This window comes from Hyperoodon ampullatus, assembly GCF_949752795.1.
Source record: "Hyperoodon ampullatus genome assembly, chromosome: 6".
Taxonomy (NCBI): domain Eukaryota; kingdom Metazoa; phylum Chordata; class Mammalia; order Artiodactyla; family Ziphiidae; genus Hyperoodon; species Hyperoodon ampullatus.
In genome coordinates, this window is record NC_136919.1 from 24107845 (window position 1) to 24178285 (window position 70441).

Genomic DNA, 70441 nt, shown 5'->3' on the forward strand with positions numbered 1-70441 from the left:
AGGTTTTTCTTTTTTCAGAATATCTTTGCTTTTGGTATCGGGGAAGTGCTGGCCTTACAAAATGATTGGGAAGTGTTTCCTCCTCTTCTACTTTCTGTAAGAGTTTGTGTAGAATTGGTATTATTTGTTCCTTAAATAACTTGGTATTAGAAGTCACCAGTGAAGCCATATGAGTTTAGAGTTTCCTTTGTTGGAAGGTTTTCAATTATGAATTCAATTTGTTTAACAGATACAGGGCTATTCTTGTTATCTATTTCTTCCTGAGTGAAGCTTTGGTAGTTTGTGTCTTCCAAGGAATTTGTCCTTTTCATCTGACTTATTAAATTTATTATTGTAAAGCTGAGGAGAAAGTATTGAAATAACCAAACACAGGAGTGAATGGGTTACTTAAGGAGACCATAGCAAACAAAGAACAGAAATTCTGGGTTAGGAAATAATATGAAATTCATGAAAAATTTTATGCTTTTTTGAAACAAGTCAGTGTATTAAAAAGTACAATTATGCACAAAGATGTAGAGCAAAGTCTTATCAAAAAATTGGAAACCACATAAATGTCAAAGTTAATAGAGTATATTCACTTGATAGAATATATGTCATTTAAACCATGTAAAAATATGCATAGCAAAGTCTAGAAAGAAAAACACCAAAATGTTAATACTTATTTGTTAAGGTTTTGAGTCTATGGGGTCCTTTTCTTCTTCTTTTCTATTTCCTCCAAATTTGCTATATAACATTTTTTAATGGGATAAAAAATCACATTTCCTCCCACCTCTAGTGGGGCATAACTAGAGTTCCTATCAAACACAGGACCTGACACATATTAGCCCCTCAATAAATGGAGTAAAGGATCAGCACCTGAGATGTGAAGGCCCCTCTCTCCTGGGGCCTTGGCTGCCGCCAGGACTGCTACTTCTGTTGCTGCTGTCACCATCACCGCCACCCATCTGGTCTTAGGTCCAGCCCTGCCTGCCTCCTTGGGTCCTACATTACTCCACACTGCCCCAGGTATAGTGTGTGTGCACATCAAGTGGCCAGGCCAGCTGCTTGGTCTGAACACTGCCCTCTCCCCATGGGGCTGAGCCCACGCACACATGCCCTGCCACCAGGCATGTCTCCCCTCTCACATGGGTGCTCTATTGTCTCATTAGACTTCATTTACAAAACACAAGTTCAAAGGTAAACATATTAAGCATTTCAAGACAATGGCAGCAGAACATAAAACAAATGCCCTGTGCAACTGCACAGGTTGCTTTTCCGGAAAACCAGCCTGGTAAAAGCATGGTGGCTTTAGCAACAGGCTTTATGTGGAATGATATTCCTTAGAAGTCAGAGTGGGTGCCAGGGCAGGCCCAGTAGTTGCTATTTTTGGAATACACATACACTCCATAACTACAATTGTGTAATTGTATATATTGTGGAAAGTAACAGGAAACCAAACATCATGAGGACAGAGAACGTTTATTGATTTTATTTACAGCTATATCCTCAGAGCCTAGCACTTAGTGGGTAATGAATATCTATTAAATATAATTCTAGAGATTCCTAGCCTTAATCTTTCTCATGAGCTTGATAACTCCTATACATCCTTCAAGATCCTATTGAAAATGCCCCTTCCTCTAGGAATCCTGCAACCCTTCCACAGTTAGTGATTCTTCTTGTGCTTTTACTGCACCTTGTGCAGCCCTCTATATTAGCACAGAGCCAAAGCATGAGATTATACAGCAGCACATGATATAAATCCTTGTAGCTTGGTTTAGTTTCAAAAATTTTCCTTAGGAATTTTGTAACTATCAAAATTCTTAACCCTATCAACTAGGATAAAGCAAATTATTCTACAGCATTTTCTAAGAAGGAAGGTATCTTATCTGTTAATCATCCTTCCCTCCTTTTTTTCCAAATGCTTTTATTTTAGTCCTAAAATGTTGCTGTTTACTTTTTTTAAATAAACTTTTTATTTTGGAATAAACTTAGATTCAAAGTTGTGTAGATAGGAGAGAGTTCTCCCTGTAGTTAGCACCTTACATTATCATGGTACATGTGTCAAAACAAAGAAATTTGACATTGGTACATGACTATAAGTAAATGCCAGACTTTATTTGGATTTCATCAGTTTTCCATTAATGTCCTCTTTCTGCTCCATGATCGAATGCCAGACACCATGTTGCAGTGAGTTATTGTGTCTCCTCATGGTCTCCTCTGGTCTATGACAGTTTCTCAGTCTTTCCTTGTTTTTCATGATCCTGACAATCTCGAGAGTCCTGTCTGGGTATCCTTTGGAATGTCCCCCAGTCTGGTTTATCTCTTGTTTTTCTCATGCTTAGACTGGGATTGGAGGTTTATGGAAAGAATAGCACAGATGTGAAGTGCCTTTCTCATCACATCATTCCAGGTGACACTTGACATCACTGGTGAGGTTCTCCTTGTTGCTTGATTGAGGTAGTGTTTGCTAGGTGTCTCTTCTGGAAAGTTACTATTTTTTTCCTTTCCATGCTTTATTCTTTGGAAGCAAAGATAGGATCTAGAATTCTATCTCATGTGTCCCAGAACCTATCACCATATTATAATTAAGTGGACACCCAATGATCTGAGAATTACTATAAACATGTGATGCTGTGTTACTCAGATTACAAAATAACCCTGATTATGAGGAGGTAAGATGAGAGTGTTAGTGGCACTAATTAGTGTTGTTTGTCATAAGCCCTGTTCATATTTCCAATGCTGGCTGCATCTGGCCCCCTATGACAGATGACATAGTTGTTCCCAGGCCCCTACTCTGTCCTAGATGTTGTCTTGGGCTCTGTGGCTTGGACCATAGAGTTGAGCTGCTTCAACCCCTCTCTTATACAGTAGGAGAAACTGAAGACCAGAGAGGGAGAGGGCTTGCCTGAAGTCACACAACCCTTGAGTAGCAGAACCAGAGCTGAAACTTGAGTCTCTCACTTGCCCAGTGTTTACAGTAATTCTAGCCATAATCTGGGACCCTCCTTCCCCAAATTCCTATTCAGGCAGGAAAGTTTCTCTGCTTTTCTGCATGGCTTCCCATTCCAGTCTCAGTATCTGTGTCCCTATTGTACAATCAAGCCTGGGTCTAGCATGGAAGGTCCAGAGAAAAATAATCATACTTCCACACAGCCCTCAAGGAGCCCCTGGCAGGCAGGGTGACAGTTCCACTGAGGGCTTAGTACATGCTGGGCACAGAGTAGATGTAAATAATTGTTGGATGAATGGATTAGCAGAAACATTTAAATTCACCAGCCCCTTCCACCTGGTTAAGGCCCATCACCCACTTTGATGGTAGCATATTCCAGCTCTTGAGAACACTTAGCAACCTCAACTTTTACACCAGCGGTTTGACTAGCACCTAGTAGATGTTTGATGGATGAATGAATGAGTGAATGAATGAATGAATGAGGTCCCAGGCACAGAGAGGACTGGGCTGTCACACACACACAGCAGCCAAGTCTTCTAGTGGCCCAGATGCAGCTTCCATTTCTCACCAGCTTCCAGGCCATCACATCTGATGCAGGTTTTCAAATAGAAGCGAGAAGTTGAATGTTTGAAGCTAAACAAAGCAGTGGGCTGAGCCAACTTTCCTGGAGGCAAGCTGCTTCTCCCTCCACCCCACCTGGCACCTCAGAGCCCGCAGCCAGGCCTGTCCCACAGCCAACCCTCAGCTTCCAAAATCTGCACCCAGTCAGGAAATGTGGGGCTAGGGGCTTCTTCGAGGGAGGTGCCCCACCATCTTCCCATCCTGGACGGCCAGGGCAGACCTGGTTTCCCTTTCCTTGTCCACCCCCCTCCCAGCCAACACACCCAGATCCTGGGGGCAGAGGGGGGAGGAGGTCTACATTCATCAGTGGAAAGAAGGAAAGAAGGAAGGAGACCCCACATCTGGGCACCCGCTGGGAGCTCTGCTAGGAGCTGGCTGCCCCACCTGGACTGGTTGCTCACAGCTCATTACACATCAGAGGCAGGGGCTGTGACCACCTTTTACAGATGTGGAAAAGGAGGCTCAGAGAGGTTACGAACTTGCCAAGGCCACACAGCCCCATTGGTGGCAGGGCTGATTGGACCTCAGCTCTGTCTGATCCCAGAAACTGAAGTCTTGCTCCAGGCTGTGGAGAAGAGGTTTCTGGTCCCAAACTCTCTTGTCTTCCTCATTGCCAGAGTATTTCCCTTTTCTCTTCAGTCCACATGAACCGCCACTAGAATGATTCACTCCTTTGTTTATTTATTTTGTTTTTGCCCTTAAGGCTAATATAAGTAATGGGGGACAGGGGTGTAGTTATGGAGCTACCAGCCATCCACTCCCTGGTGTGAATTACTGCAATCCATTTGCTTTCCTTTTTTTTTTTTTTTAATTTATTTTATTGAAGTATAGTTGATTTACAATGTTGTGTTCATTTGCTTTCCTTTTGACCCTGACCCCCAGCTGAGTCTCCCTTGCATGGAGCAGGTGGAAATGTTGTTAAGAAAAGAGAGTCAGGGTCACTTAACAGCCTTCACTGTAGTCAGTGGGCAAATTGGGAAACTGAGATCAAGGGCAAAGAAAAGAAATGCCCAGAAGCTGGGCTAGGAAAGCAGGCAGAACGAGACCCCAGTTCAGGAATAGAAAAGGAGATTCCCAACACCAGAGTGAGCTCTTCCCACCAAAGTCGCCTGGTGAAGGTGAAGGAAAAGCAAAGGTGAAGCTGGTGGGGGAGAGGTGTGGAAGGAAAGACGGAGATTTTCAGAGAAAGAGTCTTTCTGAAATGGGCCATATCTCCTGGGATACAATTGCCTGTCCCAGTAAAGGAGGCCCAGCCACCCCACCCCCCAGCACCTACACACTTATCTGAAGACCCTAGTTTAAAAAGATGCAAGCAGGGACTTCCTGGTGGCACAGTGGTTAAGAATCCACCTGCCAGTGCAGGGCACACAGGTTCTATCCCTGGTCCGGGAAGATCCCACATGCCACAGAGCAACTAAGCCCGTGCGCCACAACTACTGAGCCTGTGCTCTAGAGCCCGTGAGCCACAACTACAGAGCCCGCGTGCCACAACTACTGAAGCCCACGCACCTAGAGCCCGTGTTCTGCAACAAGAGAAGCCCCCGCAATGAGAAGCCGGCACACCGCAATGAAGAGTAGCCCCCGCTCGCCACAACTAGAGAAAGCCCCCGTGCAGCATCGAAGACCCAATGCAGCCAAAGATAAAATTAATTAATTACTTAAAAAAAAAATGCAAGCAATCTAACCCCATAGCTGGCAACAGCCTAGTATCTTAGAAAGTCTGTATTCTCTACCTGGGTTCCAGCCCCTGCTCCACCACTTAACAAGGCTTGTGGATTTCTCTGAGCCTCAGTGTCCTCTTCTAAAATGATTGCTTCCTTTTGAGGGAAGAGTTCATGACTATAAAGCATGTAGTACACCTAGTATATGATTGGCTTTCATTAAAAAGAGAACAACTACCTTTTGTTAGGACTAGAAATTGACCTCTTACTCGCTCCTCACTCTGGTTCCTCCTAGGGCCTGACTTGAAATCTCTCACTGGTCTGCACAACCCAGCAGAAACCCCTCCCAGGCAGTGCACGGAGGCCAGACCTGGAACCCAGGAAACCTAGATTCAGTTCCCACCTCTTCCACAGACATGCTGTGTGACCATAGACTCGTGCCTTCACGTCTCTGAGCCTTAAATCTCCCATCTGGCATTGAGGTTAGCAGTCTGTAAGTGCTTTATTTCATTTAGTCCTTATGCCTATCTTAGGTGATAAGTTTTATTGATATTCCCTTTTCACAGATGTGGAAATAGGGTCACAGAGAGGTAAAGTGACGTGCCTAAGGTTATTCATCTAGTGAGGGGCAGGGTCAGGATTCAGTCAGGTCTCTCTAATTTCAGTCATCCTGGAGAACCTCAGGAGTGGTGAGGCAGATGGTGAGCATGGTGGGCTCCAGACAGGCTTGCAAGTCTGTGACAGATTTGAGGAGAAGGCAAAGGACCAAGAGGCTGGGAGGAGGTGGGGGGAATGTCTGACTCATCAAGGCAGCTGCAAGGAGAGGAGTCGGTGAAGACTGAAGGCAGTGGGGGAATCAGGCCAGAGCCAAGTCTGTGGCCAGGGGCAGAGGGCGCTCCTTGGAGCGTCTGAGGGGCCTCATGGGCACAGAAAGGAGCCCTGGACTGAACTCTTGGATGGCAGAGGATTTGTGTTGGGGCAAAGGCTGATGTAAGGGCCTTGGGTATATTGCTGATCTATCCCATGATTATTGTACATTTACAGCCCTCTATCTCATCACTGTGTGATCTGCAGGTGTTTATCAGTATGTCCTCATTGTGATCTGGGGAGGGAAATGGGGAGGTGAGGCCTGTTTCACAAACTTTAGAGGTGGGTATTGAGTGGGAGCAGAGAATTTAGAGAGATTTGGGCCATTTGTTGGAGCCAGTCCTGGACTCCCCAGCAAAAGAGATGTAGGAAATCCTCCTGTCTAACCCTCAGCTGCTCTGTCACTTGAGTTCTCTCCACCAGAGAGGTTGAAAACAGGTGGTCACCAGTCAAATCCGTATTTTGTTTGGCTTGCAAAGGGTGTTAAAAATTTGTAGTTAATATTTTAAAACAGGGAGATGTGGGGCAACTGGAACTCTCATCCACTGCTACTGGGGTGTAAATGAGAACAACCTCTTTGGAAAGCTGTTTGACATTTATCTGCTAAAAGCTGAATACCTGCATGCATGCATGCCCAGAGGCCCAGCAATTCCTCTTCCAGTTGCATCTGGGCACCAAAAGACACGCGCTGTTCAAAGTAGCACAATATGTAATTGACCCAAATTGGAAACAACCCAAAAGCCCATCAAGAGTAGAATGAATGAATAAATTGTGGTATATTCACACAAAGGAATACTATACAGTAGTGAGGATGAAATAACAGCTACATGACTGAATCTGTCATGATGTTGAGGGACAAACACTAGATGCAATGTCCTATGATTCCCATTAATAGAGTTCCATTTTTGTAAAGTTTAAAAACAGGATAAACTGGTTTATGTTGTCAGAAGTCAGGACAATGGTTACCTTTAGGGAGGGTCACTGGAAGGGGCACTGGATAGGGTGAGGGTGTCTGGACACTCATAATATTTTGTTTCTTGATGTTGATGCTGCTCTCACAGGTACATTCATTTTGTGGGAATTCCTCAAGCTGTACACTTGTGATGTATGTATCCACTTTTCTGTTTGTGCATTATCCTTCAATAAAAAGTTGTGTTTTTTTTTTTTAAAGCAGTACAGCTTTAAAAAAAAAAAAAAGAGGGAGGTTGTTTATTACTACCCAAATTTTCTGCTTCTTTGGAAAGTAGGAAACTCTGACCACTCTGGCTTGTGACCCAGCCTGGCTGTCCCAGCGAGAGTGTGTGGGATGTCTGCTGACCACAGTCTTCATCACTTTGTTCCCTGTCGTGAGACAGAGGACTAGTTACTGTATATCAACCCAGTTGCAGCATTATTTTTCTTAGAGTAGAAAAGTATTTGCATCTACCAAAAATAAAACAGAAAGAAAGACAGAAGGAAAGACGGAAAGAAAGAAAGCGAGAAAGAAGGAAAGCAAGCATGCAAGCAGGCTAAGAGGGCCACATGATCTCAAAAAAAAATTGGGAGAGACAATTCTTGTTTGGCCCTCTACATGTTTAATATACAAACCTACTTCACTCTTGGCAGGTCATTTGCCTGGCCCCTGGATGCATTTCAGTTTGCAGCCCTTGCTCTACAATCACCCCTGCCAATGTCTGACCTCTGTTTGCATACCCTGATGACAGGGAACTCATTCCCTATCAAGGCAGTGCTTTCCATTATGGGGCAGTTCTGGTTGGAAAGTTCTTTCTCAAGCTGACCTGAAGTCTGAGAGTCTCAGACTGCGACGCCTGGATGAGACTTCAGAGATTTCCCAGACAGAAGTCCTCAGCCTTTTTTGTCCCCAGAGGCCTCTGTCATTACCCATTCCCTCAGGCTCTTTGCTGGGATCTATTGTGTCTACCTCTCAAGCGGAGTTTATTAAGTCTCACCTGAGAGGATGTATTTCCAAGCAATAGTGTCCTCTGGAATTTTTTAACTCTGAAAAGCCTTTAACTGGGAACCGCTGGTCTAGTCTAGCCCCCGGGCTTTGCAGGTGAACAGCAGATGCCCAGAGAGGAGAAGAAAAGTCCAAGGACACATGGTGAGAACGCCTTAGCAGCTACAGCTCTCTGACCACTCCAAACCCTCATTGGTCACTGGGGTTGTTTTCATCCAGGCTGACACAGGCAGAGAGCAGAGGGAAATGGGAAAGGGACAAAGGAGGGGTAAACTTCGGTGAAGAGAAGAGGAATGACACAAAGGTGAATCCAGGGCAGTTTGTGCCTCTCTCCAAGGCAGAGAGTGCCAGGAGGGAGGCCAAGTGCACTGGGCAAGGGGCAGTGGATCTGGGGGCACAGGCTGGATGGGAGATAAGCAGGCATGTGAATAGAGGGCAGATTCCATCACAAGCTTACTTACCCAAGCTTCATGCTCCCTCACTCACTCTGAGCCACCCGTTCCCAAACCCTCCCTCCCCTCCATGCTCTTCCCACCTCCAGGCCTTTGGTCCCAACGGTCCTTGGGCTATTCCCTCCTCTCTCATCTGCTGCTCAAATGGATCACTGACCAACACAATGCTGGACTTGGTTGTGCCCTTTGGTATGCTGGTCACACTCCACAGTCGTGGTTCTCTTAGTCCTTACAATGGCCCTGCAGAATGAGTATAGTTATTTCTAACTTACAAGAAAACTGAGGCTCAGAAAAAGTACATTTTTTAATTTTAGGGACACAAAAAAATGAAGTGGAGAAATGAGACTGGGACCCCAGGTCTTCAGGCTTCAAGGTCAATGTTCTTTCGACTATACTTCACCACAGTGCCTTTCATGTGAAAAATATTCCAAACCACGGTGTCTCATGTATATTCATAGAAAACAAAACCAGATAGAAACATCCAAAAATGGGAATAGTGGTTATCACTGGATGATTTTTATCCTTTTCACTCCAATATTTTCAGTTCAATCCATTTTTTTTTACAATGAACATGAATTGTTTCTATAATCAGAAAAAAAAAACCCCAAAAAACATTAGAAGTTAAATCATTCTCATCTCCCCAAAGCCCAGCTCGGTTTAGAAGGAGAGCTCCCTGGAGATTAGCAGCTCTGTCCTCTAAACCTTAGTAGTTGTGTCCTGCAGTCCTTGCTATGGACTGAATTGTGTCCACCTAAAATGCATATGTTGAAGCCCTAACTCCCAGTAAGACTGTATTTGGAGATAGGGCCTATAAGGAGGTAATTAAGGTTAAATAAGATCATATGGGTGGGACCCTGATCCAATAGGATTAGTATCCTTATAAGAAGAGAGCTTTCTTTCTCTGCCCACCATGTGAGGACACAGCCAGGAAGTGGCTGTCTAGAAGCCAGGAAGAGTGTCCTCACCAGAAACTAACTCTTGGCCTCTAGCCCCCAGAAACGTGAGAAAATAAATTTCTGTTAATTTAGCCATTCAGTTTGTGGTATTTTGTTATGGAAGCCCAAGCAGAGTGAGACACCCCTTTAACAGCAGAGGGGAGTGGGCCTGGAGCAGGGGTTAGGGTACTCATGAGGCTCCCCAGGGGTGCTTGGGTGTTTGTGGAGGACACAGACTACCAGATCAGCCCCCACCCCCAGGATTTCAAGTGGGCATGTCGGAGGATGAGCCCAAACAGATTCAGGTCCTAATCCCTGGAATCTGTATTATTTTAGATGGGAAAAGGGACTTTGTAGATGTGATTAAGTTAAAGATCTTAAAATAAGGAGATTATCTTGCATTATCCAGGTAGGCCCTAAATGCAATCAATCACAAGTATCCTTACAAAAGAGAAGCAGATAATATGCTGCTGACTTTGAAGATGGAGGAAGGGGCCATGAGCCAAGGAATGCAAGAAAAGTCATTCTAGAAACTGAAAAAGGCAAGGAAATGGATTCTCTCTTAGAGCCTGCCCTGTGCTCAGGAAGGAGTATGGCCCTGACACCTTGATTTTCTTTCTTTTTTTTTTTTTTGACACCTTGATTTTCGTCAATGAAACTGATTTCAGACTTCTGCCTTCCAGAATCATAAGAGAGTAAATGTGCATTGTTTCAAACTGCAAGTTTGTGGTAATTTGTTACAGCAGCAATAGCAAACCAATACACAGTGTCATATCCATTTGGTACAACCAGGAATGTTTAGAGCAGGAAATAAATATCACCTCTGGTTCCAGAGCTGTAAGTTGTGGAGGTTTCAGGCTCACACATGCCTTTGTTGTTAAGGGGAGAAGGAACTTCCTCAAAGCCCCAGTTCCTCTGAGAGAGCAATGCCTGACACTGATTTCCGGAATGTTCAAGTGAGGCTGGGTGAGTTGGACATCCTGGATTAGAATCCACCACTCATTAGCTGGGTGACCTTGAGCAAATTATGCAACCCAATCTTTTCTTCTGATTCTGACTACACATTAGAATCACCCTGAGCATTTCAAACCATACCCGTGGCCAGTCCCTGTCCTTAGAGACTCTGATTTAGGTGGTCTGGGGTGGGCATCAGTGTTTTGTTTCACTTTTAATGGATTGTTTTTGGCCGTGCCACACGGCTCGTGAGATCTTAGTTCCCCAACCAGAGGTTGAACCCATGCCCTCGGCAGTGAAAGCAGAGTCCTAACCACTGGACCGCCAGGGAAGTCCCAGTATCAGTGTTTCTATAAGCCCCCTGGTGATTATAACATACAGCCAGACTGAGCAACCCCTCTAAATCTGTTCCTCCTCCAAGATAGAAATCATAGTTAGGTACATATCACATGGGTGTGAGGAGCCCGAAATGAGGTAATCCATGTTAAGTGTTCAGCATACAGTAAACCCTCAGTAAATATTAATTATTATTATACTTCAATCTAGACAGGTGGATCATCTTTCATCATCATCATCTTTCAGTGTCCCCTACTCTATTCCTTTTCAAAATTTTCAGGATAAATAGAAAGGCTCAGTAGATCACTAACATGGTGACATTTTCAGGTACACTTAAACCAAGCATTTCAAACTCCAGGGAGACACCGACGTGGTCTAATCAGAGGTCTCTCTGGCTTTGTGGGACTCCAGTGCCACACTCAAAGCACAGGGCAGTGTCACCTAGGTGAGTGTCTCGCTCCCAGCATTTCCTTAAGGTAGCAAGAAATGACCCATTTATAAATATTCTGGATGGAAAGGGCCTGTTTGGCAAGCAGACCAGAATATTAAAAAAATCCTTCAGGTTTTAAGACCAAGAGCTTGATTTACAATGGACTCAAGGGCTGCCTCGATGGGGTGGTTTCAAGTTTTCAAAAATAATTGCTTTTCCTCTTCTGTGCTCCTCAGAGCTCTTCAGGCAAAGGGAGAAACAGTTTCCTAACTGGAGAGAGCTTTGGGAATGGAACCCAGTGGCTACGAGCCCTGGGAGCAGGAGTCAGGGGACAAGCAAGGGCAGAACCAGGTTTTGTGGGGCCTGAGGCGTATACATTAGGGGTGGGATGAGGCGCTGTCTGCCACACCCGGGGCTCTGGGAAGCAGAGAACCGATGATGGTGATTATAAAGAGATAATGATTAAACAGGTTTGCAAATGTTGCTTGGTGAATAAACCACTTGCCCCAGTAGAGCCGTTCCTTTGTCCCTGCTTGAGGTCTGAGATGGGCTGAGGTGGAAGGCAACCTGAGATTCCAGCTGGAAGATTTTTCTGCCCCCTAGTTACCCCTCCTCTTTGTTTTGTTTTTGCATGAAAACAAGATTGAATTATCCTTTTTTCCCCTCTGGGTGTTACAAGTCAGGAAGCCTGTTAAATAAACATGCCTATTAAAGGCACTGATCTGTCCCCAGCATGCAGTTAATTGCAGCTCCAAGGCCACAGATGTAGTGGCTTTCGGATGTGGAGGCTGCCTCTTGGTGCTACTCTACCGTGCCCTAGCCTGCTGCGGTCTCCTTGCCTGGCTTGGGGTAAGTCCCTGTCCCTCTCTGGGATCCAGTCTCCTGTCCCATATAATCAGGGTGACAATACTATGAATTCAGTCATCCCATCACAGTGATGAACCCCTTTGGCGCAAGCCCTAAATGACAAGGCAGGACTCATTTTCAGCTGGAAAGCACTAGTATTGCCATATGGGTACTTTAATATAAAACGATCACCTACTACTTTGTAAGCAGCCAATGTCTAAGCCCCCAAGAGCCCACCTCCACTCTGACCTCCCAGCCCCTGCCCTGGGACCCCGCCCCACCCCAAACCTCCCCATGATTCAGCATCTAGAGGAATAATGCCTGGCCGAGTGAGGGGGACCCATGGACTGGCCGTAGAAGAATTACAGCCAGGCTCACGTACATTGTCAGTGCTGGATGTTCTGTTAGTTAACATTTTGAATAGCGTGCCTGGACCCCTCCACAGACTCAAGCACTTCCCAGTCTTGATATTGTCTCTCCGAGGAGCCTCTTCCACCCTTTGCATCCCGGAGTGGGGCCCAGCTTGTGGAAGAAACTGAGTGCAGCTGGGAATGAAGCCACCTCCCAGCCAGGGACCCCTGATCTGTCTACCCACCCTCCTTTCTGGCAGGTCATCTGGTCCAAAAAGTTGGCCTTGAGAGGAGAGAGCAGGCCAGCTGTCCTCCAACCCCATGGAGGACTCTCACCAGACCAGGTGGAGGCCACGCTCCCTGGTTCCTGACCCTGAGTCACTTTACACTGCCCCTTCCTCATGAATATTCCCGGACCCCTCCACCCAGGGGCATAGCTGGGAAGGACCACGGAGCTACAGAGACCCCGGGAACTGCATCAGGGGTCACCAGGGTGTGGGGATCTAGCAAGCTACTCCTCTTTACCTGGCTTGACATTGGCCTTTTGTATAAAATTTCCCCTCAGTGTGTGGACCTTTAGGCCCAGAGGGCACATAGTGAGGCAGGCCTCTGGGCCCCCAGCCTGGGGCTCTGCCCACTCCATCTCATGTCCTCTCACCTCTGTGGTTCCATTGTCCTCATTGTGCAGACACATCACTCTGTTCTGGGGAAGGAATATTCCATGATCCATACATAATCCATATGAACAGATGTACAATGGGAAACACCTTCCTTATTCCAACCCTGAGGGGCAATTTCACCAACCTGCAACTAATGCCTTAATCAGCCTATCTGAAAAGATTGTTTAAATACCACACCTGACACCAGGTGAACAATAAATAAGACTGTGGCACCTGTGGGTTCTTATTACAGTTGCTAGTCCAACCCCCTCCTCCCCGTGGATTCCCTGAAGGACCTGGAGAAGCCCTTTTGCCTCTCTGGGCCTCAGTCTCCCCATCTGTACAATGGTGAGGTTGAAGCTCTACCAGCCCCCCTTGTTCCCTGATCTGTCCCTGATTCTATAAGGCCAGGGGCAGGATTAGCCGTCATGGGAATCCTCTCTGTTAGGGGCTGCTCCTCCTGGATGACACACTGAGGCAGATACATGGCAGGATCTTTAGAATCAGATTTGGAGAGGAGAGACTCAACCTGGATCAGTCACCTCCGGTAGCTTGTGGGGTGCTTAAGAGAGTGGCATTCAAAGTCAAACTGTGCAATTCCAGATGTACTACTTACTAGTGAATCATTTTCTCCTCTCAGCCTCAGTGTCCTTAGCTGTCAATGAAATTGATAACACTTGTCTTCACAGCAGAAGGGTCTGTAGACTCCTAGTTATCCCATGTCTTGTCTTTCCACAGTCACAGAAATGGAAGCCCTCAAAATGACCACCCAAAATAAAAACTACTTTCCCAGACTCCTTTGCAGCTAGTTGTACCATGTGACTAAGTTCTCACCAGTGGGATGAAAGTATAAGTGTTTGGGGGCAGCTTTGGGGGCCCTTCCTTTAAGCAGCTGGCATGCATTCTTTGCCTTTTTGTCTTCGTCCCTCCCTCCATCCTGCCGCCTGAAATCTGGATGTAGTAGCTGCCATTTTGAATGATGAAGACAATGGTTACTGCTAAGATTGATCAAATGATGAATTGGCAGGGGCAAATATCCTTGAGGATCATTTATCACCTTCCTAGACTACTTACCTCTGGGCTTATTTTACTTATTTAGAGAAATCAACTCCCATTTTGCCACTGTTATTAGAGTTTCTGTCACTCAGAGCTAAACCTAATCCTTACTCACTGCCATGGGATCTGATGAAATTAGAAGGTTCTGTCTAACCAAGGCACCCTCCTGCCTTAAAGTCCTTCTGTGCCTCCTCAGGATAACATTGAAACTCCTTAGCATGACATTTAAGGCCCTTCGTGATTAGTCCCCTCTCACCCCTCCAGCCTTGGCTCTCTCACTGCTCCCCACCCTGCGCATCATGCCGCAGGCACCGGCCAGCAGGAGCTACTCACAGCTCCCCGACACCAAGCCACCACTCACCTCTGGCCTTTAGCACAAGCAACTCTGTCTTCCAAAAATGCCATCTCTCCCCTGGCCCTTTTCAGGTTTCAAGGTTCAGCCCAAGTATCACCTCCTCCAGGAAGCCTCCCCAGACCTTCCCAGGCTTTGTTTTGCTCCGTTTCTTGTTTCTCTTTCCTCCACCGTGTGAGAGACGCACACCAGTTTCTGTGTCTGTCTGTCTCCCCAGTCTGTGAGTGGCCTGAGGATGGGGATGGTGTCCGGTTCATCTCTGCACTGCCAGGGCCTCTGTGACAGGGTTGTCAGTAACAGGAGCTGAGTGAGGGAGGGATAATGGGTGGCAGATGCTTGCCAGTGTGGAAACTGCTGGGCCTGGTGAGGGCTGTGCTGAGGAAATAGTCTTTGAAGCAGAGAGAACTGACTCAATACAGAGGTGAAAGTCAAGGGCATCCTGAGCAGCTGCTCATCCCTGCTGCCCTACTCTGGTCACCTAGGAGCTGGATACTGCTGGATCCAAGACACCCTGGTGCATTCGTTGGCAGATCTGCACTATGTGTCATTAACGGTGGGGCAGCATTTCAGGATCACTCAATCAGAAAGTGTGTGAAGATACACTTGGCCCCTGCCAACTCTTTGCATTTCAACCGTTGCCTCATTATGGCCCAGAACCAGCAAAGATAACAGGAAGGGAAAGTCAGTTGAATGGGTTTCATAAGTAGCATGCATTTGGAGTCCAAAGTCTGTGGTCCAAGGACTCTGCTAACAATGAACATTATTTAGCAGCTTTACTAGAACTTTCTGGGGCCCTGATCACCTAATGGCCCTTTCGTTCATCTCATATCCCCTCCTTTTATAGTGGAGAAGACCAAGGCCAAGATAGAGGAAGTTGCCCAAGGTCACAGGGAGAGGTTGGTGAAGGGACCAGGAGCCAGGTTCTCCCTCCAACCGTCATGCGCTTTGCACAACCCTTGCCCATTTTGTGATTGCTGTCCAATAATTAACTGTGGATTTAGAAAGACATGGACTCCTTGGGGCCATTCATGAGGGTCATGAAGGGACAGATCCATTATACAGAGTCTTTGAACCAGGAAGATACATCCTATTGATGTGGTAACATAATCTTTTCTTACTTTTTTAAAACTTTTATTATGAACAAGTTTAAATATACACAAAAATAGAGAGAGAGAGAGAGAGAGAGTATAATGAATCCTCTGTGCCCATCAGCAGCCAGCTTAATAATTATCAATGCCTGCTGTTCTTGGTAATATAACTTGGTAACATAAGTTTTCCCCAGGAAACTAGAGGAAATACGTGCTTCAACCAGTATGATCTTTTCAAATTGCAAACGGGATCGGGATCGTGTTAACTGACCTCCTTCTTCCTCAAAAGTCTAATAGGATCCTCTGCTTGTCGAAAAGAAGACAGAGCAGGGCTCCCACCCTGCCCTAGACAGCCTATCTCTGGACTTCTTTTAAGTGAGGGAAAGATACACTTCCCTTTTCTTTTTTTTTTTGCCGTGCGCGGGCCTCTCACTGTTGTGGCCTCTCCCGTTGCAGAGCACAGGCTCCGGACGCGCAGGCTCAGCGGCCATGGCTCACGGGCCCAGCCGCTCCTCGGCATGTGGGATCTTCCCAGACCGGGGCACGAACCCGTGTCCCCTGCATCGGCAGGCGGACTCCCAACCACTGCGCCACCAGGGAAGCCCCACTTCCCTTTTCTTTAAGCCACTTTTATTTTGGGTTTCCTCTTACGTCAGTAGTTCACAAGTGTAGCTACATATTAGAATCAACAGAGGAACTTCAAAACAAAACAAAATGAAATAACAATAAAAACCAGACAACGCAGTACAGCACTGAGGGAATTCCAATTCAGTTGGTCTGGAGTGTTTCTCAGGCATCAGTGTTTTAAAAAGCTTTCCAGGTGATGCTAACACACAGCCACAGTTGAGAACCTCTGTTTAATCATATGTGTCTGAACTGATTCTGATACATGGCTCAGCTGAAAGGTCATCTTCTCCCAAGAAGTCCCAGGAGGAGGAAATATGGACTCCCTCTTTGTGCTTCTACAGAGCTGGGTGCTAATCTCTATTAGAGGTATATGGCAGTTTATTTTTATTTTATTTTTATAAATTTGTTTATTTATTTATTTTTTGGCTGTGTTGGGTCTTTGTTGCTGCGCACAGGCTTTCTTTAGTTGTGGTGTGCAGGGGCTACTCTTCATTGTGGTGCGCGGGCTTCTCATTGCAGTGGCTTCTCTTGTTGCAGAGCACAGGCTGTAGAGCGCAGGCTCAGTAGTTGTGGTGCACGGGCTAAGTTGCTCCGCAGCATGTGGGATCTTTCCAGACCAGGGCTCGAACCTGTGTCCCCTGCACTGGCAGGCAGATTCTTAACCACTGCACCACCAGGGAAGCCCTATATGGCAGTTTAGCGCATTCATTTTGTTTGCGTCAGTCTCTCTGCTGTCTCCAGGTGGTACCATGTGTGCCTGGGCCAGGGGTCAGAGTTCTTAACTGGGCCTCCAAAATTCTGCATGGCCCACGCCTCCAGCCTCTTCCAGAAGCATTCACCCCTTTGTGCTTCCCACTGCTGCCCACTTGTCTTTTCCCAGTTCTTTGAATGCATCTTGACCCCTCCCACCTCCAGGCCTGGGCACACGCCTGTCCCTATTACCTGCAATTTAACCTGCCTCTTCATTCAGTTGGGCCCTATGTGTCTTTAAGATCTCATCCTCTACCCTTGCTACTCAGAGCGTGGGCTTAGCACTAGCAGCATTGGCATCACTGGGCAACTTAGACACGCAGAACAGAAGGCATTTATAGTTAACAAGGTTTAACAAGGTCTCCCAAATATGTAGAATGCTATGATGGGTAGTTCTGACTCAAAAATATGACTGGGGTGAAGGCAGGAGAAGGGGGTGCTGTTTTTAGAAGAAAGGAATGTTGGGCAGACAAAAGAAATGATGTCCACCATAATTATGGAGTGTCTACACAACGACAGAATACTGTCGACCACCTGGCCTTCTCCAGCTAGGCCAGAGGCCATAATCCTAAACGCCTACAAGGCCTATAGATTGAGTGAATCAATGTATTAGTTTCCATATGTTAGCTGTAACAAATGATCACAAATTTAGTAGCTTAAAACAACACAAACTTTATCTTGCAGTTCTGGGGGCTCGGAAGCCTGAAATGAGTGTTACTGGGCAAAATTAAGGTGTTGGCAGACCCATGTTCCTTCTGGAGACACTAGGGGAGAATTGTTCCCTTGCCTTTCCCAGCCACTTGCATTCTTCGGCTTGTGGCTGCATCACTCCAACCTCTGCTTCCGTCATCGTATCTCTCGATGTTGACATTCCCGTCTCCCTTTGATGAGGACCCTTGTGATTACATTGGACCTGCCCATATGATCGAGGATCATCTCCCTACTTCAGGATCCTTAATTGCAGACGCCCATGTGCTGCCAAATGTCTGTTTCCATCCCAGTGTTATTTGTGTGTTTGTGTGAGAGTCTCGATTCTAGTCGGAACTCAGACACTCATTCTCCTGTGTGACATTGGGCAAGTCCCTCTCCCTTTCTGGATTTCAGTTTCCTCGACCATGAACTGAGGTGCAGAGGGAGGGGACGAACAAGGAAGCCAGGCAGGTGGGAGGGAAACAGTTTGTGGTAAAGACTTAGGGCTGCTTTGGTTTGACAATATTCAGACTTAGTTCATGTTCACAGACTGTAAATTTAGCAGAGTGTAGAGGTCCACGTGGGAGAAAAAGGGGGGGTATATTTTGGTTTGCTTTTACATGCATCTTTATTTTTAAACTTCCATTTCTTGCACCTCCCTTGGTGTCTTGACCCCGTCTTCCATCTTCTGTTCAAATGCAGAGAATGGAGGCACCTGCTATGTTCATTGTAGAATCAATGCCCAGGAAGCTGGCATGTCTTTTTGTTTGGAATCTGTCTAATCCATTCATTATCTCAGAGCCTGGAATCTTCTCCAGCAACTTCCTAGACATCCAAGGCTTCAAAACCCTGATAGATATAGCTTCTCTCTCCCCACCAGGCCAGTGTAAACACATCCCTGGGTGACATTCTTTGCTGACAATGACCTGACTATGGCTTGTGTTATCTCACCATTCCCCTTCAATCCTTTCAGTCCAAACACTCACAGTGGCTCCAGGCCCAACTTGCATTCTAGAGGCCTGGATCGTTTTTTGCCAGTTAAAAAGCTGAATCTCAAACATTCCTTCTGCAGAAATAATCTGTGCATTTTACCCTGAGCCACTGCACATTCATCCCTCTCTCTAAACCATAAATGTCAAGCACTGTGGAAGGTTTTAAGTTTTAAAATTTTTGGATGCTTTTACAAATGCCTTGCAACAGGACTACCTTCTGGTGCCAGCCACAGCTTGTGAAGTGTCAAGGGTGGGCCTTCTGGATGGACTCTAGATACAGACAAAGCATTCACTTGCTAAGTCCCTTTCTGAAAACCACCCGTGATGGAGTCATAGAATCCCAAAGACCACTTAGGCTGCTGCTTCCCAAATATAGTTGTGCATCAGAAGCATATGGGGAACTTAAAAAATTCCTGGATCACAACCAACATCTAATAATTTAGAATCTCTGAAGGTAAGCCCAGGGAGATTATAAAGTTCTGCTTTTTTTTTTTTTTTTAATGCTCCCCAGGCAATCCTGATGCACAGCTACATTTGGGAACCACTGGTCTAGTTCAGTCCTTATCTGGTATTCTCCTCTATAGGATTTTGCCAAGTGGTTTTATATCCCTCCTTGTACTCCTCCAGTAATGGGGGGCTCACTGCCTTTCAAGGCAGTCCCTCCCACCCATCCTCAGCCAGCTCTGCTTTGTCATGAAGTTCTTCCTCTGACCCCGTTAACTTCCCCTCATGGGTCTAGCTCTGTCTTCTAGGGCCCCACACACTGTGTCTGTTTTTGCCCTTTGGAGATTTGGAGGGTGAAATCCTGTCCCTTGAGCTCTAAGGGGTGGATATGCCAAGTTCCTTCAGCTGCTCCTCACAGGACGCAGCCTCTCCCAAGGGGTCACTTCTTGTTTGCTGCTGGCCTCTCACACCTGCCACAGCTTTCCAAGTGGTCTGACCACATGAAGACTGACTGATATTTGCTTTGTCATAGACTCACTGCCTCTATCAATGAGGCCTGTTAATAGTTGACCAAATAATCCTTAAGTTAATCTACCAAGGAGTGCCATGCCAAGTGCCCAAGGGTTGGTAGGCTGGCCATGTGCTGTGTGGGAGGCAGAAGGGGTTTTGCAAAGGGCCACATGGTTGCTGGGAAAACATGAACATAGATGTGGCAAGACACAAGATGTAGTGCTTTTAGTGAAGAACTAAATTTTGCCTCAAGGACTGTGAACATCCTAAGGATGACATGGTAACAAAAGATTGCATAGAGATGTAGCTTAAGGAAAGAATCATGTGAATTAGTCAGGTTCAAACAGGAAAATGTGAATACTCTAAATATGTGGAGAGGTAGAGAGTTAATACAGACATTGGGTGCTGACAGAATTGCTGGAAGGGCCAGAGGGAGGGAGAATCAGGGAGGACTCGACCTTCAGGACTGATGCCCAGAATGAGATGGCCCACCAGCGTTGTTACTATCTGAGGCCACCTCTGGAGCTATTTAGCTCAAGACACACCCCTGCAGCCATGATTCAAAGAGCAAGGGAACAGGTAGCTGGAGTCAAGGAGCTGCAGTCGCAGTGGCCACCCCACACCCAGGAAGCTGGAGAAGGATGCAGAAAATCCTCATGTTTCTGCCATCATGCTAGTGATGACCCAAGGGGGCAGGACAATACCCTCCACCTTCCACATGTGACAGAGATACTGCTAATCGGCACCACTGAGTTCACACCCAGAACTCTAGCTGCAAACAAGGCTGGGAAACAGCTTGTAGCTTCCCAACGTCTCCAACCAGAAGGAGGGTGCAGTGTAAGTGAAGTGACTGAGAGATGCAGGTTCTGGATTTAGCTTCCTTTATGGCCACAACAAGATGGAGACAATCTAAATGTCCATCAACAATCCACCCTACCATGGAATTCTACACCACCCCGGAGAGGATGACGTTGTCTTTTAATTAGTGACATGAGAAAAGGTTCATAATAAATTGCTGTTAAAAAAAAAAAAGGTAGCAAAATAGAGGTCACCATATGATTTCATTTTTATTAAAAGAATTTTTGAAAAATGCAGAGGAAAAAATACCAGCAATATGAATGGCAACTTTGGGGTGAAAGGATTGAAAGTAATGTTTTCTTCTTGTATCCTTTTCTGTGTTTCCCAAGCTTTCTATATTGCACATATACTCTTTATGTCCTTTAAAAAAAATGCAGCTTTTAAAAACACAAATATAAAATCAACTGGGAAAAAGAGCAGAGAGAGTGGAAGACAGTCAAATTAGTGAAACAAGGAAAAAACTGAGAGAGAGGGGAGACCCAGAAGGGGTTAAGGCAAAATTCAAATGATGGTAACCTAACAAGGCGCATCGTGTTGCGAGAGAGAAAGGAAAAATACAATTGGGGTCCAGTCTCTGATTGCTGTGTGACCTGAGAACTCCTACCCATTCGGGCCTTAGGACTCCAGCTCTGAGCGGCGATGCGAGAGGAGAGCGCTGGCGTGTTGCGGGATACCCCCCGGGGTAGGGGGCGCTGGGACGTGGGAAAGGTGGGGCGCTCCCCGCTCCCAGTCCCAGCAGCCCCAACACGCCTGCGCCCGGAGGGAGGAGCTGCCTTAGCCGCGGGGCGGGAAGTCGGCGGCGCCCCAGGCGCAGGCGGAGCCTCATTGGTGACTGAGCCCCGCCACTGTGCGGAGGCGGGGCCTGCGGCGACCCCCCAGCCAGAGGCCAGGCTAGACCTGTGAGAATCCGAAGCTGCAACCGAGTGCGAGCGCCAGCCTGCTGCAGGTAACTGGCGCCCTTCCCACTCGGCCCCCCGGGCAGGCCGCAGCTTCCCTTCCTGCAGTGGAGGCTTCCTCTCTGGGTCTCGGCTTCCCCACACGGGGGCCGGCCTTTCTGCCCCGGAGGCGTGCACTGTAGGAATCTCTTCACGCTTCCCACCCCTCCTTCCGCACCCGGGTCCCGGGGTGGCGCCTTATCGCCCCGTGGACTCACACCCTCGAAAGCTTCCCGGTTAGCTCGGCCTCATCGCTCCCGCCCACCGGGCCTACTGGGCTCCTGACTGGTAGCCGAGAGGCCAGGACACGCACTTCCTCCCCGCAGAAAGGGTGAGGTGGGAGCCACCCGGTCCTCGATGACCCAGAAGGTCCGGTCCTTGGCACATTGGGCGCTAATAGTGGGAACTGTAAGAAATTGTCCGTAGTACGGAAGAAGCACAAAGCTAGGGCTGTGGGAATCCAGCCTGAGGCTCCTATTCTTAATTGCTGTGTGTCCTCAGTGAGTCCCAGAACCTCTCTGATCCCCAGCTTTCTTCCACAATGAGGGTCATCAGGGCTGCTGGAAGCCTCGGTGAGTTAACTACTGAGAAGGTGGCCTAGGAACTGCAAAGCATGGTGTGCTTTGAGCAGTCCTCTTCCCATATGCAGGTGGAGGCCCAATGCACACCCCTCGTAGGCCCCTAGAGTAGAAACAGCCTTGGCTGGGCATGAAAGCAGGCTTGCCAGCCTTGGTCTGTGACCACCCCTCCTGCCTGTTGAACCCTTGTACCACCACCCCCATGGATTAGTGACCCCGCATCCCCCTTATCCTGACCTCCCCTGGGACCCCTCCTTCCTCAGACCCAGGCCTGTTGGACCCAAGTCTGCTTCTGTCCCAGCATGGGGCAGAGTCCTGAGCAGAGTGGACCTGTGTGCACCCCTGACAGTTCTGCTGGCTCAGCTTCTTCCCAAGGGATGGCTTCCTGGGCAGGACTGATTTGCGTAGGGCCAGGGACCTGGCTGGGGTCTTGTTTTCCTGGATGAGTTCTCTGCTCCTCTCCCTCCCCAGTGGCAGAGGGTGTGTGTGCTGGGGTAGGGTAGGTGCAATTCCTTTTGGGGGCTGGTGGGGTAAGGCTCAAGAGAGACAGCAAGGGGCTTCCCTGGTGGCGCAGTGGTTGAGAGTCTGCCTGCCGATGCAGGGGACACGGGTTCGTGCCCTGGTCCGGGAAGATCCCACATGCCGCGGAGCGGCTGGGCCCGTGAGCCATGGCCGCTGAGCCTGCGCGTCCGGGGCCTGTGCTCCGCAACGGGAGAGGCCACAACAGTGAGAGGCCCGCGTACCGCAAAAAAACAAACAAAAAAACCCCCAAAAAACAAAAAAAAGAGAGCAGGTATGGAGGGATTGATGTTCTAGCTGGAGAGTAACTGCTTTAATGAATCTAGGAAATTTATATACCATTTAAATTACATTGAATAAATTAGATAGACTGTTTAAATGTCATAGTTGTTTTAATAAAGTCTACACTGTTTTCAGAGCTGTAAGCAAGAGTAAACAGAGCCTTCTTTCCAGCTGCCGGACTCACTGCACTCCTGGGAAAGCTGAAGCCGGTCCTGGTCCCTGGGGGACTGGGCTGGGCTGGGCTGGTTTCTGAGGGTGCCACCAGCTCCAATGACCTGGGTGGGCGTGCCAGGCTTTTCATACGCACGACCCCATTCAGCATTCAACAACTCTGGCTCTGAGTCCCTTGGGTTTTTACTCTACCTGTAGGTCAGTTAAACAGCCTTAGTAAACAGCCTTTGTGGATATTTTGATGTTTCCTCTGTCTGTCATTTAATAACTACCCACTGAGCAGCTACTCTGTAGCCAGCGTAATTCTAGGTATCAGGGACATAGCAATGAATGAAACAGGGAAAAAATGTCCCTGCCTTCGTGGAGCCCATTTTGTTGGGGAGAGGCAGACAATAAACATATAAGCATGTACATATACTATTTGGTATGTCAGATGGGGGAACATAGAGCACAGTATGGGGGAGAGAGAGTCCTGGGGCTGAGGAAAGTTGCAGTTTTATAAAGGGTGCTCAGGGAAGGCCTTACTAAGAAGGTGACATTTGAGCGAAGACCCAGAAGAGGTGAAGGAGTGAGCAAGAGGCTAGATCGGACATGACAGAATTGAACCAGAGAGTTCTTCAGGGCTCTGTAGCCCTCATGATCCATGTTTTCAGAGGTGACACCCCTTTATGCTAGAATCTTGGAACATCTGAGCTGATGGGCCTTTGGGGGACCCCTGCTTCCCTCTCCGTGTTCACCCTGGCTCCTGTCCCTCTCCAGAGTACTCAGCATGCTGCGCTTCCTGGTGCCCTGGCTCTTTTGCCTGCGCCATCTGGCCACCCCGTACTCCTCAGCAGCAGCCCTCCCCAGCCCCATCCTGAACCCAAACATCCGCTACAACCAGCTGTTCATCAACAATGAGTGGCAAGATGCGGTCAGCAAGAAGACCTTCCCGACAGTCAACCCTGCCACAGGGAAGGTCATCAGCCACGTGGCTGAAGGGGACCGGGCTGACGTGGATCGGGCTGTGAAAGCAGCCCGGGAGGCCTTCCAGTTGGGGTCTCCATGGCGCCGGATGGATGCCTCAGAGCGGGGCCGGCTGCTGAACCGCCTGGCTGACCTAGTGGAGCGGGATCGTGTCTACTTGGCCTCACTGGAGACCCTAGACAATGGGAAGCCTTCCCAGGAGTCTTATGTCTTGGACCTGGATGAGGTCATCAAGGTATACCGGTACTTTGCTGGCTGGGCTGACAAGTGGCATGGCAAGACCATCCCCATGGATGGCGAGCATTTCTGCTTCACCCGGCACGAGCCTGTTGGTGTCTGTGGCCAGATAATCCCGTGGAACTTCCCCTTGGTCATGCAGGGCTGGAAGCTGGCCCCGGCACTTGCCACAGGCAACACTGTGGTCATGAAGGTGGCAGAGCAGACCCCCCTTTCTGCCCTGTACTTCGCCTCCCTCGTCAAAGAGGCGGGCTTTCCCCCTGGGGTGGTAAACATCATCACAGGCTATGGCCCAACAGCAGGAGCGGCCATTGCCCATCACATGGATATCGACAAAGTTGCCTTCACTGGCTCCACCGAGGTGGGCCACCTGATCCAGAAGGCGGCCGGCGATTCCAACCTCAAGAGAGTCACCCTGGAAGTGGGAAGAGCCCGAGCATTGTGTTGGCTGATGCCGACATGGACCATGCCGTGGAACAGTGCCATGAAGCCCTGTTCTTCAACATGGGTCAGTGCTGCTGCGCCGGTTCCCGGACCTTCGTTGAAGAATCCATCTATGATGAGTTTCTCGAGAGAACTGTGGAAAAAGCTAAGCAGAGGAAAGTTGGGAACCCCTTTGAGCTGGACACCCAGCAGGGGCCCCAGGTGGACAAGGAACAGTTTGAACGAATCCTGGGCTACATCCAGCTTGGCCAGAAGGAGGGGGCAAAACTTCTTTGCGGTGGGGAGCGTTTTGGAGAGCGAGGCTTCTTCATCAAGCCCACGGTCTTTGGTGGTGTGCAGGATGACATGAGGATTGCCAAGGAGGAGATCTTCGGGCCTGTGCAGCCTCTCTTCAAGTTCAGGAAGATGGAGGAGGTGCTTGAGAGGGCCAACAACACCAGGTATGGCTTGGCTGCTGCTGTGTTCACCCAGGACCTGGACAAAGCCATGTACTTCACACAGGCACTCCAAGCTGGGACGGTGTGGGTAAACACCTACAACATTGTCACCTGCCACACTCCATTTGGAGGCTTTAAGGAATCTGGCAATGGGAGGGAGCTGGGGGAGGATGGGCTTAAGGCCTACACAGAGGTGAAGACAGTCACCATCAAGGTTCCTCAGAAGAACTCGTAAGAACGGCTGCCAGGGAGCGCCAACTCTAGTCCAAGGGTGCCACAACCACCTACCAGTGGTTGCCAAACAGTTTTTTAGCCATGGACCCCCTTTATTTGTTCCAGATGAACACTTAGAGGGAACCTCAACAAATAAAGCAATTAAAATGAGAGCTGCTCTAGTTAAAGCAGGGATGGGGGCTGGGCTCAGAGCCCTGTCCACCTGCACTCCAGCCCCCTTGCTGGCCCTGTGTTACTTCCATGAAACCTTAGGAGTTTCTGAAAGACAGATTAAGAAACACTGATCCAGACCATGGCTCTCAGTTCTTCTTACTCATCCAAGGACTTCCTGGTGGATTAACTGATGTCTTAGTGGGTAGGCTCATCTCAGACATGGGATTGGAAGGCATTAGGAGTTTTAAGCTAGACCCCATAATCTTGGCCCCATTCTTCAGTGATGTACCCGAAAAATCAAGGCTGTTTTTCTTTTTCTAAGTACCAGTTGCTGACTGGTTTGCTTGCTTGCATTGCTTCATTTTGCTACTGATTGTCCTTAATTTGAGGGAAGGGGTAAACAGAAAATGCATTTATATAACCATTCACTTAAAATAAGCTCAAACAGCCCTAATGTCCATCAACTAATGAGTGGATAAGCAAAATGTTTCTATGGAATATTTCTTATACTGTTCGGCCTTAAAAAGGAGAGAAGTACTGACACATGCTACAACGTGGGTGAACCTTGAAACCATTATGCTAAGTGAAAGAAACCAGACGTACAAGGCCACATATTGTATGATTCCATTTATATGAAATGTCCAGAATAAGCAAGTCCATAGAGACAGAATGTATACTAGTGGTTGCCAGGGGCTGGGGGAGGAGGGAATGGGGAATAGCTGCTAATGGCTATAGGATTTCTTTTGGGGATGTTTTGAAATGTTCTGGAATTAGTGTTGATGGTTGCACAACTTTGTGAATATACCAAAACGCACTGAATTACATACTTCAAAAGGGTGAATTTTATGATATGTGAATTAATTTCAGTTAAAAATTAAAATAAACTCACACATTCTGTTTGCAAATCAGTTTTGTATCAATATTCTTTTGCTGCTGAACATTTTACAGAGTCTTGGGGATGGAAGGGACCCCGATAGTCAGAAGTCCCCTCCATAATATTTCTAGTTTTGATTTTGTTTTCTCTCACCTGAGTGACAAAGTGCAACTTTAAGACCCCCAGAGAAAAGTGCTGGGTCCTGCCTAGAGCCAGTTTATTTCAGCTCTCATTTCAAGGCTTCTGCTGGCATTGTCCCTCCAACCCTCACCAATACATACCAGCCCTCAAGCCAAGCTCAGCATCAGAGCCATCCTGACACACTAGGGTTTGGGGAATTTCAAACCTGAGAGTTCAGTTTGTTTGTTGTTAGTCTCACAACTCCATTCCCCAGCTGATGGGAGTGAGACCAAGTCAGCCAGACCCCGATTCAGAAACAGAATGCTGATCCTCTCTCTCCTGTCTTCCATCTTTCTAGACCATGCTGCTCATGACTCACCATACTTTTAGGTCCACTCAGCCTTGTGAAGGCACCCCCCCACCCCGTCATCTCTTTAACACCCCATTATCTCACCTAGGCATTGAAACGATTTTGTTCAGTATCTTACCTTGGAGTTGGCCTGAAACTGCTTCCTGAGGACTCAGGGGCTGTTTGGTCCCTTCATCTCTCCTTCCTAGGATCTCCTTTCTACACCATTTGTCTAAGGCTGGGGTGACCCTGACTGCCCCCCAAAGTGCACATGTTACCTATTTTTCTTGGAGGCTATTGGCACTTTCCACCATGGTGAAAGTTTCTCGTGAAGTAGGGAAATGAGTGAGTGGGTGGATGGGTCAGTGGGGCCTCTAATGATTAACATGCAACATCTCAATGTTTTAACAAATTCATTCCTCATTTGCTTCTCAATACTTATAAACCGGACTTCCCTGGTGGTGCGGTGGTTAAGAATCCGTCTGCCAATGCAAGGGACATGGGTTCAAGCCCTGGTCTGGGAAGATCCCACATGCCATGGAGCAACAAAGCCCGTGCGCCACAACTACTGAGCCTGTGCTCTAGAGCCCACGAGCCACAACTACGGAGCCCTCGTGCCGCAACTACTGAGCCTGTGCTCTAGGGCCCGCGTGCTACAACTACTGAGCCCACGAGCCACAACTACTGAGCCCACGTGCCGCAACTACTGAAGTCCATGTGCCTATAGCCTGTGCTCCACAACAAGAGAAGCCACTGCAATGAGGAGCCTGCGCACCGCAATGAAGAGTAGCCCCCGCTCGCCACAACTAGAGAAAGCCCGCGCACAGCAACCAAGACCCAACACAGACAAAAGTAAATAAGTAAAAAATAAGTAAATTAAAAAAAAAAATTCTAAACCAAAGAGGAGTTTTGTAGAGGGTGTCCCAGTATGGGGTGGGACTGGAAAAGGATAATCTTCTAGGTCCCTCATTTCAGTCCCTAAGATTCTGAGACTGAGGAGTCAAATAGGTCAGATTCCCAATCAGCTCAGCCCCCAAAATCCCTCTGTTCTCATCACCATTGCTCTGAATGTGGGGAAGTGGGAGCAGGGAGGCTGAACTGGGCATCATTACTGAGTGTGGACACTGCCTGCGTGATGACTTCACTTGGTCATAGATGTTGCAATTCCGGGGCATCCACCCATTCGACAAACTTATACCAAGCACTTAGTTTGTCAGTCTCTATGCCTTACATGCCTTTGAAGTCTCACAGTAATCCTATCAAGTAGGCAGTAGGGTTACCCTTTTTTCAGAGGAGGAAAGAGAAGCTGAGAGGTTTTGTATGTAGCTCATTTGGAGTAATTTTCCCATGTGCCTACACTATGGGCCAGGAGGAAGGTGTGATACTGTGATTTATAATGAGACATACATATTCGGTCTTCGTGCACTTCTGGCACAGCTCCTAAAACCCTTGGAATTTCCTAAGTGATGAGAGTGATTAAGGTGTTTTTTGTTATGTTAATGAAGTGACTTTTGGGCCTTGTCAGTCAGAGGCACAGGTAACAACCTGGACTTATGACTGGTATCTGAAGCGGAGGGCGGGGGTGGGGTACGACAGTCTAGTAGGACTGGCCCCTAAATGGGATTTGACACTATCTCTGGGTAGATAGTGTCAGAACTGAGTTGAATTCTGCTGCTACCTGCTTGTGTCTGAGAATTGCTTGTTGGTATGAGGGACCCCCCTTCTGAGCAACACACACTTTGGAATTGGGTCCAGGAGACAGGGGAGGGGGAGGCAAACTAAGAGCACATATAATCAAACCCCGAAGCCTGGAGAACCCACAGCAATGCCAAACAATCCCAAACACCCAGCCTCTTAGCTGGAGCCGTCAGGCTGCTGCTCCATCACCCAGATGCCAGGCCACTTAAGAACTTCAGTTTGGGTTGGCTGTATTCTGGGTGTGAGGCTGCCCTCTGGTGGCCACTTTGTTAATTAATTTGAAGGCTAAGGTGCTGGCTCTAGGCAAGTTGTAGGGAAACAGAATTGAATGAGGCAGTCCCTGTCCTGCAGGGGCTCATGGTCTGGCAGGGGGATAATTACAGACCAGGGTGAAAAGTGCTGTGATAAGTAGAAGTACAGAGACTGTAAGCTCACAGAAAGAAATAATATTAAGCACCCACAATGTTTGTAAGGCACCTACAATAATGTTTGTTATATCATTTAATGCTTCTGATTACCCTCAAGGCACTAATTATTATCATTCCATGCTTGATAAATAAACATGGAAGCCCAGCCATGTTCAGCTAGTAAGTGAAGGACTCAAATTCAGGTCTTCTGACTCTGTCTTCTGCACCCAGCTCAGCCCAAGGGAAAGGCCCAATGGCAGGATCATGGGATTCTGCAGCATGAAAACGAGGTAATCTGGCACAGGGATGCAGGAAGGGTATTCCTGGGAGAGGAAAGGGCATGGAGTCTGTGAGAAAGCACGGAGGGTGCAAGGAATGGTGTGAGGAAGGGAGAGACCTGGGAGGAGGCAGGGACTGGATGGGGAAGGGCCCTTACCCCTGTGAGGAAGACCGCATGTTGTCCAGCCACGAGGGTTTCAAAGGAAAGTGACTGGGTTATATTTTGGTTCCTAAAGCTGGCTCTGCTTCAATGTGCAGGATAGGTTGAGGGGTCAGCTTGGTGTGGGAGCCCACTTGGGACACTGCTGCCATGCCAGGGATGCTGACCTGAACCAGGTGTGAGGATGGGTGGGAGATCCTGGAAGCCAAGAGGTGGGCTTTGGGGTGTGGTGACAGACTGCATGGAAGAGGAGAGTGAAAGTTAGGGTGACCCTGAATTCCTTGCTGGGATAACAAAGTGGGTGGTGGTGCCCCCACTGGGAAAGGGAGCCTAGCTGGAGGAGCAGGTTTGGGGACAAGGTAGTGAGTTTATTTATTTTTATTTTAATTTTTTGCGGTACGCGGGCCTCTCACTGCTGTGGCCTCTCCCATTGCGGAGCACAGGCTCCGGACGCGCAGGCTCAGCAGCCATGGCTCACGGGCCCAGCCGCTCCGCGGCATGTGGGATCTTCCCGGACCGGGGCACGAACCCGTGTCCCCTGCATCGGCAGGCGGACTCTCAACCACTGCGCCACCAGGGAAGCCCCTGAGTTTATTTATTTATTTGTTTGTTTATTCAGCACACTTTATTGAGTGCTGGCTATGTGCTGGGCAGTATTGTTGGTGCTGACGATACAGCAGGGAACTAAAGTCCTGCACATCCTCCCCATCAGGGGGAGAATGAATGACCATAAGCAAAATAAATGAAATATTTAGTCTGTCAGATGGTTAAGGTTATTAGGGAGAAAGGTCCTGCTGGGAAGGGGAATAGGGAATATGGGTGGGGTGGGGTAGGAATTGTTATCTTCAATAAGTGATAGACCATCTGAAGAGGTCCGTCACTTAACAAAGGTCTCACTGAAGAGATGACAAAGGACTGAAAGAGGTGTGGAAATGGCAGGTGCAAAGGTCTGGAGGCTGAAGCACACCTGAGGTGTCCAGGGAGCACAAGGAGGCCAGGGAGCTGGATGGAGCAAGCAGTGGGGAGAGACAAGGACAGAGAAAAGGCAGGGCTGGGGGAGGGGCAGATGGTGAGAGCTTTGAAGGCCACTGTGCCGACTGGGGCCTTTACTCTGAACCATGAAGGAACCAGAAGGGGAACAGGGCTGTAACGTGATCTGATATGTTTTAAAAGGATCACTGGGTCTGCTGTGTTAACAGATTGTAGGGAGGGCAAGGACAGCTTGATCTTGATGATGCTGACATCAAGGGGCGGGTGGAGGATGAGAATTCTGTGAAAGGCACTAAGGAAAAGCAGGAGGACCTGGGAGAGAGGAGTCAAGAAGCCAAGGAAGGCGGGAACGGGAGGGAGCCATGGGTGGAATCAAGTGTTTCCAAGAGATCAAGTAAGAGGAGGCTGAAGCCATGGGGCTCCCTGGAGACCTTGGTAAGGGCAGGTTGTGTGAATGGGTGGGGGCAGAAGCCAGACTGCTGTGTGTTGAGAGCACCACTTAATCTCCCCAAGCCCCAGTGATCTGTGCATTAATCCTAGAATTGGAAGACCTTGGAAGGAAAGCAGGCAGGCACATTGTGAGGGCCTTTGAGAGCCCCTAGCCTCCCCATTCACTTAACTAGAGTGGACTGAGTGACCGTCCAAGGCCAAGGAACTCAGTGGGGTCAGAGTGTGGCCTGGATTACAGGTCTCTTGCCCCCAACCAAATGCTCTTCCCACATGTATCAGGGTAACATTAGCTGCCACAACAAATAAACCCCCAAGTTTTCAGGGTTCAACACAACAGTGCCTTATTTCTTGCTTATTAGATAATAATCTAATGCAGGTGTGGTTAATCAGCACTTGTCCTCCATGTGGAGATCCAGAAACACAGGTTCCTTCCATCTTGTGGCTCCACTGTCTACAGTACTTCTTGACCATTTTTATGTTATGTATTCCTTTGAGATGCTAGTGAAAGCTAATTTTTTTCACCAGAAAGAAATAAATACATGCACATCCACACAAAATCTGGCACACTTTCAAGGGGCTCATAGACCCCATGAAGCCATCTATAGAATTCCTGTGAGTCCACAGGCCCAGGTGAAAACCTGCTGCATGGGGCCTTAGAGACCTCATGTCCCCTGTTAGATGGGGAAGAAAGTACAGAAAAGGCACAGCTACTTCTTTTTTTTTTTTTTGCGTTATGCGGGCCTCTCACTGTTGTGGCCTCTCCCGTTGCGGAGCACAGGCTCCGGATGCGCAGGCTCAGCGGCCATGGCTCACGGGCCTAGCCACTCCGCGGCACGTGGGATCCTCCCGGACCGGGGCACGAACCCGTGTCCCCTGCATCGGCAGGCGAACTCTCAACCACTGCGCCACCAGGGAAGCCCCGGCACAGCTACTTCTTAAGGCCCTGGCATTGGTGTGGAATGCACTGCTTCCATGCCCAGCCATTGGCAAAAACCATCTGACCCAACTGAGGTGCAGAGGAAAGCTGGAAACGTAGTTATGGGGACATTTCCATGTTGTCCTCAAGTTTTGGAGGACAGCTCGCTCTGGCACACAGAATCACCTCCTTGCAGTTGTGCACAATGGTTAGAGTGTGTCTTACAAAGATGCTTTTAAAGCTTAATCCTCTTGTGGGCTGTTCACTCCTACCTTCCAGCCTTACTCGTGCTGTTTCTTTCTCCTTCCTTCTTTCCTCTCCAAATTCAGCCCATTGTCTTGGAGCCTTGTTGGGGACCTACCTCCTCCAGGATGCTTTCTCTGACCATCTCAATCAAGTCATCTCTGGCCCCTTTGAGCTCATAGCACCCACCCTTCCTTTAGTCTTGCCTTGTGGCAGCTCTTGTTCGTCATCACAGGTCTGATATTCTGTCCCACTAGGCTGTGTTTCCCGCAGACCCCAGCATGTCTGATCTGACTCCCTGTGTCCTTGCCACTCAGCTCACAGCCCTCAGTATCCCCTAGAGAGTGGACGGTGCATGTCCATTCATGCATGGGATCCTCAGGGCAGCAGGACAGGGCAGTGATGCTGACCTCCCTGGACTGGTGAGGAAATGAAGGCTCCTAGAGTAGAGGCAAGTGCCCCAGACCCACAGACCATGGCAGGGTTTGACCTTGGTTCCGGGTCTTTCAACTCCAAATCTAATGCCCACTCTACCCCAGAGATGACTGCAGCACCTTCAGTAGCAGAGACAGGCCCAGCTCTCTGCACCAGGGCTGCTACTCTGGGGGCTGTGAGCAACAGTAGATCCCTCAGCACCGAGCAGTGCCTGGCGCCCAGTAGGTGCTCTGTAGATGTGTGTGGTGGGTGGATTTACCTATGGAGATGAGAAAAGCTCCTGCTCCCTGCCTCCCATCCCCTAGAATTAATGATTTTTACTCTTCCCCTGACATCCAACCACGCCCTAACATCATGGGGGAGATTTAGGATAACGAAGAGACAGCCATAGTGAAAGGAGACACAGGTGCATTCAATGCTGAACTCAGAAGCAGTCATGACTATAAAAAAGTTCACGCTCCAGGAGAGAGGTGTTGGCTTGAGCTGAGCCTGGGCAAGTGTATCCACTTCTGCCCTGGATGATGGGCTCCCTACGCTCTGAATTCATTATTCAGCTGCAGACACCAGGGCACTTTAGTTTCCCTTAATTAATTAAAAGATCACATAATAATCATTCTCTGATTTAATGTTCAAGAGGCTCTGGCGAAGGCTGGGATGAGGAAATTTATTATAGGAGACTGTTCACTGTCAACTGGTTTGCTCGTTCTTATTAATTTTTCCTGCATCCATCTCTGGGGGAGAGGAGAGGGCAATGTTTTTTAAAGACATGGGATTAATTTCACCCTAAAACTTGAAGAAAAAATCCACTTTGACTAAAAACTACCCTTTCTTGTTTAAGGTGGAAAGTGGATACCTTTGGGATTGAACACTAGCTTTTGGATTATCTTCCTCAAGCCTAGTTATAACCCAGTTGACAACAGAAGACTGAGATTCAGGCCCACCTCTTATAGCATCAGGTCCAACCTCTTCTGATGGTAGTTAGGGGTGTGGCCAAAAACTACCCCGCTTCCTGCCACTAGAGCTCTCAGCCACAACTGGTCACTACTCCCCATGCACAAACTACACTGCACTTCTCCACCCCGGCTCCTTTTACATGCTACTCCCCTAGCCTGGAATCTCCCACATCACTTCAATCCCCAGCTCAGATGGCTCTCCTCTTCCAGGAAGTCTTCCTTGACCTCCCCCTACTCTGATCACAAAGCAGACACCTTGTGCTGTGTGGCAGGATGGCAACCTTGTCCCACTCATCCCCACTCAAGTCTCACCTGAGTGCAGGGCCCAGGTCCCACATACCTTCATATTGCCAGTGTCTGCACCCTCTGGCCTCTGGAGAATGCTATTCCGTGTGCATGTGGGGTAACAGAGGGCAGATCTAAGTGAATGAATTAAATAGTAGAATGCTTATACAGTGGGAGACACCAGTTCAGAGTGAGTTAGAAGGATCAGGTTGGCAGTAGATGATTAGTTAGGGCTGGTTAAAAATTGCAAGCAAGGGGCTTCCCTGGTGGCACAGTGGTTGAGAGTCCGCCTGCCAATGCAGGGGACACGGGTTCGTGCCCCGGTCCGGGAGGATCCCACGTGTCGTGAAGCGGCTGGGCCCGTGAGCTGTGGCCGCTGGGCCTGCGTGTCCGGAGACTGTGCTCCACGATGGGAGAGGCCACAGTGGTGAGAGGCCCGCGTATCGCAAAAAAAAAAAAAAAAAATTGCAAGCAAGGTGACCAGGTACGACTGTAACCACAGCTCAGGTGTGAGAGATAAGGACAATTCGGATGACAGTAGTTGATGTGCAAGCAAAAGAAGGGCAAGATGCATAAGGGATGATGGAGAAGTATCAGTGGGACCTGGACCCACCTACAGCAGCGTTCCAAGGACAGAGACCACAAAGACTGTCCCTAAAAACATTTATTTTCAGAGTGCAGGGGTCCTGTGACATCATCACATCTATGAAAATAGGGTAGAAAACACAGGCTCTGAGGGCATCATGTTTCCAAATGATAAAAGCCACAGCACACATTCGCTTAGCCTCTGAGAGGTCTTGGGGCTCTTACAGTTGAAAAGTCATTAGGTTGGAACAATCATGCTAACCTACCTTTTTGGTTTTGGTGAAAACTTCAGACAGTGTAACATTTATTATTATTATTTTTTGTACATCATTACGATGCTACACCCAGCCTCCTGCAGTCTTGATGCTCAGCCCTGTCACCCTGGGGCTCCATCTACCCTGCTCTTTGGGTCCACATCCAGCTCTCCAATTTTGCCTGGGCAAATTTGAGGTGATTCAACTGATTTTGCTGAATGTGCTTATTAGCAGATGCATGATGTTGTTCTACTACCTTCTCTACAGTTCCCTATTCCTCTGACACGGTTTCACTAAGTCTCTTCCCAAGCCATCTCCCAACCACTCAAATCACAGAGGAATTAACTGCAGACTTGGATACTGAAATCACTGCCGTGGGGTTTGGGGGAGCCGAGTAGGGAGGGCACGTGAGCAGATCCCCTGGAAGGCCCAACCTCCAACAGACAAGGACAGCTTCCCTTCTGATCAGGTTCAATTTTGACTTTATTCAAAGAAGGGGTTCCAATGTTTTTAAAGTTTGAAAACCACCCATCTAGTTTCGTTCCCTTATTCAAATGAGGAATCGAGGTCCAGAAAGTGAAGGGGACTTGCTCAGGGTCACCCAGAAAGATAGGGGTGAATTCCCAAATGGACCTCATGGTTCTGGATTCCTGGGCCACCCTCCTGCTATGTATGTCAGGGTGATGCCACCCCAGCATTTCAGATGTGGAACAGCCAGGCTTAAAGGCAGAAAATGCAATTCCAGAAAGGACTCCAAAATGCAATGCCCAGTGTGAGCGGCTTGAGAGTGTTGCTTTAAAAGTTGAGATGGACCTTAAGGAGAATCCCTGAAACCTGTGGAAATGGCAGCATCTTCCTTTCCATAGTTACGAGATTTTTCTGAGAAGCAGCACCATGGAGTGGAAAGGGTGCCAAAGAGGACCAGGCGCCCTCAGCTCCAGTCCTTCTCAGAGGCTTTCAGGCCTCAGGCAAGCGCTTTACTCTCGGAGCCTGGTTTTCTTCATCTGTAAAGGGGGAGGGACATTAATGCTTATCCTGCCTGCCGTCCCAGAAATGGAAAATGACCACAGACAGGACAGTGTTTCTTGAAATTTAACAACTATCCACATGTGAGATCCCAATTCTGATTTTAAAAAATTTTAGTCACCTAGGGGGTCTATTTTTTTAGGCCAGATATTAAATATTCTCCTTTTTTCTTTCTTGATTAAAAGAAAAGAAAGCAAGCTATATTTCTGGGTAAGGTCAAAACAGCTCTAAGTAAAATGTATTCTACTACACTCTAATTCCACAGCCCAGAGAGAGCAGTTAACCCCATTTTTACAATTTGATGTCCAAAAGCCAGGTCTCCACTGCCAGCTTGGTTAGAGAATGCTGGGCTTGTTAATAAGTGGACATCGTGGTCCCCAGATGCCCAGCCAAGGGGCCCTTGAGTCTGGTTAAGTGTTCCATCTAGGACTAAGAAGTCTCTTTAAAATGGGAAAGCAGCAGGAATAACAGCTGTCCACACCTTCATATGAAGCAATGGCATTTGTTTTTGAGGGAATATTATTTTTAAAAGAATGCTAAGACTACACTTCCCATATTTTTTTCTGTAGTACCATCTTGCTCCAGGATGGCAGTGTTTGAAGGGACATGGCTAACATCCAGTCCAAATACCACATTCACAGCTGAAGAGACCAAGGCCCAGAGAGGGAGGGACCTACCCAGGTCACACAAAGTTAGAGAGGTCAGGCAGAGGACAACAGGACCCTCCCCCCTCTTCCTACAGCACATACTAAGTCACTAATCAGCCCTAGACAAATGAGGTAAAGAGTCACAGCTGACACACGCCTCGGTCCAGCTCTTTAGAATTACAAATATACCTAACGTGACCTTCCCTCGGAGGGAGAAGTTAAAACAAGAATTCTCACAGAGCTATTCATTTCAGAAGTATAAAAAGGCTACATGCAGTCTGTTTTCCCAATGTTTGCCCTGCTAAAAACTACATCTGCATACGAATCTAGTTTGCATCTAATTTTTAAAAACATACAAAAGTGGTTATCTACAAACACAGTTCTTCCAATTCTTCACAAAGCAAAAAAGATCCATGACTTGACTTTTCCATCATCCTGTAATCAATGTTTCTAAGACCCTGGAAGAAAAGAGGGAAAAGAATTAGAGAAAAAAAGCCTGCTCTGTCATAGTCAACTATGTGTTAGATGGAAGGTGGAGGAAATGCCCCTAAATTTAAATCTCTCCCCAACCAGGAGTGGTGCTGGTGGGGAGCAGAGATGCCTGTGGGGGTCTAGGAAATACATGTAAGGCCAATGGATGGGCATTTCAGGGAGGCAGGTTCCAGCTTAATATGCAGAAGAGCTTTCAACTATTGGAAAAATCCACAGATGGTGGTTTGGTGGTAGTGAGCTCTGTGTCCCTGGAGGTATGCAAGCAATAGCCAGCCAATTCTGCATGTTGTAGAGGGAACTCACAGACTGGGCTGTGGCAATGGTATTAAAATTCCATGGCTCTGGGCTTCCCTGGTGGCGTAGTGGTTGAGAGTCCGCCTGCCGATGCAGGGAACATGGGTTCGTGCCCCGGTCCGGGAAGTTCCCACATGCCGCGGAGCGGCTGGGCCCGTGAGCCATGGCCGCTGAGCCTGTGGGTCCGGAGTCTGTGCTCCGCAACGGAAGAGGCCACAACAGTGAGAGGCCCGCGTACCGCAAAAAACAAACAAACAAACAAACAAAAATTCCATGGCTCTTTGTGACCCCTTTGAAAACTCATTTATAATAGACTATATTCATACCCTGGTATCATTTCTGTTTTTAAAATATAAATATATGTACTTATAAATTATACATATATTTAAAACATGAAACATACATACACATATGTACATACAGAAGTATACATACAAGTGTACAGGACAAAAATCTCGATACTTGACTTTTTGATACATATATATAACTATACACATATATAAAAAACTAAAAGTTAAGTATCAGGAGGGCAACTTTAAGAGCCATCTCCTCACTGAATTCCTATTTGACGATTTTACACCTTACATTTTCCTCCCTGTTTCTAGAAGCTCTAACTACTTGCAGAGCTACAGACAAGGAAGAACCTGGGAATAGACCCATGAAGCTCAGACTGTCTTCTTTGCGGGCGTGTTTTCACCTGGGTGCTGTCATAGTGACCACGTCTGCTCTCTTAGCACCCTCACTGGGCGGACTTGGAGAAATAGAAAAAAATAGGTGGTCTTTTTCACCTGATGGACACTCATAACACAGCTCTTGACTTTGCATGCTAGTGGGAAGCCCAGTGTGATACGTGTGTAGAACATACCACAGGGTCTACCTGCCAATTTTGTAATATGTTCCTACTCTTGGTTTGCATTTCTCTGATTTCCTTGATTCATGTATTTTTCTTCTTATTTATTATGCATCTTATGATTCATCTCAATCTCCCGTGACACAGGTGTACAAATACTGCAGATGACTTGGAACATGCACATTACCCCCTCACATGTGGTCATCTGGACCCGGGAAGCGGGCGGCTCTGTACTGGCTCCGATCCACCACGGTGACTGTGCCGTGCGACTGGGCCTCCCCGACCGCGTTGGCTGAATGGCACTGGTACACCCCCTCGTCTTCCTTCCTCAGAGGGTTGATCTAGAAGTTAAACAGGCAAGTTTGTACAGTCATATATGGCACAGCAAAATCACTTATTTAGTTCTTAATGATTCTGAACACTTACTCCTTTTCAAAATAAGACAGAGCTCACCCTCTCTTTCTCTTCTTGCCTTGGCTGCCGAGAAAGAGTTAAACTTCCTTCTCAGTACCCTCTCTATCCTGGCTCTCATTTTAATATTTCCTCTGCATTTCTGCCTTTTACTGTGAGCTACCTGGTCCTTTTATTGAAGGTGATAGGTATAGATTCCAAGGAAAATACTGCAAACTAAAAGAACAAAACTCTACTGACCACAGAATAGCCCACAAATGCTCCCAATGGAGGCAGCCTTTACAAAATAACACCAGAGACAACCTTCCCCCACCTCTCCTTGTAATAAAAGGGGGGGTGGGGGTGGAATATGCTTGATGTGAAAAAGCCATGGACCCAACTGCATTCTGAGTCTCTGAGCTGGGTGGAGAAGTTGCCCACGCTGGCCGAGATGGGGGTGGAATGAGGAGGACACCCTCAAGAGCCCGTCTCACGCCCCTGCAGAGGAGATCCACGGCAGCTCCCTCCTCTTACTTTCTCTCGTCATAACAGCTTCTCTCAACTGTGAGTCACTACAGACTGGAGAGGGTTTGTGCACCCCATCTCATTTTGATCGCATGGTGGCTGAAGGCGGAGCATCGTTATCCTCACATTACAGGAGACTCACAGGTAAGTCACAGACTGTTAGGGTCACTGGACATAGTCCAGTCCAAGGCCCTCTTTTTATGGTTGTGGACACTGAAGCTCTGAGAGGTAGGGTAACTAGCCCCACGAGGGCCCCCATCTCGTCACTCCATCGCCCTTTCAAACACAGGGCGTTCCCTCTTCTCAGCCAAACTGCCACACGTGGCATAGAAGAGCCCTGGAGGAGGATGCGAATCTGCCATCTTCCCTCTTTATCAGCCATGTGGTCTCAGGCAAGTGTATTAGCTTCCTATGGCTGCTGTTGCAAATGACCACACGTTTAATGGCTTAAGACAACACAAATTTATTATCTACAGTTCTTGAGGTCAGAAGTCCGAATGGGTCTCAGTGGGCTAAACCCAAGGTATCAGCAGGGTTGCCTTCTTTCTAGAAGCCCTAAGAGAAGCATTCTAGAGGCTGCCTGCAGTCCTTGGCCTGTGGCCCCCTCTTGCATCTTCAAAGCCAGCAACAGTAGTTCATGTCTTCTGACACTGCCATCTCTCTGGCTCTCTCTCCTGCCTCCCTCTTCCACGTTTAAAGGACTCCTGTGATTATATCGGGTCCACCCAGATAACCCAGGATAAACTTATTAAAGTTAGCTGGTTAACAACTTTAATTCCATCCTTATTCCCCTCTTCCCACACAACATACCATATCCACCAGTTCCAAGGATTAGCACATAAACATCTTTCCAGGGCCATGATTCTGCCTACCTCTGAAGATCACTTCTGCTCTCAGGGGTTATACTACCTGCCCTGCTTTCCTCTCAGTTACTGTAGGGTCCAAGGAGAAATGGATCAGAGTATTTGAAAGGTGTAACACGTTATAGAAATATAAAAGGTGCTTTATAAGGGCCAGTCAATAATAGCCAATAATCCTAAACAAATGAGATACTCACCAAAACCCAGGCCGTGGCTGCATGGTCAGAAGGGCCCCCTTGCACCTGGACAGCTATATTCACGTGGTCCCCAGGCAGGTCCTTCAGCACCTGGGTGCCCTCAGGAGACCGTGTGACCTACAGAGGACAGAAAAACCAGGAGTGATTTAGAAAAAGCATTTCTGGATAAGGACCACCCCACAGACACCCTCGTTGTCTTCACCCTCCTGCTGACTTGAAGGCTGAGACCCTAGTATCTCTTACTCCTATTAAATGCCAGTTTCTTCCTAAGCCTAAATGTATGTACAGATAGTGCCCCCTGCTGGACTGCGAAGATGTAGACACCACCACTATCAGAATCTCATTGCCTTTCTCAGGGCTGTTGAGATAAGGGGACAACATATGCCAGTCTCTCAAAAACCGAACTACAGAAAGATCTAGTTTTGGAATAGGATTGGGTCATTTGCCACCAGCCAAGTCTTTCTAAAACCCAGATCCAGTGAAGGAAGCTCTAACTTCATCCCAGCTGACCTAGGCTAGATAAACAGCAGAACTTCCTGGACAGCTAAGTGGCAGAGGGAGCAAATAGCAACACCCCTTCTCTGGGGAGAGGTTTGGGGTAAAAGTTTTGAGGCGTAAGTCTGGAGGCAGAGGAGTGGAACATAAGTTTTTTTTTAATCCTCCAATTCACATATAAACACACACACCCTTAAAAAACATTTATACCCCCCCCCCCCAAACACACACACACACACAGAAGTTCTTGGATATAAATACCTTCCTCCATGTGACAACTGGGGCAGGCACAGCTCTCACCTCACAGGACAGGGACGCCTGTGCCCCGGTGACATTGTGAACACTCCGGGGTGGAGTGATGACCACAGGAGCTGGGAGAAGAAGACAAGGGAAGACAGCCTTGACCCTGATCAAGCCCCCCACATCTAAGATACCGTGCCTGCAGAGAGCATGTTGGGGCAGATGAGAGCTCCCCACAGAAAGGACACACTCATAGGCAAGGAATCATAGAAGAGAGTTTTCTTAGACCTGGAAGGATGCCTACTTGTTTCCTCCTACATTGCCTTTGTTCTACCAACAGGAAAACAGGGATCCAGAGAGGAAAGGCGACTTCTCAAAGTCGCCCAGCATGTCTGTCTGTGGTCTCATCACACTGCTTCCCAGGATCCCTTCCAGAACCCCAGCTGCCATCTGCTTACAGCTCAACTGTGTGCCAGGCTCCGGGAGGGGCTGGTGTCACTTCACCCACGGCAGAGTCTTCTACCAGATGGGCTTTTCTCCTTCCGCATGGAGAGCATTTCAAAGAATAACGCCACGCAGAACAGCTGCCCTCACTCCCTGCTGAGACCCCCTGCGGTTCAAGATGCTCATTTGCATATCACAGGCTCCACACACCTCCTCATCCCCATCCCCGAGGGCAAAACTGCAGGCATGGACACCGAGCCTCGCTGCATGGAGAAAGGTAATCAGGGAATCCAGCAATGTGGTGCTAGTCTGCCAGCATGCTACAGAAAGGACAGGGCGGGTGTGGGCTCGCTGGGTGTGGGACAGGAGAGCATGTGGCATTTGAGTTAGACATTCTTAGCTGATACTCCACTCTCTGCCCTTCTCCCTGTGTCTGGCATCTGCTCTGCTCACACTGGAACTAAAAGAATCAAGTCCAACTGCTTCAGCTTTCAGGCCCTCCGTCTGGCCCTCAGTGTACCTGCCTGCCCTGCCCTGCCCTGCCCTGCCTTCCCTCTACGTGGAGTGCACCCCCAGCTCCCCATCCTGAGGGCCTGGGGGTGTGTCCTAGTCCAGGACCAGGGCGTCTGCCCCCTTTGACTTGCTGAAACCCAGCCTGCCTTGCAGTGCAGGTGCTTCATCTCGTCTCACAGACCCACCCTCGCAGCTGGCCCCGTGGGGTCTTGGGCAAGGCGCAGTGTGGAGGCTTGGTGAGGAGTATGCTCTCTGCTCAGGTTTGCTGTCTGTAAGATGGGGATAATACCCCCTGCTTCACAGGGCTGTTGAGCTGATCTTACCACGTGATGAGTGTGAAACTGAGGGTCTGAGTTAACACAATATGCAAGTTGGGGGCAGGGTAGGCCTGTTAAACAGATGACTCCGCGAAGAAACCCATGACAAAAGAGCAAACACATTCACCCTTGGGCCATCAAAATGCAGAGTTCACGACTCTTGGGGTTTCACCTGGGGACTCATGGACATCCCTGCAGCCCTCCACAGGCCAGCCTTGGAGAGGGAAAGGGCCCTAGCCCAATTAGGTGGGGCTGCAATGAAAAAGGAGAACAAAGGGAGAGAGACAAAAGGCTGGAGCAAGAGCATGGAGGGAAGGAGTGAAGGGGCGCAGAAATGAGACTGGCCTGGCCCCTCCAGACTGACTGGGAAGCAGACCCTGTCAAACTGGTGCCAAAAAATCTCTGGAAAAGAGTCTTAGAGCTATGGAGTCTCAAACTGGAGGGGCCCAACTCCCCAAGAGTATGTGCCTGACTGTCTGTGACGGGCTCATCTAGTCTTCACTTGCATGCCCCCAGTGATGGAGAGCTCACTACCTATGAAGCCAGGTCCTTCTGTCCTTGGCTCTGCTGGTAAGAAAGCTTGTTCTCACCTGGAGCTAAAACCCACCTCCTGTAACTCCCACCTGTTGATCTCAGGGGTGCCCTCAGGAGCCCCACAGCACCCTGGGTGCCTCAAATGGCTTCCAGTGAGTTGAATATAGACCCTGCCCTCCTCACCACCAGGCTGCTTTCTTCCCCCTCAGCCTGATCAGCTCACTCCTTCAGCTGTGACCAATTGAACGCCCTCCAAGCACCACACTGCTACCCACAGCCCCGAGTGTAGCCAGTTCCCTGAATGAAATAAGGTTCTAGGCTTCTAACATTGCCCAACGTGACCCAGCCACCTGCTGACCGCTACAAAGAACCACAGCACCGCTGCTCTCTGGCGGAGCCCCATCTGCAATGGACGACAAAGAATGTCTAATTTATTCACATCCTCCTGCCAGCATTACGTCCTTTGGAGCCCAAACCAGTCGTCAAATGGCTCGCTGTGGGAACAATCAGAACTGCATCTTATTCCAAAGCCCTCAGTAGATTCCAAAGGGACACTCAATCAACATGTTTTACTTTCTTTCATGTAGAGTCATAAATTTTAAATGAGATTTCATCAATCCCTTTCAGGCCTAAATAAATAAGCCAGTAAATCACATTTCATCTTTCTCTCTCTTTGCATTTCCCTTTTTCCATAACTACAATTAAGAAAGACCATCTTGGAAATACTGCCTTTGCTACTAATTTCAAGGCAGAAAATAGCACTTCTTTTCCAAAAGAGCCCCCTGCTTTTGGTGATAAAGTGACGTTCAAATTTTGATTTCTTTTTAAATGTACATACAGTACATTCATTCCTTCTAGTATACAGTTCTAAGTTTTGACAAATGCATAGGCCGTGTAACCACCACCATACCCAAGATATAGCATTGTTCAGTTATCTTGAAAAATGTCCTCATGTTGCTTAATCTGTTTTTAATTTTAACATCTGACTTTAAATTTAAAATACTTTTATCCATAATAGCTCTTTACAATCAGTCATCATTATCATGATAGTATTAATGGTAATAATATCACCCTTCTGCTTACAGGCTTAAGCCATTCAATCCTTCCAGCAATCTCCCCAGCTGCCAGATGGAGGAGCTAGCCAGGGTTACCCAGCCTTAAATAGCAGGGTGAGGCTATGAGCCCGGCGGTCTAGCTCTGAGCTCTGTCCCACACCATCCTGCCTTCTCCTGAAATGACACTTCCATGTCTGCTACGCCTTTCATCCTCACACCAGCCCTGTGAAGTAGGTGCTTTTAGCCCCACTTTACAGATGAGAAACCCAAGGCTCAGAAAGGTGAAGCACCTAGAGGAGTGAAGATGCAAACCCAGGCACGCTGATTCCATTAATTCCACATGGATTTTTAAAGTGAAACATTTGTTAGCCATATGGACTCCACTCCAGAATAAGAAAGAGTTCCTTAGGGATTGTGTTGGGGGCCCCCAAGATAAGTCCCAGGATCAATGATTTGCTACAAGGACTCACAGGACTCGGCACAGTTTATTCACAGCTGGGATTTATTACAACAAACAGAAACAAAGCAACTCAGCAGAGGAAAAAGAGGCTCATGGGGCAAAGACCTGGGAAGCCAGGAGCACACTTTGAGGAGCCTCTCCCAGTGGAATCACACAGGACGTGCCTAATTCCCCAGCAACGACTTGTGACAACACGTGTGGCATGCCCTCTACTAGGGAAGCTCACTAGACATTCAGTGCCCAGGGTTTTTATTGGGGTCCAGTCCCCCAGCCTCTGCCTCCTACGTACCAAACTTCCAGACTCCCAGAAGTAAAGCAGGTGTGCAGCATAAACCATGCTGTTTGTACTGTGAGCTACTCTTATCAGCTCTGGAAACGGTGGGAAGCCTCCCCACATCCAAATTCTCAGACACCAGCCAAGGGTCAACCTCGCCAGCAGGGCTTTCTAAGGATAACAGTCTCAGGCCTGCTATGTTTACTCTTCTCTGCACAGAAATGAAACTCTCCATAATCACCCCAGGGAACAGCTCTTGTGAAGATACCATTAAATGGGCAATGTGTCCTTAACCCTGGCAGGACATTCCCAGTCTTACTGTCCCCAAGGGCTCATTTGAGTGTGGCGCTGGGGTCCTCCACATATGACTACCACAGGCAGGTTCAATCCTGTCTCTGCCACACTCCAGTTTCTTCTTTAAAATGGGCACAAGAGTCCATTCTCTCCACTGCCCTCTACATAGGCTGTTGTGAGGACAGTAACAAGACCTCTTGCCAACTGTAAAAGGCTTCCACGGAGGGACCTGAGGACTCCGCAGGTTGTGCTACCCCAAAGGGTAGTCTCCTCGAAGATGCCTTGCCTGCTCAAGACCCTCTATTGACCTCTGGTGAGTGGGCCTATCGGTCGGGCCCTGCCTGAAGGCTCCAGAGGCTGTGGCCCATAGCCCTCACTCTGGCGAGCCTGGGGCACAGCCTCTCACCTTACTGCTGCCCGAGCTGCCACACTCCTGGAAGAGCCAGGGCTCTCCTTTCTACCTGCCTTTGGCAAGAGTCATGTGGCTTTCAGGAGGGAGGATGGTGTCTGGTCAGCCCGGTCTGTGAATGTGCCAGCTTTGTCTCCTTAGTTCTTCCTTGCTAAACACTTGTTTCCTTCTGCTTATGTCAGCAACAGCCCTGGAAATGCTAGGATGGCACAAACCCACCCATCAGGTAACAGAGTAGTCACCCAGGTGGGCACTGGGGGTGGGCCAAATAGCACCAAGGGAAACTCAAATGCCCGGGGGCCTGGTCACTAACCATTGGGCAAGTTGCTAACAATTTCCTCCTTATCTGCAAATGAGGATAATGACTGTGGCCCTACATCCTCCGGGGTGAAGAGAGAGAATGAATGTAACTGTGCTATTAACCGTGTGGATCTATACAAATAAAAGGGATCGATATTGCTAAGTGTGTGGGGATCTGTCCCCCAACCCCGTCAACTGAGTGTCTTTGATGGCTGGAATGAAAGATCTTCCTTAATGCCTCTGAGATCTCTTTAAAGTTAATGGTGCTCGGGAAGGAAAGAATATCAAAAGTCATCCGCCAGGAACCCATCTGCTCGTATGAAAAAAGCACACAACCAAAGACTTCAATAATCAACACACTGAACAGCCCTGATAATTTATGCTAATAGTCAACGTGAGGATGTGGAACCAGAAACAGCTTAATCCGACTCCCTGCAGCCTATGCCTCAAGCCCCCTCCCTCGGCATGAAAGGCTTTTGAGCACGAGGCCCCCCCTTCTTTGTCCCTCTCACAAAGTGGTATTCGCTGCCTCTCCTGGTTACCTGGTAACACACGCCTTGCACAGACTGAGGTTTCTAAGTGCAGCTGGAATTTCAACCGAGGCGAATTTTCTAAGATTTTGGATCTTGAGAGCTCACTGAAGCTTCAGGGGCTCAGTGCCCCCACGGGTACTGGCACGGGACCCCATTCCTATTTAATGCAGGATTCAAAAACACGACCTCAACCTGCTTTCTGCAGGATCCCAACCTCCTCCCAATGCTAGCAAACAGTCAGGGTGCATACATGGAACAAAGCAGCCTCTTATTTTATTTTATTTATTTTTGGCTGCGTGGTATGCAGGATCTTAGTTCCCGGAACAGGGATTGAACCCATGCCCCCTGCAGTGGAAGTGTGGAGTCCTAACCACTGGACCACCAGGGAATTCCCCCAAAGCAGCCTTTTAAAGTAATGATAACAATAACAATTACAGTATTGTTACTGATAATGACAGTAACAACAACGCCATGCCACCTTACTGTTGAGAAATGGAACTAATAACTCAGTACAGAATGAAGCGTCACCCTGCAGCATGGCACTTAAGGCCTGCAATAAGCCTGCCCCAGACTACTCTGGGTATCATCTCCTCTGTCAACCATCCCACTGGGTACTGCCCACGGGTCCACTGTTGACACTCGCCCCAGGATCTCCTACCTCCTTGTATTCGTTCATGCTGTGCCTCCCCATCCCCCCTTCTCAACCCAGGAATTTTCTACCCATCCTTCAAGGCTCCTCTCAGATGCCTCCCCTTCTGTGAAGCTATACCTGTTCCTCTCAGGAGCCATCACCTGGTGCTAAACAGAGGAACCAGCAACAAGCCTTGGGGGAAAAAAGGAAGGTGGATTCAGACTGAGAAACCCTGAAGATTCAAGGGTAGCCAATTTGCAGCACCTTCCTAATCAGGTTGCCAGAGGGCTAGAGGTGCATGGCCCCATCTGAAAACAGCCAGGAAAACTCAGGCTGGAGCCCCACCTCAGCTGGGAACTAGCCATGTGGCTCCAGGGAATTCTCTTCTGCCTGCTTCAGTTTGCCCTTCTATTAAATGGGAGTGAGACCGGGCCAGGGTAGTTGTAAAAATCAAGGAAAAAGATGGAATGCAAAAGCGATTTCCAACAGCAAAGAATTATTCTTATGTGGGAACACAGTGGGTCTTCAATATATGTGTGTTGATCAAAGGATTACTCTCATTATTAGCATTTTGGGGCGTTTCAGAGAGTAGGAGGAAAGGTCAGAATTTAAGCCTGAAAACTGTTTCCAAATGCCCCTCAGAGGCATGGGTAAGAACACTTCCCACACTGCGGGAACCTAATATTTACGGAGGCCTCATTCCGTTAAAGTCAGGTGCTTGCTTATTGAAGGCACAGGTGAGGACTGAGGAGGGGTGATTTTATTACCAATATTGAAGCAGAACAGCTGCTGCTCTGACTCAGTCTTGTTTCCCTTCAAGCGAGGTCCCCAGGGGCATTGTTAAAAAGTGCTCCTGCCAAGTCATCTGGATAAAGGATGGCTTGAGGGCAGCACAGAATGAGGTGCTGCCTTCCCTGGCTGGAAAAGATCCTCCGTCCACACCTTCATGCTTCACCAGGACACAAGGGCAGGGGGGCCACACAAACATTTCAGGACAAAACGAGATGGGAAAACAGTGCCGGGGTCTGGATAGTGGCTGATGACACAATCGCTGGTAGGGAAGGAGAGCAAAATTCTGGGGAGGCCCGACGCCTGTCACTAATGGGATCATTAAGAGCAGCTTCTGAATTGCCTCTGTTTGGCCCCGTGAACATCTTTACTCGCAGGGCCTGTGCCTGGGGTGGGCTCAGAGCCCACAGATCAGAGTGGAGGGGCTGTCACATTTACTTGTCATTTGGTAATTTTCAATGAATTAGGGGTATGGGGCTTCCATCTGCCATCTGGCTGCACTCTGGTAACCATGACAACGGCCACCTGCCTGACTTAACACTATCAAGTCCTGTCCTGAAACAGTACTGAATAGGGTGCCGGGGACCCGGAAGCTAGCCAGGCTTTACAGATCACCCTGGATGAGTCCCCTGCCCCATGGGTCTCAGTTTCCTCTGCATAACAGCAGATTTGGTCTAAATGCCTTCAAGGCAGCTGTCTCTTAGGAACAGAATACCAGCCCAGGGAGGAATCATCTGAGACCATCAGCACCAGTTAGAGTCTGGGGACCTGGTCAGCATTTCTCATGTCTCCTGCATGTGAAGTGAAAGTGTTACCTGTCTGGAAACAAAGAGACCTGCCTGTGAATTAACTGCTGAGGAAAGCAGATTGTAAAAGGGGGAGACAGGAACAAGAAGAAAGGAGACAGGACTGTTTAAATGCTACAGGGCAGAAACAAAGGTTTGAAGTGGAGGAACCTCTACAGTGGCTCCACAGGGGCTGACACAGCCCCTGGAAGGAACCAGCCCAAGGCTGCAGCCAGGGAAACACCAGCCAGCTCTCTCCTCCACTGCAGCCCCAACCAGGAACAGCCAGCGGTGACCTTCCTGTGCTTTGGGGCTGCCTCAGATCCCCCAGTGGGCAGCACATTATTTCCAAGTTTCCAGGGACAGGGGCCTTCTTGCCTTATCTCCAACAACCCGTTGGGTCTCCTGGACTTGAGGGCATCTAACTGGGATGCTTGTGGGGAAATAATACTAGAAATTTCCCAAGGCTGGAAAAGGCCGCCCCCACCCCCCACCCACCCTTAAGGCTTCCTTGTTGGAGCTGAAGTCATTACACTGACTGAAACATTTAGGTCTGGACTTGGTCTCCAGTCCCAGGCCAGAACCCCAAGCTGGGGCTCCTTGGGACTCTCCTGCCACAAGCTCACCTAAACTTGCCACTGGCCCCTCCAGGCAGCCTAGACAAGGGGCTTTTCTCCAAAACCTAATGGGCCAGCAGGGTGCTTTGCTGGGCATCCCTATACTGATATTTTGGTTTATTTCTGTTTGATTTTTTAAAAATTACATATAGAGGGTGAGCAAAGATGGCACCCAAAGATGGTTTTATTGTGATGTGAATGAAGCTTATGTTTCTAGGTCCCAAGCAATTAATCATCTTCCATTACTTTACTTAAAGTGGGACCCTCCAAATTATATAAGCCTTAGCCTCACAAAACCTGGGTCTGCCCCTGATGGCACCATAATCTTTTCAGAGCTTAGGTCTCCCAAGGTCTTACCTGTCCTGTGTGGGGGCTTCCTCAAGACTCCCAGCAGGGCCCCACCCTACACTCACTGAGTCCTGGTGCTCTGATCCCCTGACTCCTGAGTCCCAGTCTGGAGCTCTAGCTCCCCCTCCTCCAGCATCTTCATTTGCCCTCCCTCTTCATTCAAACAACCTACCTCCCGCCAGGTAAGGCCGGACCCCAGGGATTTGGACCCAGTAGGAACACCCTGCTCCCCAAACTCCCAGTCTCCTGGAGGCAAACATGCCAGGCCTGAAAATAACTACCAGCAATTACTTAAGTACCAAAAGGGACAGCAGGCTCATCAAAATTACGACCAACTCGGTGGCTGGTGTCTCCATGGGTTTGGTAAAGAAGGGTACCGGATGTGGATTCCTGCCCCGGCCTCCTTAAGTAACTGGCCAGGTAAGGAAAAACTGACCCGAGGGAAAACTGAGGCCTGTGCAGTGCTGTCCATCGCGGTGCACGGGGTCATCCTTCACCCCACAGCCCAGAGGGTCGGGGTCCCTCTTTCTTTACCCGCCCCAGCAGTGCAGGGCAGAAGCCGGACTCACCAAATTCGCAGGGTCCGTCCCGCGCCTTGTGCAGGTGGCCGGGGTGCGCGCGGGGCACCTGCCGGGCGCGCAGGCGCAGCGCGCAAACGCTGGGGTACGAGCGGCCGTCGGAGCCGCAGACGGCGCCGCGCTGCGCGCACACGCAGAGCCCAGTGCCCTCGGGGCCGGCCCCCGCGGCGCGGCTCGCGCACACCAGCCCGGGGCCGCAACGCACACCGGCCCACCCCCCGCAGCTCGCGCCCTCGGCGCCCAGGCAGCGCGCGCAGCAGCCGCACTCGTCGCGCGCCGCGATGCTGGGCGCGGGGCAGCGCGCGGGCTCGGGACAGCGCTCCGGCCGGCACGGATTGCACTCGGGGCTCTGGACGCCCGCGCCGCGGAGCCCGAGGCCGGGTGCCGGCTGCGGCTGCAGCAGAAGGAGCAGCAGGAAGAGCACAGGTGAGCGTGGCATGGTCCGCTCTGGGACGGCAGTGGCGCCTCTGCCTGGAGCTCCGCTCAGCGAGCGCGGCGCCTCCACCCCGCCCGCCTCGCGGTCGCTGATTGGCCGGGCCTGCACCGCGGGGCTCCCGCACTCGGCTGCTCGGCCCCGGCCTAGCGCGTCCCGGTAGGCTCCTGGCCCGGCCCGGGTTCCGAGCTGGAGGGGTGTTCTGAGACCCGCTCTCCGACAACCAATGGGCTCTTGGAGACCCAGTCGGGGCGGGAACTTGCCCGAGGTCGCTCTGGTAGAGCAATGATTGGATGTACGGTCTCCGGATCCGAGGCTAGCTCCAAGTACTATTCCACTTAATCCAGAAGGATGCGCTCTTTTATTTTGCATTTAGTAGTTTTCTAAGTTTTATTTTAAAAAGGGAATATATAGTTTAAAATTTCAAAGTTTACAAATGGATGTAACTATGAAATGAGGGCTTCCCTTCCACCCTATGACTCAGTATTCCACCCCCCAGCTTCAAGAGACTACACCTTTTATCACGTTCTTGGGTATCTTACCAGGAATTTTGTATGTTTATAAAACCACGTATGATTGCATGGCCCCTCCCTTTAAACACACACACACACACACAAAAGCATGCTCTACATATTACTCTGCACTTGGTTTTTCTACCCACGGTATTTCCCATAGTTTCCCCACCTCTTACCATCTGTGAAACTGACCGTCTTGTAAATACAATCAATGGAATGGAGTTTAACTGGCTTTCTTCCGCCATAATGCTACATAAAGTCATGGTGCATCTCAAAGTCAGCAGTGACTTTGGCTGTGATGAGATGGTGATACATTTTGGATTGTCCTTGGACATTTTAACTTTGCAAAGTGTTTAACTGCACAAAAACGTAGTTATTTAACCAGTTGTTTTCAGTACTTTTGCTACTGCAAATAATGCTCCAATGTCCTGGAGCACAAGCGGCAGCGTATCTGTGGCATAGTGGGGTGTGCGTTTTGGGAAGACGCAGTGGAACAGGTTCTTTCAGTCAGATTTTTATTCCTGTGGCCCCTGTGCTTGCGCAGAGTCAGACTCTGCACCCCGTCCATGGCCCAGTCCTGGCAGGGGTCCCAGACAAGAAACCCAAGGGAGTCTTGATTGCTGGAGTTCAATGTGTGGACAAATGAAGACACTGGATGGAAGGAAGGACTTGTTGACCAGACTTTACGAGTGGCTTTTCATGCCTTCACCCCCTAGCCTTCATTTGCCCTGTGCTGTTTTCTTTATTTTCTGAATTTCTAGAGATGGAGGAAGCCTCTTAGAGTCTGGGAAGACCAGCTACAGTACTCTTGTGTGATATCCATTTTGCTTTTCAAGTTCCTTTCCAGTTTGCAGCTTTCAGGAGATGTCCTTATTCCCAAAAGGAGCCCCTGAAGAGGCCACTTTATGTAGTGGTCAGAGCAGGGCCAGCTGCCTGGCCTGCTCCAGCTCTTCCCTTGCAAGCAGATACATAAAACAGGTACAGGCAAGCACCATGGGAGTGGTGGTAGATGGTGATAAGGACTAAATATAATAATGTTGGTATAGCACTCGACATGGCTCTCACTACTTATTAACAATTGATTTCAACCAGGAGGCTGCTGTCTTTACCTGGAATGGTCTTTAAAAGTGCTCACACCCCTTGACCTTCTACACCCTTCTATAAGCCTCTCCTAAGGAAATATCACTATGTGTGAAGATTTCATTCTGGAGTTGGTCACTACAACAAAATATTGGAAAAAACCTAAATGCCCACTGATAGGCAATGATTAAATAAATTATGGTATATCCAACAATAAAGGATTATCTGGGCATTGAAAATGAAGAAGGAGAGATAGCTTAATTACAATGAAAAGATGTTTGTAATATATTTAGTGAAATAGCAATGATAAATTGCATGTCTAGTATGAAGGCATATTTGTAAATATGTGGTTTTGTATACGTGCAGAAATTCAAGATAGTTTAATGATGTAAAGGAAACAATTATAATGTTAGACGGAACAAAGCAGGGCTTGAAAACAAAAGAGATAAGCTCCATGCTGGTTTTCAGAAACAGCCTTCCTAGTGAGTTCAAACTTTCAAATGGGTATGGCTGTCCAAAGTGAGAATGGACTGCTCCAGAGGTAGTGAGCTCCCTGTCAGTGGAGGAGTTCAAGGATGGCAAGGAGTGTGGAGGGGATCAAAGCATCAGGGATTGGGTGAGAGGATGTCTAAGTCCTTCAAACTGAGCCATGATTCCCATGGTACAGTGCCCTGAGACCTGGACTGGACAAAAGCTGATCGTGATTGGCAAATAAATGTACACAGGAATGATTTGCCAGCTTTTAATGCAAACATTGAGAGTGCAGTAATTGAATGGTGTCATAATGATGAAGTTAATGTGTGCTTAGTGCAGGTTGGGATACACAGTCACAGAGGCACATTTACAATGATCTACATGCCTTTTAAGTAGTAGGAAGAGCATTCTGTAAGCATGACTCAGAATTAAAACAGAAGACTCATTTTCCAACACTGAGCCTGTGGTATCTGGTCGGAGAAAACATTCCAAAGCTTTGAAGTTGATAGGCATCCATTTCTTTTTTTTTTTTTTTTTTTTCATTTCCTTTTAAAAGTTGCCTGCGAGCCCATAGCCCAGTGAACTCTGGTTTCCAGAGCACCAGTTAACACTGTGGCCAACACCTGTGGGCCCATAGGATTATGGGAAAAATGGAGATGAATTCTCCCGGCAGGAAAGGGGGTTGAGGCACCTCTGCCACGTGGCAGGTATGAGCTCCCACGGCGTGAGTGTCTACCTCCTCTGCTCCCAGCGGGCACACAGGGAAAGCTGGCTAATGCCCCACTCAGGGTGGATGCACACACACCCAGCAGCTGCTAACATGGGTGTGAACGTCCCAACCGATTCACTCCTCCTGTGAATGTAGATATGAATGGCTCCGTTCATATCTAACCTGCCCTCCGGGAGTGGAGAGGGGCTCACGTGAGCAGAGGGCCCTCCATCCACAGGCCATACCCTTGAATCTCAAGCATGACAATCAGGCCAGGCATAGAAGGTCCCCACCCAGGCTGAGGGAATATGAAAGCCCTGTCTCCAGGCCTCTGCTGGACCATTCCAGAGTGGAAGGAGAGGTGGGTTTCCAGAGAGAAGCCCATGAATGAGGGGTGGGAGTTCTAGGGACACAGATTTCAACCCAGTACTGTGTAAGAGGGAACATACAAGATGTAGAGCTCTGCAAAGATGGGGCCTCGGATGCTGAGCAGCCAAAGTAAAATGGTAGAGGGCTTTGCCCTCCTGCCATAAAAAACTATAAAACCTGGACAGATAAAGAAAACAGCTGTGTGCAGGCACTGGATAGTATTTTCCATCGTGGGGCTGTGATCCTTGAGAGGGGACACATATAACGTGAGCCCCACATCTACCCAGACGTTCCTCCTAGATAGGTTTCCCAGGCCACAGTATGGGGAGGTGTAGGCCAAGCAGATGGCAGAAGGTCTCCTGGACAGATGAGGCAGAGATCAGAGTTCAGGGCTCAGGTAGCTGGGTTTTGTGGGGAGGCAGCCACAAAAGAGGGAGGAACCACAGAGAGGGAACCCTGGAAGTCGGTGTAGAAATTCCCCTTCAACCTTTGGCTGATCCTGAACCACACAGGTGCAGGGTGAGACCCGGAGGCTCCGCAGAGAGCAGCCGCTGGGAGGCTGAGGGCTGGGCGGAGGTGCTGGGGATCACACAGGCCCATCCAGAATGGAGTGCCCCAGCCCACCAGGAACCCTTCTCCAAGCTCAGAGACACCAGGCAATCAGCTACCCACTGCAGAGGTGTGAGTTTCAGCTCTAAGAGCTCATGCCATATGCTACTAAGTTTAAATAATTCCAACCTTTCCCTTTTAAAAATTTATTTATTTATTTATTTATTTATTTGGCAGCTCCAGGTCTTAGTTGTGGTACATGGGATCTTCGTTGCGGCACGTGGGATCTTTTAGTTATGGCACGTGGGATCTAGTTCCCTGATCAGGGGTCGATCCTGGGCCCCCTGCATTGGGAGTGCAGTCTTAGCCATTGGACCACCAGTGAAGTCCCTCCCTTTGTTTTTCTAGTCCTGATAGTGGTAGCTGCTTCCTGCAGTTGCTACCTCCAAATTACCTAGTTAACAATTCTTTACGTTAACTTCCTTTTTTCCCACCTGATTAGACCCTAAGTGGAGTGGTCTCAAGAAACAACCCTTAAAGATGGGTCACAATCAGAGAACCAGAGAGCTTAACTAGAAATAAGCACCAATAATAATATAAATTATTTACTAAAATAATAAATTTATTTCTTATAAATAAATAAGGTAAATTAGGGTAAATATTGCTGAAAATGACATAAAATTTATTAATTAATTTATTTTTGCTGTGTTGGGTCTTCGTTTCTGTGCGAGGGCTTTCTCTAGTTGTGGCAAGCAGGGGCCACTCTTCACTGCTGTGCACGAGCCTCTCACTATCGCGGCCTTGCTTGTTGCGGAGCGCAGGCTCTGTAGTTGTGCCTCACGGGCCTAGTTGCTCCGCAGCATGTGGGATCCTCCCAGACCAGGGCTCGAACCCGTGTCCCCAGCATTAGCAGGCAGGCTCCCAACCACTGCGCCACGAGGGAAGCCCCAATGACATAAAATTTAATTGTGTGGTTTGCATAATTACAAAGTGAGTTGAATTTACAGCCTTGCCAATCTCTTGTGTGAAAGTTAGGCCATTGATTAGGAAGGAGTGGGAACTTGGATTTTGATTGGTTAGCCTTAATTATATGTGGCATAATCATTTCCGGTAACCAAATCATAAAGTTCTATCAGGGTGCCCATGTCAGTGGTGCTCTGCTGGTCAAAATTTGAGACTTTGAAATAAAAAATTTGTCATATTTGTGCCTCCAAAAAAAGAGAGAGTTAAAATGGGGATATCTGGTGGGCTCAGATGAAGCTGAAAGTTTGGAGCCTCTGAGTTATTCTGAGCCTCCCCTACCAGTGGAAGCAGCTTGCAAGTTATGTGTGGGAATACTCACTTTCCCTTGCTTAAGGACACTTTGATAAGGTCACCCAGGGCAGTTATCTTGCAAGGGATACCTTTTCTCCTCAAGACTTAACCCTGCCCCCTCTTATGGCCAGTAGACTCACAACTGGCATCAGAGCTCCACATGTTCAAACAGGGCAAGTACAGAGTGTGATCTGGGAAGATACAGCTTCTACACTGAAAGAATGGCAAGAGTTTGCTAAACTACATTGCAGCATCCCGGGGAGTATGTGCAGGAATGGATTCTAAGGGCGTTAGACCAAGAAGGACAGTTGAATACATTCAATAAAAGTTGAATTTATTGATACAAGTACCTTACCTGAGATTATGGGCTTAATGTATTGGTTTGTACAGCTGGTTATGACTATAGTTTACTTAGCTGTTTGAGTGAAATTGAGACTCAGTGATGAGCATCTTCCCTATTGTGTTATAAAGGAAGGAATCAAAAGGCTTATGGGAGATGTTGGAAGAGAGTTATTATTGACAACCTGCATGCCCACCCACCCACTACATTCCCCAAGGGGGGCGCCCAGAGGACTTTCCTTTCCCTACAACATTGGGGAATTCATTAGTGGGGGGAGCAGTAGTATCCTTGAAAAGCCCTGTTGTGGCTCTCCTCTGTTGGTCACATATGAGGATGGGAGATTCCACCATTGAGACTGGCTCCTTGAATCCACTGGGGATGATGGGATCCCAGAAGAACAGAGGCCAAGTGCAAGTACTTAACTGCCAAAGACTTAGCTGGGTACAGGTATCATAATGGATGGCAGGGTGAATTGGATATCACAGTATTTGACCCACAGGGATCTTTGGCCTTGGCTAATTGTCACAGTGTCCCTAGGAATGAAATAGATGGCCTCCTACTAAAAGATTACTTGCTCTATTACAATAGGAAAAACTCTGGGTCTCATGTCCAAAAGCCAATTTGAATCACTGTAGAAGAAAGCCATGGTCTCGCTTTTTTTTTTATTATTTAATTTAATTTATTTTTCTATACAGCAGGTTCTTATTGGTCATCCATTTTATACACATCAGTGTATACATGTCAATCCCAATCTCCCAATTCATCACACCCCACCCCCCTGGCCGCTTTCCCCCCTTGGTGTCCATATGTTTTTTCTCTACTTCTGTGTCTCAATTTCTGCTCTGCAAACCGGTTCATCTGTACCATTTTCTAGGTTCCACATATATGCGTTAATATATGATATTTGTTTTTTCTCTTTCTGACTTACTTCACTCTGTATGACAGTCTCTAGATCCATCCACGTCTCTACAAATGACCCAGTTTTGTTCCTTTTTATGGCTGAGTAATATTCCATTGTATATATATCACATCTTCTTTATCCATTCATCTGTCGATGGGCATTTAGGTTGCTTCCATGACCTGGCTATTGTAAATAGTGCTGCAATGAATATTGGGGTGCATTTTGAATTATGGTTTTCTCTGGGTATATGCCCAGTAGTGGGATTGCTGGATCATAGGGTAATTCTATTTTTAGTTTTTTAAGGAACCTCCATACTGTTCTCCATAGTGGCTGTATCAATTTACATTCCCACCAACACTGAAAGAGGGTTCCCTTTTCTCCACACCCTCTCCAGCATTTGTTGTTTGTAGATTTTCTGATGATGCCCATTCTAACTGGTGTGAGGTAATACCTCACTGTAGTTTTGATTTGCATTTCTCTAATAATTAGTGATGTTGAGCAGCTTTTCATGCGCTTCTTGGCCATCTGTATGTCTTCTTTGGAGAAATGTCTATTTAGATCTTCTGCCCATTTTTGGATTGGATTGTTTGTTTTTTTAATATTGAGCTGCATGAGCTGTTTATATATTTTGGAGATTAATCCTTGGTCCGATGATTTGTTTGCAAATATTTTCTCCCATTTTGAGGGTTGTCTTTTTGTTTTGTTTATGATTTCCTTTGCTGTGCAAAAGCTTTTAAGTTTCATTGGGTCCCATTTGTTTGTTTTTGTTTTTATTTCCATTACTCTAGGAGGTGGATCAAAAAATACCTTGCTGTGATTTATGTCGAAGAGTGTTCTTCCTATGTTTTCCTCTAAGAGTTTTATAGTGCCCGGTCTTACATTTAGGTCTCTAATCCATTTTGAGTTTATTTTTGTGTATGGTGTTAGGGAGTGTTCTAATTTCATTCTTTTACATGTAGCTGTCCAGTTTTCCCAGCACCACTTATTGAAGAGACTGTCTTTTCTCCATTGTATATCCTTGCCTCCTTTGTCATAGATTAGTTGACCATAGGTGCATGGGTTTATCTCTGGGCTTTCTATCTTGTTCCATTGATCTATGTTTCTTTTTTTGTGCCAGTACCATATTGTCTTGATTACTGTAGCTTTGTAGTATAGTCTGAAGTCAAGGAGTCTGATTCCTCCAGCTCCGTTTTTTTCCCTCAAGACTTCTTTGGCTATTCAGGGTCTTTTGTGTCTCCATACAAATTTTAAGATTTTTTGTTCTAGTTCTGTAAAAAATGCCATTGGTAATTTGATAGGGATTGCATTGAATCTGTAGATTGCTTTGGGTAATGGAGTCATTTTCACAATATTGATTCTTCCAATCCAAGAACATGGTATATCTCTCCATCTGTTGGTATCATCTTTAATTTCTTTCATCAGTGTCTTATAGTTTTCTGCATACAGGTCTTTTGTCTCCCTAGGTAGGTTTTTCCTAGGTATATTATTCTTTTTGTTGCAATGGTAAATGGGAGTGTTTCCTTAATTTATTTTTCAGATTTTTCATCATTAGTGTATAGGAATGCAAGAGATTTCTGTGCATTAATTTTGTATCCTGCAACTTTACCAGATTCATTGATTAGCTCTAGTAGGTTTCTGGTGGTATCTTTAGAATTCTCTGTGTATAGTATCATGTCATCTGCAAAGAGTGACAGTTTTACTTCTTCTTTTCCAATTTGTATTCCTTTTATTTCTTTTTCTTCTCTGATTGCCGTGGCTAGGACTTCCAAAACTATGTTGAATAATAGTGGTGAGAGTGGACATCCTTGTCTTGTTCCTGATCTTAGAGGAAATGCTTTCAGTGTTTCACAATTGAGAATGATGTTTGCTGTGGGTTTGTCATATATAGCCTTTATTATGTTGAAGTAGGTTCCCTCTATGCCCACTTTCTGGAGAGTTTTTATCATAAATGGGTGTTGAATTTTGTCAAAAGCTTTTTTGCATCTATTGAGATGATCATATGGTTTTTCTTCTTCAATTTGTTAATATGGTGTATCACATTAATTGATTTGCATATATTGAAGAATCCTTGCACCTCTGGGATAAATCCCACTTGATCATGGTATATGATCCTTTTAATGTGTTGTTGGATTCTGTTTGCTAGTGTTTTGTTGAGGATTTTTGCATCTATATTCGTCAGTGATATTAGTCTGTAATATTCTTTTTTTGTAGTATCTTTGTCTGGTGTTGGTATCAGGGTGATGGTGGTCTCATAGAATGAGTTTGGGAGTGTTCCTTACTCTGCAGTGTTTTGGAAGAGTTTGAGAAGGATGGGTGTTAGCTCTTCTGTAAATGTTCGATAGAGTTCACCTGTGAAGCCGTCTGGTCCTGGACTTTTGTTTGTTGGAAGATTTTTAATCCCACTTTCAATTTCATTACTTATGATTGGTCTGTTCATATTTTCTATTTCTTTCTGGTTCAGTCTTGGAAGGTTATACCTTTCTAAGAATTTGTCCATTTCTTCCAGGTTGTCCATTTTATTGCAGTAGAGTTGCTTGTAGTAATGTCTTAGGATGCTTTGTATTTCTGTGGTGTCTGTTGTAACTTCTCCTTTTTCATTTCTAACTTTATTGATTTGAGTCCGCTCTCTCCTTTTCTTGATGAGTCTGACTAATGGTTTATCAATTTTGTTTATCTTCTCAAAGAACCAGCTTTTAGTTTTATTGATCTCTGCTATTTTCTTTGTTTCTATTTTATTTATTTCTGCTCTGGTCTTTATGATTTCTTTCCTTCTGCTAACTTTGGGTTTTGTTTGTTCTTCTTTCTCTAGTTTCTTTAGGTGTAAGATTAGATTGTTTATTTGACAGTTTTCTTGTTTCTCTAGGTAGGCTTGTATAGCTATAAACTTCCCTTTTAGAACTGCTTTTGCTGCATCCTATAGGTTTTGGGTCATCGTGTTTTCATTGTCATTTGTCTCTAGGTATTTTTTGATTTCCTCTTTGATTTCTTCAGTAATCTCTTGGTTTTTCAGTAACGTATTGTTTAGCCTCCATGTGTTTGTGTTTTTTACGTTTTTTTCCCTGTAATTAATTTCTAATCTCATAGTGTTATGGTCAGAAAAGATGGCTTGATATGATATCAATTTTCTTAAATTTACTGAGGCTTGATTCGTGCCCCACGATGTGATCTATCCTGGAGAATGTTCCGTGCGCACTTGAGATGAAAGTGTAATCTGCTGTTTTTGGATGGAATGTCCTATAAATATCAATTAAATCTATCTGGTGTATTATGTCATTTAAAGCTTGTGTTTCCTTATTAATTTTCTGTTTGGATGATCTGTCCATTGGTGTAAGGAGGTGTTAAAGTCCCCCACTATTATTGTGTTACTGTCAATTTCCTCTTTTATAGCTGTTAGCAGTTGCCTTGTGTATTGAGGTGCCCCTATGTTGGGTGCATATATATTTATAATTGTTATATCTTCTTCTTGGATTGATCCCTTGATCATTATGTAGTGTCCTTCCTTGTCTCTTATAACATTCTTTATTTTAAAGTCTAATTTATCTGATATGATTATTGCTACTCCAGCTTTCTTTTGATTTCCATTTGCATGGAATATCTTTTTCCATCCCCTCACTTTCAGTCTGTATGTGTCCCTAGGTCTGAAGTGGGTCTCCTGTAGACAGCATATATATGGGTCTTGTTTTTGTATCCATTCAGCAAACCTGTGTCTTTTGGTTGGAGCATTTAATCCATTCACGTTTAAGGTAATTATCGGTATGTATGTTCCTATGACCATTTTCTATATTGCTTTTTTTTTTTTTTTTTTTTTTTGCGGTACGCGGGCCTCTCACTGTTGTGGCCTCTCCCGTTGCAGAGCACAGGCTCCGGACACGCAGGCTCAGTGGCCACGGCTCACGGGCCCAGCTGCTCCACGGCATGTGGGATCTTCCCAGACCGGGGCACGAACCCGTGTCCCCTGCATCAGCAGGCGGACTCTCAACCACTTGTGCCACCAGGGAAGCCCCTGGGTTTGTTTTTGTAGGTCCTTTTCTTCTCTTGTGTTTCCCACTTAGAGAAGTGTCTTTAGCATTTGTTGTAGAGCTGGTTTGGTGGTGCTGAATTCTCTTAGCTTTTGCTTGGTGTAAAGGTTTTGATTTCTCCATCGAATCTGAATGAGATCCTTGCTGAGTAGAGTAATCTTGGTTGTAGTTTCTTCCCTTTCATCACTTTAAGTATATCATGCCACTCCCTTCTGGCTTGTAGAGTTTCTGCTGAGAAATCAGCTGTTAACCTTATGGGAGTTCCCTTGTATGTTATTTGTCATTTTTCCCTTGCTGCTTTCAATAATTTTTCTTTGTCTTTAATTTTTGCCAATTTGATTACTATGTGTCTCGACCTGTTTCTCCTGGGTTTATCCTGTATGGGACTCTCTGTGCTTCCTGGACTTGGGTGGCTATTTCCTTTCCCATGTTAGGGAAGTTTTCGACTATAATCTCTTCAGATATTTTCTTGGGTCCTTTCTCTCTCTCTTCTACTTCTGGGACCCCTATAACGCGAGTGTTGTTGCGTTTAATGTTGTCCCAGAGGTCTCTTAAGCTGTCTTCATTTCTTTTCATTCTTATTTCTTTATCCTGTTCCGCAGCAGTGAATTCCACCATTCTGTCTTCCAGTTCATTTATCCGTTCTTCTGCCTCAGTTATTCTGCTACTGATTCCTTCTAGTGTAGTTTTCATTTCAGTTATTGTATTGTTCATCTCTGTTTGTTCTTTAATTCTTCTCGATCTTTGTTAAATATTTCTTGCATCTTCTCGATCTTTGCCTCCATTCTTTTTCCGAGGTCCTGGATCATCTTCACTATCATTATACTGAATTCTTTTTCTGGAAGATTGCCTATCTCTGTTTCATTTAGTTGTTTTTCTGGGGTTTTATCTTGTTCCTTCATCTGGTACATAACCCTCTGCCTTTTCATCTTGTCTATCTTTCTGTGAATGTGATTTTTGTTCCACAGGCTGCAAGATTGTAGTTCATCTTTCTTCTGCTGTCTGCCCTCTGGTGGATGAGGCTATCTAAGAGGCTTGTGCAAGTTTCCTGATGGGAGGGACTGGTGGTGGGTAGAGCTGGCTGTTGCTCTGGTGGGCAGAGCTCAGTAAAACTTTAATCCACTTGTCTGCTGATGGGTGGGGTTGGGTTCCCTCCCTGTTGGTTGTTTGGCCTGAGGTAACCCAACAGTGGAGCCTACCTGGGCTCTTTGGTGTGGCTAATGACAGACTCTGGGAGGATTCACGCCAAGGAGTACTTCCTAGAACTTCTGCTGCCAGTGTCCTTGTTCTCACGGTGAGGCACAGCCACCCCCTGCCTCTGCAGGAGAGGCCTCCTACACTAGCAGGTAGGTCTGGTTCAGTCTCCTATGGGGTCACTGCTCCTTCCCCTGGGTCCTGATGCAAACACTACTTTGTGTGTGCCCTCCAAGAGTGAAGTCTCTTTTTCCTCCAGTCCTGTCCAAGTCCTGCAATCAAATCCCGCTAGCCTTCAAAGTCTGATTCTCTAGGAATTCCTCCTCCCGTTGCTGGACCCCCAGGTTTGGAAGCCTGACGTGGGGCTCAGAACCTTCACTCCAGTGGGTGAACTTCTGTGGTCTAAGTGTTCTCCAGTTTGTGAGTCACCCACCCAGCAGTTATGGAATTTGATTTTATTGTGATTGCGCCCCTCATACTGTCTCATTACAGCTTCTCCTTTGTCTTTGCATGTGGGGTATCTTTTTTGGTGAGTTCCAGTGTCTTCCTGTCAATGATTGTTCAGCAGTTAGTTGTGATTCCAGTGTTCTCGAAAGAGAGAGTGAGAGCATGTCCTTCTACTCTGCCATCTTGAACCAGTCTCAAGCCATGGTCTCTTAACCAGGTTCAGACTTCATCTAGACACGGAGCCCCTTGTTGGAAGAGGAGGCCATGCCCCTTTGAAGAACTCTGTAGAAATTTTAGAAATCTTCATCTAAGCCCCCTCCAGGGGGACCTGTGATCATTTACTAGAGTGGTCCACTGTAGCCCACAGTCAACGTGGGGGCTTACAGCAGTCAGGGCCCATGTTCCAATCACAGTGAACCCACTTGTGCTTATTTCTCCAGGTCTTGAATCGACTAGACACACCTGGCAACTGGCAGAATCCCAACATCAGTTCTGTGACACATGGAGTAAGATCTCCTGTTAGAGGCAGGAAGCCCCTGGAACTTACCTTTTCTGCCAGGAGAGTAAAACAGCTGCCATCAGTTTCTGTATAAATAATTCAAAGAGGAGTCACCTTGCCAAAGGGAGCATTCATTCTTAGAAAGCAGCACAGCCTAGTCTCACGTGAGGAAAGCGTTGGCCTCTTTTAATGAACGTTTGGCCCGGCTCCTTTCAAAGTAATAATGTGCCTTTATTGTGCTACGGAGCATTTGGTCCCTTCCTGAACCAGGGTCAACAGAAAAATAAGGTTTTTTTTCTTATTCTCAAATGACTCCCCTGTTGGGGAGGGGAGTTTCTCCATTGATCTTACTACAGCTCATCCCTAATTCGTAGATGCATTGCTTCATTCTTCATTCAGCAAGCTCTCAGAGGGCCTAACCCCTGCCTGCCAGGCCTGTGCAGGGCACAGAGGGGGCAGGGATAGAAGAGCAAGCAAGACTCTTAAAAGAAGGCAAGGCAGATAGGAAGCAATTTCAGTGCAATAAACACTACTACAGAACAGTGCTCGGGGGAAAAGGGAGTCAACGAGGTTTTCTGGAAAAGATGCTTCTTAAACTGGGTCTTTTTTTAAATGTTAATATTTAATATAAATAATATCTTATGGAAAAACCCAAACGAATTTTTGGCCAACCCAATACAATTTTTACTTTTTAATTTTTTTATTTTATTTTTTTTTGTGGTACGCGGGCCTCTCACTGTTGTGGCCTCTCCCGTTGCGGAGCACAGGCTCCGGACGCGCAGGCTCAGCGGCCATGGCTCACGGGCCCAGCCACTCCGCGGCATGTGGGATCCTCCTGGACCGGGGCACGAACCCGTGTCCCCTGCGTCAGCAGGTGGACTCTCAACCACTGTGCCACCAGGGAAAGCCCCCAATACAATTTTTAAAGGTTACACTCCATTTACAATTTTTACAAAATGCTTGCGATATTCCCTGTGCTATACAATATATTATTTTTTCTTTTCTTTTTTTAGATAGACTTCTTTTTAAATTTTATTATTTATTTACTTTTCTTTATTTTTTTGGCTGCATCGGGTTTTAGTTGTGGCACTAGGGGTCTTTACTGAGGTGTGTGGGATCTTTCATTGTGGCGTGGGCTTCTCTCTAGTTGTGGCATGCAGGTTTTCTCTCTCTAGTTGTGGTGCACCGGCTCCAGGGCGCATGGGTTCTGTGTTTGTGGTGCACGGGCTCTCTCTTTGAGGCGTGTGAGCTCAGTAGTTGTGGCATGCGGGCTTAGTTGCCCCGCAGCATGTGGGATCTTAGTTCCCCGACCAGGGATTGAACCAACATCCCCTGCATTGGAAGGCGGATTCTTTACCACTGGACCACCAGGGAAGTCCCTGTACAATATATTCTTGCAGCATATTTTAAACCTAATAGTTTGTACCTCTTACTCCCCCACTTCTGTATTGTCCCTGCCCCCTCCCCTCTCCCCACTGGTAACCACTAGTTCTCTACATCTGTGTGTCTACCTCTTGTTTGTTATATTCACTAGTTTATTGTATTTTTTAAAGTGCATATAAGTGATATCATACAGTATGTGTCTTTCTCTGCACGACTTATTTCCCTTAGCATAGTGCCCTCCAAGTCCATCCATGTTGCTGCAAAGATTTCATTCTTTTTTTAATGGCTGAGTAATATTCCATTGTATGTATATATACCACATCTTCTTTATCCATTCATCTGTTGATGGACACTTAGGTTGCTTCCATATCTTGGCAATTGTAAATAATGCTGCTATGAACACTGGGTGGCACGTATCTTTTTGAATTAGTGTTTTTGTTTTTTTTAGATATATATACAGAGGAGTGGAATTGCTGGGTCATACGGTACTTCTATGTTTAGTTTTTTGAGAAAACTCCATACTGTTTTCCAAAGTGGCTGCACCAATTTACATTCCCACTAACAGTGTATGAGGGTTCCCTGTTCTCCACATCCTTCCAACACTCAGCTGGGTCTTGAAGAGCCAGTAGGTGCTGCCTGGAAGGACAGTGGAGAGAGAGCACAGAATGTCCAAAGGCATGAAGACCAGAGAGAACAAGGCATAGTCAGGAGGGAGGAGAGAGCTCGTGGGGATGGGGGTGGGAGGTGCAGAGGCACAGGAGGCGGGAGAGGGCAGTGAGGGCCAGATCACCAGCCTTGCCCAGCCAGCTTGAGAAGCTTGGAAATGTGGAATATCCAGGCTTGGTCCCTGTAGCTCAGGGCCTGCATTGTTGTCTGAGACTGACACTTTAAAGGTGGAGGAGAGAGGGACAGCACATACCCTTCTAGGAGCCAGAGGATAAGTCTTTGAGGAGAGTCCTTCCTACTTCTCCGTTCTTCCCTTCAGCATCTTTTCCCAGGGCTTCCACCAAAATGCAAGGTAGGTATAGCAGCCACCTGTGCAGACTGCCACCTTGTGGACAATACAGGGATTACAGATCTAGAAATGACTTCCTCATTCCTTAGTTCAATATACTATAGTATTTCCTAATAATTCAGATGAGCCAAAGTGCTGGGATAAGGTGCCCTTTGTTTGAGGGGAGGACAAAAATGCATACAGACGATCACCGAATGCTCAGAGGTGTGAGTCTACCTGAAGCAGTGGGGTCGGTGAGAAGATGTGGGACGGCTTCACAGAGGTGACATCTGAGCTGGGTCAGGTAGGGAGCAAGGGTCTTTAGAGACCACTTCTGACATCCTCACTTTCAGAGGGGGAGACTGCAGCCCAGGGTAGGAAGGGACTCGCTCAAAATCAGAGTCCTTCAGGTGGGTGTCCCAGGCCAGGGCCCCTTTTCCTGTGCGTGGTTGGCCTCCAGTTAAAATGGGTCCCCCTCCCAGTGCCAGAAATGGCCTTTGCAGAATCTGATCTGCTGCGCCTCCCTGTCCCCGGGCAGCCCCATCCCAGCAGTTTGTCCAGCCTGCCTATTGCTGCAGTAATCGCTTCCCTCGTTCTCTGCACTCCTCCTGTGATGAACCGCAAAGCACGGAAACCCTCCCCAGGGAGGACACTGTTCTTAAGCCAGGGTCTTGGCTGACCTGGGAAGAGGGCACAAGGTGTGTCTCCAGGGCATCTACCCTTAGGGACTACCGTACTTCTCAGTACACAGGTACTTTGTAAATTTTGGGACCTGAATGAATGGGTGAGGTCAGGGAAGGGGAGGTGGGTGGCACCTGAGAGGTCAGTCAGATGTCTTGTGGGCTTCTCCAGAGCTGAGTTTAGTCTGGGAAGATAAATTGGGGCCAGGTCACAAAGGTCACTGAACATTCTCCCAGAGGAGTTTGTCTTTCGTTTGTCTTTCTTCTGCCAGCAGAGGGAGCCAGGCCTGTTTGTGACAGAGGAGGGACAGGATGGGAATATAGGATAGTTTCATTCTTTTTCAAAGTGAGAAATATTGTCCCTAGTCAAGGGTCATACCCATTGATATTACTTAAGGAAGAAATTGCCCTGGCCTAGGTCTTCCAGATATTTTGGTTCTTTTTTTCTAAATTAAATAATTAAGCCGTATGTCTATAGAATAAATAGAGGCTGTCCTGTGATAAGCTCCCAACACTTGGGAAACAAGCATGGCCTTTGTGATGCACTGCTGAATTTCCTTGTGTCATGTCTCCAGAACCCTGGACCCTGATAAACACAGGGCTTAAATAGAGTAAGTCTTCCTAACCTGGGTTCTCATGTAGTCATCTCTTTCCTCATGTTCTGCCAACTGCAGCACCATTACATGGCTCCCAGAAAGAGGTCTCTAGCGGAGTGCTTAGGGCTCTGTTCTATTAAATGTTTTTATCAATAACCTGGATGAACTCAGCGAAAGTGTTCAAATGCCCCAGTACTTCAAAAAGGAATTAATGTACATTGGATAGAAGAAGCAGTATTCAAAAAGGCTTGCAGAGGGCTTCCCTGGTGGCGCAGTGGTTGAGAGTCTGCCTGCCGATGCAGGGGACACGGGTTCGTGCCCCGGTCCGGGAAGATCCCACATGCCGCGGAGCGACTGGGCCCGTGAGCCATGGCCGCTGAGCCTGTGCGTCCGGAGCCTGTGCTCCGCAACGGGAGAGACCACAACAGTGAGAGGCCCGCGTATGGCAAAAAAAAAAAAAAAAAAAAAAAAAGGCTTGCAGAGGTTAGAATGGCAGAGAGAAATCAAATGTTGAACTGTCCTACAGACGCATGTCAAGTTCTGCATTTAGACTCGACACTAAAATGAGAAAGCATGAGGGGGAAATTGAAATGGATTACACAGGGTTGTCTCCATGTTCAAAGAGGCCATGTCTGGAGCATGGTAGCCACTTCGAAATGGTTCTTTATTACTGTGACTGAAACTGTGCTGAACTTAAGCATTTTAGAACAAGAGTCTTGGCTTTTCTCCCACTTTAACATGGCTGTCTTCCTAACTCCCCTGGGCAGTCAGTGGCAATTCAATAGTGACTCTTCCTTAATGGTGTGAAGAGAGGAATTGTAGAATTGTGATGGAAGTAACCAGGAGAATCCAAGAATTTAAAATATCCATTTAAAGCCTGGGCAATGGATCCAGGAAGCACCTGGCAGATGGGCACTCACAGAAGAGATAGCATCTCCATGTGCCTGAAGGAGGAGAGCTTTACAATTCTTTTCTCTGAATGATGTGGCATGGATGTACCGAGAACTGCTTCTTCTGGGAAGGAGAGGGCCTGGTTTCAGAGGAAACACACTGACAGTGTTTCTTTGTTTGCAGGTGTCCAGTAGGAGAGTTATGTTGTACTGATCCTCACATTTCTCTGTCTTTTTCGTTTTTCTTTCATCATTTTCAATTTTGAAAACAAGCATTTGTGGGGCCTCCCCTGTCTCCCAGGCATCATGGCGAATCAGGTCTAGTCCTGGCTTCCAAGCTACCGTGATCTAATAGGGGGACTGGGACTTGGGCACAATTAACTGGGAAGTGACCGTCTGCTCCACTTTCCAGTTGGCACTCGGCAGAGAGCAGGCGCCCTCTAATTGCTCATGTTCGTTGAGGGCTTGCTGTGTGTCAGGCACCCTCCTGAGCATTTTATATTAGCTCATTTCAACCTTGTCTGTCATGAAGTAGCTATAGCTTGTCTCAAATAGAACCGAGGATCAGAGGGGTTAACAACATAACGTGGCCAAAATTACAGCTGCTAAATGGTGGAGTTGGCCCCAAAGTCCACATTCTGTACCACTGCCCCAGGCTGCTTCTCCACAAATGTGTGCTAAATGGACAAATAAAGAAGGCCTAAATATGTGCCATAAAAGAGATGTAGGCCAAGCCAAGAGAAATAAGATTAAACCATGGTGATCAGGATATTATGCCAGATATTATGCTTGAGGTGGGACTTAATGAACAAAAAACCATGGTGATAAGCAGGTGGGAGGCGCCGTTCTAAGCAGGAGTAAAGGGACCAAGGTGAGCAAACACAGATGGCCTGAATTGTCGGTTATGGTGCCTATTCACTGCCTCCAGGACCCCCTCCTGCACCATCAGAGCTGATTAAACCAGGGGTGTTATGGACTGAATTGTGTCCCCTCCCAAATTCTTATGTTGAAGCCCTAACCTCCAGTACCTTAGAATGTGACTTTACTGGGAGACGGGGCCTTTAAGAGGTAATTAAGTTACAGCAAGGCCATTGGGGCAGCCTGATGCAATCTGACTGGTGTCCTTATAAGAAGAGATTAGGACATAGAGATGCTAGGGTGCAGGTGCACAGAGGAAAGGCCACATGAGGACACAGCGAGAGGGCAGCCATCTGTAAGCCAAGGAGAGGCCTCAGGAGAAACCACACTTGCAGACACCTTGATCTTGGACTTCCAGCTTCTGGAACTGTGAGAAAATAAAGTTCTGGTTTAAACCACCCAGTACGTGGTATTTTGTTATGAGGGTCCTAGCAAACTTATACGAGGGGTGTAGGACTGAGCCAAAGACAGGAAGGCATAGACTGGCTGTGACCACCTGGGAAAAAGATGAACTGGGGCAGATCTTTTCTCTTAGCAGTTAGAACTGGGGAACCCTGGGAAGGAGCCAGTGGACTTTGGGGGTAGAGGTTGAAAGGATACTATGAACTAAAGTTAGAATGGTGGTGAGTTAAAACCCCAAGAGAGCAGAAACCCTAAGGAAGCAAAGGGGCTGAGTCAGAGAGAGGAAAGATTGAAGAAAAAGGCCAAAAAAGGAGAGAGACAAGAGAAAGACCACTTGGCCACAGAGGGGAGGAACCTTTCCCAAGAGTGGCTTCAGTCTCCAACGCCTTCCCTGGTTGGGCCCCAGCCCTTGCAGGGGAGGAATTGGAAACCCCTTTAACTCCAGGCAACTCGAGTGGATCTCTGTTCCTTGTTCCCTAAAGAGCCAGAGTAACATGAAAGGCCATGTTTAGGGATGGATAAGCAACTTTGAAAAAAATATAGATGGAAACCAGTGGAGATGAGGCTGGAAAAGAGGGTTGAAGCAACTTCTTGGAGGGTTTGGAAAGCCAGGGTTGGGAGAGCAGACCATGGAGGATGTTTGGCAAGTCTGAGCTGTGCTTTAGGGAGATGCGTGTCTGCACTAGGCATGGAGACTGGAGGCTTCAGGGCTGTTAGAGGGCACTTGTGTTGGTCCAGGCAGGAGGTGGTGAGGGCTGCAACTGTGGCAGTAGCAGTGTGAATGGAAAGGAAGTTGTATTGATTAGGATAAGGGCTAGCTGCTCTAACAAACAAACTCCAAAACATATAATGGCTCTTACATAATAGAAATTTATTCCTTATTTGTGTAAACTCTCAAATGGCTATTCCTAGTCTCCTCAAGTGTTGATTCAGGGACCCAGGCTCTTTCCATGTTGTGGCTCCACCATTCTGAACACCAACTCCAGGCTGGCAGAAGGGAAAAGAGGAATGAGCCCTCTGACATCCAAGGGATGGATAAGAGCCACTAGGAGGCAGAACGAATGAGGTGAGAGAAGGGGAGGAGCCACAGACAACTCATGGGTGATAAGAGTGTGATGTTGCCATTAACTGGCCTGGCAGCTGATGGATGCGGTGAATCAACAGACAAGAACACCTGGGGTCGAGTCCCCATTTGGCTCTGGATGATCATTTGGGAACAGGGTGCCCATTTAGAATCCATGGGCCATTCTAGTAACTGGGAAATCTTAACACACTTCTCAGCAGCAAGAGTCATGCTCTGCCCTGATCAGGACTTGACCATTCCTTAGCTTCCTGCATCTCTCTGGGTGTTATTTGGTTCTCGGTCCCACTGATGAGTGTTTAGTTCTGGTTCTGTGTCTCAAGGTCAGACTCCTGAAGGAGATGACCTGTTGGACAGAATGTCCGTCACAGATGGCAGATTGATATGGTTTATGACTGGCTGCCCTTAGGTCAGGCACTCAGCTTTGGTCCAATGAGCAGTGCTCTGGGGCACAGAATTGCATGGCACCAGTATGGATGCTCACACCCTTGGCACAGCTCTGTGGACATGGCAGGCTTTCTAAGGCTAGTCCTCTAAGTGTACTTCCCTTCCTTAAGCCTCTGTCTTCTTATCCTTAAAATCAAGAACTTGGACCATATGATGCTTACAAGTCCGCCACGTTCTGTGCTATGTTAGCTAGGGCAACACTAGCTGCTGTAACAAATAAGCTGGCACTTCACTGGCTTATTACAATAGACCTTTATTTCTTGCTTATGGACAGTTGGTGTAGAGGACAGCTTCCTCTACATGGTGATTCAGGGACTCGGGCTCCTTCCCATCCCATTCCTTTAGGGCCTTTGAGTCCTAAACCAGCAGGTGCGGGAAGGAGAGGGTAGAAAAAACACATTTGCTTCTTAACTGTCTTAGCCCAGAAGTAACACACATCACTTCTGCTCACATCCCATTGGTAGCCTTGATCCCATGTTTATTCCTAGATTCCTGGGTGGGCTGGGGAGTATGCCCCCTGGCTGGGCAGGTCCTTGCCAGCAACAGCTTCCCTTTATGGCAGGGGAGCAGGAATTCCTTGTGGACAGCTAGCCCCGGTTCTGCCACATGGGTGGGGTTCAGTTTTGAACTTGTCTCCAGCCACTTCTCCCAGCAAATTGTCTTGTTTCCAAGGAGAATCTTGAAGCCAGTGGTGCTAGTTTCCTAGTTTATTGCCTTGAGGCAGAGTCCTACTTTATTGCCTGTAATAATTCTTACAGCTAGCCGAAGAGGCCTCAACTCCTGGGCAAAGCTCCAGTAGCTCAAGGAGCCAGTACCCAGAGCTAGTGAGGGCTAAAAGAGACAGCAACAGTCTTGGAGAGAGGAACTGGGAGGACAGTTCCTGCTTTTGCATGAGAAAGCATGGGAAGGGCGGTAGAGCAGAAGAATAGCCAGTAGTGTTCCCAAACAAGGAAGGAGGCCACCCACTTGCTGTCATTTCTCTGGTAAATATT

General features: G+C 47.5%; 2 protein-coding genes across 2 annotated transcripts; one reads left to right on the plus strand and one right to left on the minus strand.

The window, feature by feature from the left end:
- Positions 1–23618: 23618 nt before the first annotated feature.
- On the plus strand, positions 23619–25168 carry ALDH1B1 (aldehyde dehydrogenase 1 family member B1; the record flags this gene model as incomplete). Its single annotated transcript, XM_079706569.1, is given in 2 exon segments — positions 23619–24471; positions 24474–25168. Coding segments are annotated over 2 exon segments (1548 nt in total).
- A 12650-nt stretch (positions 25169–37818) lies between these two features.
- IGFBPL1 (insulin like growth factor binding protein like 1) lies at positions 37819–49654 on the minus strand (the record flags this gene model as incomplete). The annotated part of the gene is made up of 4 exons (XM_079707255.1): positions 37819–37968; positions 39600–39716; positions 40356–40465; positions 49207–49654. The coding sequence occupies 4 exons, from the start codon at positions 49652–49654 to the stop codon at positions 37819–37821; spliced, it is 825 nt and encodes a 274-aa protein (XP_079563381.1).
- Positions 49655–70441: the final 20787 nt, after the last annotated feature.